This window comes from Bufo bufo, chromosome 6 (assembly GCF_905171765.1).
Source record: "Bufo bufo chromosome 6, aBufBuf1.1, whole genome shotgun sequence".
Lineage (NCBI taxonomy): Eukaryota > Metazoa > Chordata > Amphibia > Anura > Bufonidae > Bufo > Bufo bufo.
This window is the reverse complement of record NC_053394.1, coordinates 290,598,390-290,670,113: the sequence shown is the minus strand read 5'-3', so window position 1 is coordinate 290,670,113 and position 71,724 is coordinate 290,598,390. Positions and strand designations below refer to the sequence as shown.

General features: G+C 44.0%; 1 protein-coding gene across 1 annotated transcript; it reads right to left on the bottom strand.

Moving 5' to 3' along the window:
- Positions 1–11,313: 11,313 nt before the first annotated feature.
- On the bottom strand, positions 11,314–60,969 carry PPP1R9B (protein phosphatase 1 regulatory subunit 9B). Its single transcript, XM_040435585.1, is given in 12 exon segments — positions 11,314–13,022; positions 13,713–13,809; positions 13,966–14,195; positions 14,706–14,759; positions 14,862–15,017; positions 15,105–15,240; positions 15,620–15,724; positions 15,858–15,978; positions 41,669–41,801; positions 59,582–59,716; positions 59,718–60,137; positions 60,139–60,969. Coding segments are annotated over 12 exon segments (2,223 nt in total). The 5' UTR covers positions 60,721–60,969; the 3' UTR covers positions 11,314–12,968.
- Positions 60,970–71,724: the final 10,755 nt, after the last annotated feature.

Here is a 71,724-nt window from a genome sequence, read left to right as displayed (position 1 = left end):
GCAAGACGTTTGATTGCAAAACATTGGATCCAGCCCATCGGCCCGAATAAACAAGAATGGGTGGGGTCCGTTAACGCTTTGGTTGGGTTGGAAAGGGGTATATACAAAAAGAGAGGGGCTATCAAGAAATTTAGGAAACATTGGGAGTGCTGGGTTACACAATCTGGTCTGGCTTCACAAGATTTGATGAGGCTCTGGGTGTGAGATAGTATGCTAATGTTGGGCCTGATTTAGGGTTATGTAGGTAGGTTGATGTGAACTATAGTTATATTGTCCAACAGGGAGGACACTGCACAGAGAGAGGGAGGGGGTAGTTGTTTGTTTGCTCCTTGTTCCAAGTTGGTGCGCATGCGCAGCAGGTTTAATTTTAAATTCAAATTAATTAAAGCAAGAAATAAGAGCATAAGCTTACAGCCATACTTTCTTTGACAAGCAGGTAGATTTCACTATCTACTATGTATAATGAAACTAATGTTTTATTGCACGTTGTAGTACTTATACCTTATTGTACCTCGATGTATGTATTTTTGCTGTATGCTTACAGTTGGTCTGTCGATAAAAATGATCTGATTAAAAAATATATATATATTTAAGCACAAGGCCGCAATATAACAAAATGTGAAAAGTGAAAGGGTCTGAATGCACAGTACCTCTTTAAGTTTTATTATTGCCCTTTTTAAAACTATATAAACTCATACCATTGTATAGGTGCTGGTCATGTTGAAAAACTCCTATATAGATAGATAACCTATTGCCAGTTTACTGCAGCTGTGAGCGGAAGATGTTATCTGCTAGTATAAAAGTAGATTTGTAGATTTAGGGTAACAGTATGATAGTTCTATTTTTTTCTGGTTAGGCCTAGATAAAGATGCCCACAGAAAAATATTGCACTTATCAGTGTAACGTGATGCAGTAATTGAGTCTCTCATTCCCCTTTCCTCTCTTGTCGGAGTGAAAGGTCTGACTGAGAAAGCCAAGTGAGACTTTGCCATGCCAAAAGTCCAAACAAAGAGGAAGTTAAGAGCCAGGACACTTTACAAAATTATATCCAGAAAAATTACATTTTATTACATATTTTTAAAACTGTAATCCTATTTGTGGGGGGGGGGGGGGGGGGGGGGGGATTTATTTGATGCACACTGGTTTTGCATAAAATGTGTGACTTTTTTCAGCCTTACGCTGCCCTTGGCCCTTTAAGAATATAGAGGGGGCTTATTGTGGGGGGTAAGGGATTCTCACTGCTCATTGTTGCTATAGATTTCCTTATCTGGTGCTTGGACTTACGTCCGCCCATAGGATATAAACGTCCTATGGGTGGACGTCTATTTCTGAAAGCACGTTTTAGAACGTCCTTTCAGAAATAGCAGCTGCACGCTAATCGTGCAGCTGCTGATCGGGTTGCCCGCTGTCAGTGACAGCAGGGCAACCCTAAGACAAGGCAGGGACAGTGCCCAAGTGTCCCTGCCTTCCGGATCGCTGCAGACACAGCGCCGTGACCGGAGTGTGCAGGAGCTGTGTGAGGTCTCTCAGAGACCTCGATCAGCCCTGCTGTGAGGCTGTACAGCGCTGGATTGCTGCTGTACAGCCTCTCTAGGGGTGTATTTGTCCTGTAACTGGGGCTACTATGTCAGCCCCAGTTACAGGAGAAATCAACAGTGAAAAAAAAAAAAAAAAAGTGAAGCAAATGTCCCCCAGAGGTCTTGGATGACCTTATGGGGGACGAAAAGTGTAAAATAAAAAAAATTAAAATAAAAGGTTGAAAATAAAAAAATAAAAAAATAAAAAAAAGCTTCACATGTAAAAAAAAAAAGTCCCCAAGTAAGGAATGAAAAAAAAAGGTTAAAAATAGAAAAAATAAAAAAAAGTATACATATTAGGTATTGCCGCGTCCGTAAAAACCAGCTCTATAAAAATATCACATGACCTAACCCCTCGGGTGAACACCGTAAAAAAACAACAAAAAAAAACTGTGTCAAAACAAGCAATTTTTGTCACCTTGCATCACAAAAGGTGCAACACCAAGTGATCAAAAACGCGTATGTCCCACAAAATAGTACCAATAAAACCATCACCTCATCCCGCAAAAAATGAGCCCCTACATAAGAAAATCTCTCAAAAAATAAAAAAACTATAGCTCTTAGAACATGGAGACACTAAAACATCATTTTTTTGGTTTCAAAAATGCTATTATTGTGTAAAACTTTAATAAATGAGAAAAAGTATACATATTAGGTATCGCCACGTCCGTAACAATCTGCTCTATAAAAATGTCACTTGACTGAACCCCTCAGGTGAACGCTGTAAAAATAAATAAATAGAAACTGTGCTAAAACAACCAATTTTTTGGTCACCTTGCCCCATAAAGTGTTATAATGAATGATCAAAAAATCATATGTACCCAAAAATAGTACTAATAAAACTGGCACCTTATCCCCTAGTTTCCAAAATGGGGTCACTTCTTGGGAGTTTCTACTGTAAGGGTGCATCAGGGGGCTTCAAATGGGACATGGCATCTAAAAACCATGTGGAGTTCCTTTTCTTCTGCGCCCTGCCGTGTGCCCATACAGCAGTTTATGACCACATGTGGGGTGTTTCTGTAAACCGCAGAATCTGGGTAATAAATATTGAGTTTTGTTTGGCTGTTAACCATCGATGTGTTAAAGAAAAAAATTGATTAAAATGGAAAATCTGCCAAAAAAGTGAAATTTAAAAATTTGATCTCCATTTTCTTTTAATTCTTGTGGAATGCCTAAAGGGTTAACAAAGTTTGCAAAATCGGTTTTGAATACCTTGAGGGGTGTAGTTTCTACAATGGGGTCATTTATGGGGTATCCACTATGTAGGCCCCACAAAGTGGTCCTTAAAAAGTGGGTTTTGGCAATTTTCTTAAAAATTTGAAGAATTGCTTCTAAACTTCTAAGCCTTCTAACGTCCTAAAAAAATAAAATGACATTTCCAAAATGATGCCAACATAAAGTAGACATATGGGGAATGTTAAATAATAAATATTTTATGAGGTATCACTTTCTGTTTTAAAAGCAGAGAAATTTAAATTTAGAAAATTGCAAATTTTTCAAATTTTTGGGTAAATTTGGGATTTTTTCATAAATAAAGGTGAAATATTTTGACTCAAATTTATGACTATCATGAAGTACAATGTGTCACGAGAAAACAATCTCTGAATGACTTGGATAAATAAAGGCGTTCCAAAGTTATTACCACATAAAGTGAGATATGTCAGTTTTGCAAAATTTGGCCTGGTCAGGAAGGGGGCAAATGGCCCAGATGGCAGGTGGTTAATAAATTTGGTTCACCTTACTGCAGAGCGTTTCTGATTAAGACTAGGTATGAAATGCCAGTATTAACGCCTTCAGCCACAATGACGTACTTGTACATCATTGTGGCTGAGGCAATGTATGGAGCGGGCACTCAGCCACAATGACCGGGATTGGCTATGACATTGAGCCCAGTTGTTTAACCCCTCATATGCCACAGTCAATAATGATCATAGCCTGAGAAAGGGCTCTTTCTGCCCTGTGATTGGAGACCCCGCAGTGAAATTGTGGGGCTCTGATCAGTTACCATGACAGTCTGGGGCCTTCTGAAGGTTTCTGGCCTGTCATGGTAAACTGCCTGTAAAGCCATGCACAAGGCATGGCAGAGTGTCATAATCACAAAGATCATAAGGCGCCTTTCATACGGGCGAGTATTCCGCGCTGGTGCAATGCAGGAGGTGAATGCATTGCACCCGCACTGAATCTGGACCCATTCATTTCTATGGGGCTGTGCACACGAGCGGTGATTTTCACACATCACTTGTGCGTTGCGTGAAAATCGCAGCATGCTCTATATTGTGCGTTTACCACGCAACGCAAACCCCATAGAAGTGAATGGGGCTGCGTGAAAATCGCAAGCATCCGCAAGCAAGTGCGGATGCGGTGCGATTTTCACGCACGGTTGCTAGGAGACGATCGGGATGGAGACCCGATCATTATTATCTTCCCTTATAAAATAGTTAGTAAAATAGCACTGGAGGAGTTAAAAAAATAATAATAATAATTTAACTCACCTTAATCCACTTGCTCACGCAGCCGGTATCTCTTCTGTCTTCATCTGTGCTGTGAGCAATAGGACCTTTGATGACGTCACTACGCTCATCACATGATCCATCATCAAAGGTTCTATTGCTCACAGATGAAGACAGAAGAGATGCCGGCTGCGCGAACAAGTGGATTAAGGCGAGTTTAATTCTTAATTTTTTTTTTAACCCCTTCAGCCCTATTGTACTATGCATTCTGTATTCAGAATGCTATTATTTTCCCTTATAACCATGTAATAAAGGGAAATAATACAATCTACACTACAACTAACCCAAACCTGAACTTCTGTAAAGAAGTTCGGGTCTGGGTACCACAGTCGGATTTTTTATCACGCGCGTGCAAAACACATTGCACCCGTGCAATAAAAACTGAACATCGGAACGTAATCGCAGTCAAAACTGACTGCAATTGCGTTCCTTCTCGCGCGGGTTTGCCGCAATGCACGGGACGCATCCGGACCTAATCCGGACACGCCCGTGTGAAAGAGGCCTAAGGGGGCTAAAAGTTATGTCAACAGAAAAAAAATAAAAATAAAATTCTAATCATTCCCCCTTTCTAAATTTTACATATAAAAGCAAAAACAATAAAAAATTTAACACAACAGGCATCCTGAAAATGTCTGGACTATTAAAATAAAAAGAAAAATTCCAGTGCGGTGTGCGCTATAACGCAATTTGTCATTTTTTAGTCACCTTGTCTACCCCAAAAAGTTGTACAAACCCAAAAATGGTACCAATGAAAAATATAGTTTGTCCTACAAAAAAAAACAACCCTCGTACAGCGCTGTAGATATAAATGTAAAACATTTCTGGCTGTCAGTTATGATGATGCAAAGCAAATTATTATTATTATTTTTAAATAGTAAAACAAAAAAACTGTACAAATTTATTATTGCCGTAACCATATTGACCCACAGAATAAGTGCGTCAAATAATTTTTAGTGCATAGTGAATGCCGTAATATCAAAGCCCCAAAAAACTTGTCAGATTTTTTATTTATTTCACCCCACAAAGATTAAATTTTCCCATTTTCCAATACAAGAGTAAATTAACATAGTAAATTAAATGGTGCCATTAAAAATACAACTTATCCTGCAAAAAAATAATTTAAAAATCTTATGGCTATTGGAATGTGGGGAAAATGGTCCAGGTTCATAAGGGGTTAATAAATCTCTCCACCCCATTGTGCTTTGCTCATTCTCTGTCTCATTGTCACCTCTTGGTCGAATGATTCTACCATCTCTGGACTGTAGCTTCTGTCCATCCCTATGTATTAAACATCTTATTGGGTTGTAGCTCCCACCCTCTCTACATATTCAACATCTTTCTATACATCCCCCTTTCCTATTATATTTTTCTTTTTTGCTTCCCACCCCCATATTTTTCATTCACTGCTGAACTGATGTGACGTGTCCCTCCTCCCATAGCATGGCAATGTAGATGTGTCACATACCAGCGATCACTGTTCCTGGTCCACTCTTCAATGCCTATAGATGTGGGTCAGATATTTGCCTTGTAACATAAGCTCTACACAGAAATCAAATCCCTCATCAGGATTATTAGGGACGGATTATTCCCATTCTGTCCCTTCAGCTTCATGCCAGCTGGGAGTTTGCAATTCACGCATGACATATATGAGTGAGGTATGCAGTAGGACATCATCTGTAACCTTCTCCATATCTTCTCATCTATCAAGTACCTCAATATTCTAGTTGCTTCCTTTTTGTGTCCATTATTTCCCTTCCATCAATCAATCATCTCAAGAACCTACATGACTTTTATGAAAGCCCCATTAAATTTATTCATAATTTAAGAATATTCTTTGCCTCCATTGCAGCAAACAAACTACAGATAGAAGCAGCTCACACCTACCTTAAATCCTGCCCAAATGTGGTCACCTTCTTCAAGGTCCTGCACTAATAAGCCTTCTGCGTCTTGTGGTCCTCAGGAAGGGGACACCTGTAACGTTTTTCTTGTCCCCCAGCCTCATGACACTAGCTACGCAGTAAAATATGCATGGTGACAATATATTATTGATGATGTTATTTCAGGAAGCCTTGGCTTTTTGCTTTACAGAGCAGTGTAATCATTGATACATCTAGTAAGTAATCCGACCTCTTCATTACCACTCGTCTCCTTAGCAGCAGGTTCCTTAAAATGCCTGTATGAATTCTTCATCTAACAAGAGATAGTACTTGACCACCAAGTGACTCATCATCTGGTTTTGCTGCTTTTCTACTAATGTATCTGACCAGTATTTACGGTGGCTTGGTTCCAAGAATCATACATTTTCCACTTGTTTACTTTGGATCTTGGTACCCTGCTGGCCCTTAGGACTTAATTGCCTATGAGATTGGTGATGCTTGTAAAGTAGTATTCACGGTAACTATGGTCCTCCCTGTCGCACCTTGGTTGGAGGTTTTCCTGCCTGGTAAAAGGTGGAGTGCCCTTGGTGTAACCAGATTCTGGAGAACCAGCTTAAGCGGCCAGCAGTGGTGTGGTGGAATGGCGCAGCCACAGAAGGAAGGGTTCAGAGGTGGTGAAGTCAAACAACAGGAATAATCTTTACTTGAAGCTCAGCAGCAGTTACATACATCCAAGATGGAATGCAGTTCCTGAGGCTGTGTATATGGGTGAACAATATAGGTGCACCTTGAGTCACTCTCTGAATAAACAAAGGTATCTTCCCAATACAACCAAGGGGTGCAAAGTCTCTCTCTGGCTATACATATGCATAATGCACAGCTGCGGGGTACAGACTTTTAACAGACTTGCGATCCATCTCTTGGGTATGGCTGGGACCCAGAAGCCTCTAGCTCAGGCATGCTCAACCTGCGGCCCTCCAGCTGTTGTAAAACTACAACTCCCAATGCCCTGCTGTAGACTGATAGCTGTGGGCTGTTCGGGCATGCTGGGAGTTGTAGTTTTGCAACAGCTAGAGGGCCACAGGTTGAGCATGCCTGCTCTAGCTCAACCAATGCTGCGAAGTCCACATGCATTATCTTCACAGGCTTGTAACATGCACTGTCCCTCTATATGGCTGCTTAATGATCTAGAATAAGGCAACGTTTCTATCTCTCAGGGGTTAGCACCTAGATCTATCCCTGTTTGGATCCCAGCAGACTGACTGCTCTCTGCTATTTCTGCTGCTCTCTATCTGCTTCTGTTGGCTACACACTCTATTTTACAACTGACTAACTAGGGCCACATCACCTCTACAGCAGCCCCAAATAGCAACGGTTACTATAAGTTGACTGTTAAATGTGTATAGCAGACAATCAACGTAAACACTATAAAATAAAATAAAATACATAACCCTGCAATTTTACACCATTTTCAGTGCACCACTGGATCACTGCATTTGAATAGGCCATCAATATTAGATTAGTGGGGCTTTGACTCGGTACAACCTCTGATCAGCTATTTGAAGGTGCCTCAGTGGTCTTTATTGTTTACTAGGCTCAGCTCCATACTTTTAGTAGTGCCTGGTGCTGCAGTATTCTGGGAGATGTAGTATTTTCACCATACAGTGATATAATATAGAAAAAAACTATATGTTGGTACTGCCATGCCAGGCCCCACCTGTTTAGCATGGTCAAGACAGCTGACAGACGCCTTTTAAAGCAAAGCATTTGCAATATAACTCACAGACTTAGGCCTCTTTCCCAAAGGCGTGTGCGCCCCATGGTCGTGCTGCGGCCCGCAAAATGTGGGCCGCAATGCACAAGCACAGTCCGTGGGGCAGCCACAGCGGATCGCAGACCCATTCACTTGAATGGGTCCGCGATCCGGCCGTTCCGCAAAAAGATAGGACATGTTCTATCTTTTTGCGGAACGGAAGTACGGGACGAAACCCCACGGAAGCACTCCGTAGTGCTTCCGTAGGGTTCCGTTCCGTGGTTCCGTTCCGCACCATTCTGCATCTCCGGATTTGCGGACCCATTGAAGTGAATGGGTCCGCATCCTTGATGCGGAATGCCCACCGAATGGCACCTGTGTATTGCGGATCCGCAAATGCGGTCCGCAATACGGCAACGGGGGCGCACACGCCCGTGGGAAAGAGGCCTTAAGGCTCATGCACACGACCGTATGCCCTCCGAGACATACGGTCCGTGAGCGGGCCATATGTCCCGGAGCTGCATACATTGTGCGCACTGGAGCGCACAGCATCATAGGTTACTATGATACTGTGTGCATCTGGCCGCCCGCGGGACTATTGTCCTGCATTCATAACATCATATGAATGTGGGACAATAGTCCCGCGGGCGGCCTGAAGCGCACAGCATCATAGTAACCTATGATGCTGTGCGCTCCCGTGCGCACGATGTATGCCGCTCCGGGACATATGGCCCGCTCACTGACAGTATGTCTTGGAGGGTATACAGTCGCGTGCATGAGCCCTAATGCCTCGTTTACACATCAGTGTTCGGTCAGTGATTTCCATCAGTGATTTTGAGCCAGAACCAGGTGCGGCTCTAAACCCAGAACAGGTGCAGATCTTTCCCTTAGACCTTATCTCTGTAGAGTCTCCACACCTGGTTTTGGCTCACAATCACTGGTGGAAATCACTGACCAAAACACTGACCTGTGAATGAGGCTTAACTACACTTTCCAAAAACCTATGATATCATAGTGCCATATCAAAGGTTTTGATTCGTGGAGGCCCAAGTGCTGAGACCCCTACCAAGCGCTAAAACAGGGAGTTAGAAGCACCTGAGTGCTGCTTCTTCTCATTGCTGAAGCGCTGTGGCCTCTTCATTTTTTTTACCTGCATGCCTTCTAGTTAGTAGTGTTAGTGCAGCATGATTACACCTTTGTCCCATTTAAATACACAGGGTGGCCCTTGCACCATTATTAGGCCTGGGCTACATTGCGACTGATTGATTTTAACTATTGAACTACAGCTGCAGTCCAAATGTATGCACTTAGTCGAGTGTGATCTTGTGGACCGCAGTTGTCACCATTCATTTCTATGGGAGTGCCAAAAAAAAGCCAAGCGCTGTCTCAGCTATTTCCGTAAGTCCCATAGAAGCAGATACGCTTCCAATTCATTTCAATGGGACTTCCGAATACATCGATCACGCCGCTTGGCTATATTCCGCACACCCATAGAAATGGATAGAGGGCGACCATGCATGAGCTGTGCGCACTCTGGCACTTTGTGGGCTCCGTTCTAAGTTGAGGTGCGGGTCCAAAGATGGGACCTGCATCTATCAGACATTGGGGGCATATCCTAACGATATGCCACCAATGTCCAAGATGGGAATAACACTTTACTAGTTAAAATCATTTAGTTGTGCTACAAAAAGTTGCAGTGTAGCCCAGGCTGCAGGTGCAAGTAACAACGAACAGGTGAGCACTGCAACCCCTTCAAACAGCTGATCGGCAGGGTGCTGAGAATCGGCCCCCACTGATCTATCTAAGGGTCCATTCACACGTCAGCAAAATGGGTCCACATCCATTCGGCAATTTTGCGGAACAGGTGCGGACCCATTCATTTTCAATGGGGCCGGAATGTGCTGTCCACATCCGCATGTTCTATCTTTTTTGCGGAACGGAAGTGCACTTCCGTTTTGCAAAAAAATAGAACATGTCCTATTGTTGTCCGCAATTGCGGACAAGAAAAAGCATTTTCTGTGAGAGTGCTGGTGATGTGCGGACCGCAAAAAATGCGGAACGCACATTGCCGATGTCCAAAACACATACGGACATGTGAATGGACCCTAATATTGATGACCTATCCTGAGGACAGGCCATCAATATTCTAAAGGCGGCATAAAGCACGGCATGTGCCAGTAATTGGCTGAGTGGACGTTTCCCTCTTGTCGAGAGCAGGAGGGGACCTGAGCAGCATCACAACAGGATCTGTAAGGGATCAAAGAGGTGAATATGCTTTTTTTTTTTTATGTTGTACACCGTTGTGAGCTGGACAACCCCTTTAATAGAAAGGAATCCCTCATATAGGCTCTCCTAAATTGTGGAGGAGGTTACAGAAAGCATCTATCTCGCTGGAAGACCCAACACGTCTGCATTACTTGCACAGTCTGTTCATTTCAATGAGAACTATGTAATGCTTCATTTCACCTGTGGGAGCACTGCAGGGGATATGAACACTTGCTGCTAGGTTCTTGCAGGTTAAAGATAATTGCCGTGGGCCTCAGAGGTGGAGTGCATTACATTCAGCTGAAATGGAAAACCCCTTTAGCCCATGGTTAATATAATAAATATGAATAAGGGAAAGCTGATAGTTTTTGTATTTTGTGTATTAACAATATAAATACTGATAAAGATCTGGTGTAAAGGATTTGTATATATGGGATAAAGCACACCGCTCATTTCCTGTATTTACATGCGGCAATTATCTTTATTGTGTGGATGAATGATCAGCAGTATCTCCTGTTTACATGGGGCGATGTGCTGCCCCCCCAAAAAACAATGATTTTTGGTGCTGCATAACAGATATGATCACCCGACAAATGACCGTTTGCTCGTTTGTCAGGTGACTGACAGCATGTTTACATGGGCCAATGGGAATAAGCCTTGTTGGTTGTTGATCATCAGCCCTTGTAAAATGACCCTTATTTGTTCAGGTTATGACCAGTTTGCCCACTTTGGATTTGAATTGTTTGTATGCAATAATTCTATATGCTGGACTGGGTTGAAAGCTCCATTGGTAGGCGTGGGCAAAATATTTTTGGGTATCATGTGCTGGGGCTCATAGTTACCCACTAAGACTAAATGGTGAGGAACTGTGGGGAGAGGGAAACAAACACCTGCCTCTGTCTTGGCAAAACCCAGCACTATAGTGGGAGACCCATTGAATCTTTACTGTTGGGCCCCTTCTCTTCTGTGTACGCTAGAGGGATAAGCTGAAGCTCCTGGGTCCCAATATGAAATCTGTTTTAGGGTCTTCCCACCTACCATGTGCCAATTATAATACTGGTATGTTTTTATATGGTAGAGGAACCTATGGACTACCTCAGGAATGAGTTCCCATGGGCAACTTCTACCTCGGTAGCCCTACCACTTCACCCCTGGTGTACACCATTGAACCCTAGGGTGACAAAAGACAGTCCTGTTTTTTTAGGACTAAAATTGGAGGGGCCATCCTAAATGGGCATGATCCCAGACGATGGTATACATCATCGTACACAATTTTTTCCAGTTGTCTTAAACTCTTCCCCATCGGTTTTTTAAATAACGACAAAATGAGAATTATTTGAGTCTGTTTAATGTCAAACGTCCTTTTTAATCCATTCCATAATCCCCAAAACACTTCCATGTCCTTCTCCCCACAATGAGTTCCCCTGGTATGTACATCCTTCATTCTTTCTTTTTGTTTCCTCAGTTACAGACCAATAAATAGACAGATAGTAATTTGGCACAGTGTCACTCAACCTCCTTACTCACTCGCTCCCCCTAGTGGCGGCTCTTTATCACCCATGCATCCATTGTTCAAAATATACAAATAACCCCTTCTCTTCAAGGACCAGTCTGAACGCCAACCCAGTGCCATCAGGCTCTTCCTTCATCAACTGTAACAGGAAAGGTTAACCAGTTACAAACATGGCTGCCGGCAGCTTCCTTGCTAGAAATAGTGGCTTTTCATAACTAGCACTGCATGATGTCTGCATGTGCGGTTACAGATTCAGAGATTTCAAGACCCGGCAGAGATAGACTCACAGTTATACAAAGCTATATACAGCTGGGATGTGACAAGCTGGCACACTTGTGTATATTGATGTATACTGTATATACATCTGACTGTATACACACACAACACGCATACACCCCTCCATGGTCGCCGTTCTGTGGAACGCACAATCCAGTCGTGCACACACCTCCTGGTGTCGGTATTAGGTGTCATCCAAAAATAATTTGTGAAATATAGGGATATATTATAATATGCACATATTTCAGAAGTAGGGCATATAGCAAAACAAATCTAATGTATTTATCCTGATATATAGACCTTTACCTCATTGCATACTATGCACATTACAATTGAGTGCGTGATGTAGCCGCTTGCACGGATACTCGGCTATCCAACTTATGTTTGAGTATATGTATCTGCACAACTAAAGAACCATCCATTTTTTGGGCTGAACCAAAATATATGCAAATCTTATCTACCAACCTGCTAAAAACTAACCACATTACAAAAGAATCAGACAACCTGCACCTCATGCCTCCATAATGTTAGTAGATAAGTTGAGATATTGCATCTAACACAAAATGGTGTCTTTCAGTCTGGGTAGGAGTCACACACACACACACACACACTTGCCTTAGTCACAGTTGAGAAGAGCGATCAGGGAATCACAGGTTGTAAATAAAAGATTGGGGTGAGTAATGGTGGGTGGTTTATACTGTTCTTGAGATACCAAGGGCAGTTAATAGACAGAGACCACCAGCACAAACACAGCACGGAGACACGTAAAATCCAGGTAGAGAGACTGCAGTCACTGCTTAGGCCACTAGGGGGCCAAAGACCCCAGTCATTGCAATGTGCAGCCGTTGGGACCACTGAATAAAATATCTTGAGAAGTTGTACAACCCAAGTCCTGTTACAGAGTCCTGTTGTCCACATAAATACATGGTTGGTATGAAGACACAGGCCTGTAGCCACAATACATACAGCTGGTATCCATCGTTGTCAAGTTAGATATCAACAAAGAACGACAATCACTTGTCAGCATCCCAGTGAATAGTACTTCAATCCCCCCAAACTTAACTGTTGGGGTAGTAAATGAGCTATGGGAAGGGGGAAATTGGCTGCAGTTCCATGATTGGTGGCAGAAATTCTGCAGGAGTGAACAAGTGGTGATCACCTCCTGCCCAGCAATCCCAATTTTCCATTACATCCAAACTAAGTAGGGGTGGAACACTGAAGGGTGGCCAGCTTCTTCTCTAATTCTGAGACCTGAGTTGAGAAAAAAGGAAAGAGTTACATGAGACATGGGGGTAGTTGTCAGCAGTGGTGTCTCATACCCTAGCTACATGCCATAGTTCACAATAGTCAAGGACAATCAAGAGGAATCCTCTATTCAAGGCTGAGATATCAAAGAAGTCATCCACTTTTGGACGACCTTTGTACTTGTCCTCCTGCAACTTTTTCTGAACATGTAACTTCATCCTGATAGTTTTTTTCACCTCGCCCACCATGCCATCTATCAGTTTACTCACTGACCACTGGTTTCCTAGTTAGTTCATAGACTGCTTGATAATGCAGTTAGAGGGATACATGCATTATGCCCTGAATAAAATAGTAAAGTTGTAGGAGAGCTCCTGCAGGACAACATTCAACCTAAAGGAAGCAATGCCCCTGTCTTTTCTGGGCAGACATGGAGAAAGATGACTGTGCAAGAATAAAAATGACTATAATAGGCACACAACTTCAACCTAAGACTGCACTAACTGCCTCTACCATTACACAATGCTGGACCCTGGGCTGCTTGCTTAGTAGACAGCAGTATACTCCATATACCCTGTATATTATTCTTTGCTGAGTAGGGCATACTGTATGTTGTGTGCACTGGTATACTTTAGAAACATTACTTGGTGGCTGCCCTCTAAATGTTATTACAGTAGATACATAGATCTCTATAAGTACCTTCTCCTGTAGTTTCTTGATCTCTGCTGCATGTGCACTCTCCACTTCTTCCAGTGCTTGCTTCTGCATCTCCTCTTTTTTTAAGAGGTCAACTTCCCTGGAGAGAAAATAGGTAAAATATCGTATAGGCTAATATAAATGCCCTGGTTCCTAAATTGAGTCATGTGTCATTGAATGATAACATTTGGGGTTTATCTTAAAGAATGTAAAGTTCAGTCTAAGTCTAGAAGGTGGGTGTGACAACATTGCTTACTTTTGTTGGTACTCCTTGATCAACCTTTTGGCTTTACTGTACTTGCGCTCTAGTCCCTGGTGTTGGGCTTGGGTCTCCTTCAGATGCTCATCCACGGCCTGACATAAGCTCTGAGCCTCCATCCAGTATCCCTGCAGCTTCTCTACACGATCCCTGTTCTCCTGGACACTCTGTTGTAGCTGAACTTTCTCCATCCTCCAACGAGAACGTTCTTGTTCCAGTCCAGCCAACTACAGATAAGAAGCCAAATATGTCAGAAAGTATGCAAGCTTTAAGTTGCAGCTTGCTAATAGCATAACCTGGCCCAAGACAGATCTTTTGTGCACATGTTCTGTATTCTCAAATATTTGTGACTCTGCTTCATGTAAAGCTACAGTATGAAGACCATAGAAGTTCCCCTGTTATGGGACCCATTGGGAGAAGATCTTCATCTAAGGTTGGCCTCTATGTGGAGAGCCTGAGGAGGGCTTTCCACATAAAATGCATCATAAAATTAGCAAAGACGCCTAAGGATCATTCCACGCTTTGGGGGTTGGGGTGTGAAAAAGTTCTGAATCCCTTTTTTTTTTTGGGATGGTGACTTTGGTGGAGTGAAGTATACATTTTTACCTATTGGTTCACTGCTAGATATTAGTATTAGTTGTAGTGATGTTGATATTTTTTTTAACAATAATGAGCTCATGGGCCTGGTTGCTTAAACCAGTGATTTCGTGGCCAATCAGCTACCACTTCCATCTCACCTTCCTCTTGAGCTGTTGGATCTCAGCTTCTGTAACAGCATGCTTTATCTGCAACTGAAAAAGAAAACAAAAAGAAAACCAAAAATGTAAATCACTATGTGGACAAGTGCATTGGACCTAATGGCAGTGGCCAATGAGTGATTTATATCATTTTACCTCTTTGAATTTGTGCACTAGTTTCTCAGGATCCATCTCCACTGGGGACAAAGCGTCTTCTCCTTCAGGTAACTCAAAAACTTCAATTGCGAGATCACCTCCTGGAAACATAGGGCTCATCTCTTCATCTTCTTCATCTGTAGCATATTCCCCTGTCTAAGCAAACAGGAAAACAAATTGGTTTAGGTGTTACCACAAATGTATTGACGATGGATTTCGACATAAAGTTAAATCTCCACTCACTTCCTCATCATCTTCATTACACTGATTATAACGTTGTTCCATGTTCTCCCTTTGCCACCTCTCCTGTTCCAGTGTCTGCTGAATCAGTTGGGCAACTTCACTCTGTTCTCCTGGTTTTTCACGACCAATTAAAAACCTGGTGAAGACCAACATCAAGAGTCACATAGGAACATTAATGAGAGCATTGGTAGTAGTATAAAACATCATGTGACAAGATGATATAAAGCCACCACAGTGCCTTGCCTCTTTCTTCCTCAGTATGAGGAGCCTGAGTATTTCATGAGGACCAGTGCCCTTACCTCATAAGATGACGATCTTGTAGGGTGATGAACTCAAGCCAATGAAGAACTGAAGCTAATGAATTACATATTGATCTAATCTTGGTTGCATGTCTACAGCTAGCATACGATGATGATCACTACTGGTCGTTATACTTGTGAGGCATGAGGAATAAAAGGTGTTGGAAGGTGATGTCTAGAGGTTAAAGAGTAGAAGTGAAATAGGGTATATCTCACCTCACATGTCCTTTGGTATTCCTCAAAACAGAAGCTGCAAAGGATTGAGTAACTCCAACCAAACTTGTCCCATCAACTTCCACCAAGAGGTCATTTACCTGGATCCTGATGAAAAATATATAGGCTCATACAAAGTGCTTTAGATAGCTGAGAAAAACAGGTACATTTGACATTATTTTCTACCAGATAGGAATAGATTAGGGACATTTTAGAACAGCAGTATATTACAAGACAATACCTTCCATCCCGGTGCGCTGCTCCACCTTCGGTTACAGTTTTGACAAATATCCCAAGCTTTTCAAGACCCATGTCTGCTCCAGCACCCATACCAATAATACTGATTCCAAGACCCTCAGAGTCTGTAAAGGAAGATAACAGGAATATTATCAATGTTGCCAAACCAGTAAGACTAAGGCAATAGTAATTAAAGGGTAACTGTCATATTTTTTTTTATCTGCTAGTTTATTAGAGCTATTCATGTATACCTGAGTTAGTCTGTCAATGATTATCAAAAGATCTGTAATTACCTTATAATAACAGCTTTCATTAATGTCCTCTGTTCCTTTCCACTGCTTCCTTAAAAGACCATTGCTGAGACTTGTCTGTCTTTCTTTTAGTATAAAACAGAAGACGGAGGGGCGGTCCTTCACGCTGCATGCCTGCATTAGGCTTCAGAGTGAGGAGGCATGTCTCTCAGTAATCCAATCTGATTGGCTGGCAGGGAGCTGCTGGCTACAGCAAGTGTGTATGGGAAGTGAGGGAAAGCACTTTTGGCCTCAGAGAACTGGCAGAGGAGCCATCTTGAGAAGATCCTCATAATGTAAATGTTTAAACAGCCGTAACTAAAGGAAGAACTCAAGGAAAACAGTGGTATGTGAATAAACTAAAGATTGCTTTATGCATAATGCTGCTGCAGCAGTAACATGTGCTAAAATAGATTTTTTGATGAAAACATGACAGTTACCCTTTAAGGGATCTAATCCAAAACTAAGCATTTTTATTATATCTGTAGGAATGTCCAACTGATTAGACTCAAAAAGGCATGACCAGATGTTTTCAGAAGATCTGGGTGTTTTTTTTGATGCCATGGCTAGGCTAATATATATTGAATTTTTCATTCACTCAAAAGTTAAGTGACAATCCTAATTAGAGCATTAATAGTAGTCGTATTTGTTGCCACCTACAACAATTAAAAATTACTAAATATAATAGAAATGGGATTGGTGTAGAATGAGGTAAAACACTGGGTGATTCTTGATCCCAGCTCTACATTCAGGCCCAGATTTTACTCGTTCATCACTTTGACCAGCATAAAATTAGTCCACTCTATCTATGAAAGTGATGTTTTACTAGTCTTAGGAGGTGTGCAATCTGCAGTCACACAGGATGCATCAATGCATCAGATACTGCTGCTGAAACAGGTGCCTATGATGACCTGGCACAGGAGCCATGCATATTAATATCAATTGTAAAGCAGTATTAGGCTCCATTCACACGTCCGTGGTGTGCTGCGGACCCGCAAATTGCGGATCCGCAACACACCCGCCCGGCACCCCTATAGAAATGCCTATTCTTGTCCGCAAGCTGCGGACAAGAGTAGGACATGTTCTATCTTTTGCGGAGCTGCGGACCTGAAGATCGGGGCCGTGCTCCGCAATTGCGGATGCTGACAGCACACTATGTGCTGTCCGCATCCATTCCGTCCCCATAGAAAATGAATGGGTCCGCATCCGTTCGGCAAAATTGTGGACGTTTGAATGGAGCCTTATTTAGACATTATATTAGGACTATTATTAGATAACTTTATGAATGGAGCTGCTGTTTGGCTAAGTCACCCAAATATGGCCTTCATTTTTGGTTGACTATGCATGAGATAGTAGTAAGCTTGACTAGTAGTAAGCTGTTTTCTCTTACTTAAGTCATCTCTTAATAACTCTAGATTCATATACCGTCAGGGCCGTCTTTAATATTGATTGGACCCTGGGCAAGAATTTACTTGGGCCCCCTGGATCCCACCTTCCCACACCCTAGCATGTAATCACGCCCTCCACCACAACACACACACACAAAAAAAAAAAAAATCCACACACCTCGTAGAGTCCAGTGAATTACTATAAATACTTACAGTTCTGTAGACTCCAGCAGGCTCAGGATCAGTGCTCTGGGCAGCTGGGCTCAGGGCTGGAAGTGGGCACCGCTCTGCAGTTCAGGAAGGAGACCGGGGCTCGGCTCACCCTAGCGTTGCAGTGCACCCAGCACCCCACATATGCAGTATAGCACCCTATAGTATACAGCACCCACAGTATGTAGTATAGCAACCCTATAGTATACAGCACCCCACAGTATGCAGTATAGCACCCTATAGTATACAGCACCCACATTATACAGTATAGCACCCTACAGTATACAGCACCCACAGTATGCAGTATAGCACCCTGTAGTATACAGCACCCCACAGTATGCAGTATAGCACCCTATAGTTTACAGCACCCCACAGTATGCAGTATAGCAACCTGTAGTATACAGCACCTCACAGTATGCAGTATCGCACCCTGTAGTATACAGCACCCCACAATATGTAGTATAGCACCCTATAGTATACAGCACCCCACAGTATGCAGTATAGCACCCTATAGTATACAGCACCCACAGTATGCAGTAAAGCACCCTATAGTATACAGCACTCACAGTATGCAGTATAGCACCCTGTAGTATACAGCACCCCGCAGTATGCAGTAAAAGCACCTATAGTATACAGCACCCCACAGTATGCAGTATAGCACCCTATAGTATACAGCACCCTACAATATGCAGTAAAGCACCCTATAGTATACAGTACCCCACAGTATGCAGTAAAGCACTTTCTAGTATACAGTACCCCACAGTATGCAGTAAAGCACCCTATAGTATACAGCACCCCACAGTATGCAGTATAGCACCCTATAGTATACAGCACCCCACAGTATGTAGTATAGCACCCTATAGTATACAGCACCCTACAGTATGCAGTAAAACACCCTATAGTATACAGCACCCTACAGTATGCAGTAAAACACCCTATAGTATACAGTACCCCACAGTATGCAGTAAAGCACCCTATAGTATACAGTACCCCACAGTATGCAGTAAAGAACCCTATAGTATACAGTACCCCACAGTATGCAGTATAGCACCCTATAGTATACAGCACCCCACAGTATGCAGTAAAGCACCCTATAGTATGCAGTACCCCACAGTATGCATTAAAGCACCCTATAGTATACAGTACCCCACAGTATGCAGTAAAGCAACCTATAGTATACAGCACCCCACAGTATGCAGTATAGCACCCTATAGTATATAGCACCCACAGTATGCAGTATAGCACCCTATAGTATACAGTACCCCACAGTATGCAGTATAGCACCCTATAGTATATAGCACCCCACAGTATGCAGTATAGCACCCTATAGTATACAGCACCCCACAGTATGCAGTAAAGCACCCTATAGTATACAGTACCCCACAGTATGCAGTAAAGCACCCTATAGTATACAGCACCCCACAGTATGCAGTATAGCACCCTATAGTATACAGCACCCCACAGTATACAGTAAAGCACCCTATAGTATACAGTACCCCTCAGTATGCAGTAAAGCGCCCTAGTATACAGTACCCCACGGTATGCAGTAAAAGCACCCTATAGTATACAGTATAACACCTCACAGTATACAGCAGAGCAGTATGGCACCCCACAGCATACAGCACTCCACAGTAGAGCAGTATAGCACCCCACAGTATACAGTATAGCAACCTGTAGTATACAGCACCCCACAGTATGCAGTATCGCACCCTGTAGTATACAGCACCCCACAATATGTAGTATAGCACCCTATAGTATACAGCACTCCACAGTATGCAGTATAGCACCCTATAGTATACAGCACCCACAGTATGCAGTAAAGCACCCTATAGTATACAGCACTCACAGTATGCAGTAAAGAACCCTATAGTATACAGTACCCCACAGTATGCAGTATAGCACCTATAGTATACAGCACCCACAGTATGCAGTAAAGCACCCTATAGTATGCAGTACCCACAGTATGCATTAAAGCACCCTATAGTATACAGTACCCCACAGTATGCAGTAAAGCAACCTATAGTATACAGCACCCCACAGTATGCAGTAAAGCACCCTATAGTATATAGCACCCACAGTATGCAGTATAGCACCCTATAGTATACAGTACCCACAGATGCAGTATAGCACCCTATAGTATATAGCACCCCACAGTATGCAGTATAGCACCCCTATAGTATACAGCACCCCCACAGTATGCAGTAAAGCACCCTATAGAATACAGCACCCCACAGTATGCAGTATAGCACCCTATAGTATACAGCACCCTACAGTATGCAGTAAAGCACCCTATAGTATACAGTACCCCACAGTATGCAGTAAAGCACCCTATAGTATACAGTACCCCACAGTATGCATTAAAGCACCCTATAGTATACAGTACCCCACAGTATGCAGTAAAGCACCCTATAGTATACAGCACCCCACAGTATGCAGTATAGCACCCTATAGTATACAGCACCCCACAGTATACAGTAAAGCACCCTATAGTTTACAGTACCCCACAGTATGCAGTAAAGCACCCTATAGTATACAGTACCCCACGGTATGCAGTAAAGCACCCTATAGTATACAGTATAACACCTTACAGTATACAGCAGAGCAGTATGGCACCCCACAGCATACAGCACTCCACAGTAGAGCAGTATAGCACCCCACAGTATATAGTAAACAGCACCCCACACTATACAGTAGAGCAGTATAGCACCCCACAGTATACAGTAGAGCACCCCACACTATACAGAACCCCACACTATACAGTACCCCACACTATACAGTAGAGCAGTATAGCACCCCACAATAGACAGCACCCCACAGTATACAGCACCCCACAATATACAGTAGAGCCGTATAGCACACTATATAGCACCCCACTATACAGTAGCTTACAGTATATTAGCTTAACAGTCCCTGTCACCTTTTCCTAATGTAATCTTCACAAAAAAAAGCTCCACAATTATGGCAAACTTCTCCTGCTGCAACACTCCTGATAGAGAGAAAGAACCTTTGTTTACCTCATAGCCATGTGACCAGTAATATCGATATGTTACTGGTCACATAGTGATGATGTCATCTAAGGTCCTTTCTCCCAAGAGAATCAGGTTTCTATATTTCTTTGTTCCTATGTTACTTTTACACATCAATCTATATATATAAAAAATTACTTATATATGTATGTGTGCATGTATGTACAGTACAGACCAAAAGTTTGGACACACCTTCTCATTCAAAGAGTTTTCTTTATTTTCAGTGACTATGAAATTGTAGATTCACACTGAAGGCATCAAAACTATGAATTGACACATGTGGAATTATATACATAACAAACAAGTGTGAAACAACAGAAAATATGTCATTTCTAGGTTCTTCAAAGTAGCCCCCTTTTGCTTTGATTACTGCTTTGCACACTCGTGGTATTCTCTTGATGAGCTTCAAGAGGTAGTCCCCTGAAATGGTTTTCACTTCACAGGTGTGCCCTGTCAGGTTTAATAAGTGGGATTTCTTGCCTTATAAATGGGGTTGGGACCATCAGTTGCGTTGAGGAGAAGTCAGGTGGATACACAGCTGATAGTCCCGACTGAATAGACTGTTAGAATTTGTATTATGGCAAGAAAAAGCAACTAAGTAAAGAAAAACGAGTGGCCATCATTACTTTAAGAATGAAGATCAGTCAGTCAGCCGAAAAATTGGGAAAACTTTGAAAGTAAGGGCTATTTAACCATGAAGGAGAGTGATGGGGTGCTGCGCCAGATGACCTGGCCTCCACAGTCAACGGACCTGAACCCAATCGAGATGGTTTGGGGTGAGCTGGACCGCAGAGTGAAGGCAAAAGGGCCAACAAGTGCTAAGCATCTCTGGGAACTCCTTCAAGACTGTTGGAAGACAATTTCAGGGGACTACCTCTTGAAGCTCATCAAGAGAATGCCAAGAGTGTGCAAAGCAGTAATCAAAGCAAAAGGTGGCTACTTTGAAGAACCTAGAATATGACATATTTTCAGCTGTTTCACACTTGTTTGTTATGTATATAATTCCACATGTGTTAATTCATAGTTTTGATGCCTCCATAGTCATGAAAATAAAGAAAACTCTTTGAATGAGAAGGTGTGTCCAAACTTTTGGTCTGTACTGTATGTTCCGCGAAAACTCAAAAACGCAACCATACATTTCAACGAAACTTGGTATACACATCCCTTGCTACTTGGTAAGAAATCTTGTGGGAGTCACAGCTCTCTAGGACATACCCTTCCTGAGATATTCCCAAAAAATGACCTGCATTAGCCAATACAAGCCTGCAAATCTTTCTCTTCATATCCCAACTGCCATACACACGGTCACATGTCCCTTATCAGCCAATAGAAACTCGCAGGCCCTTAGTCTCCACATACACAGCTTTACTCCAGGTTTCCAGCCATTTCTCTTCACTGCTGTAGGTCAGCTTTAGGCTAGGGCTGCACAACACATAGGGCACAACTACACTGCGACATTGATGTCGCACCAATGTGGCACGACAATTTTTATAATGATAGTCTACTCTATGGTGTTGCACTCCGACATGTTGGATGGATTTTTTGCCACTGTTGTGTCGCAGGTGCAGCATGTTACATGTCGCAGTGTGACACCATAGCCTATCATTATAAAAACTGTTGAGACAAAATGTTGTGCGACACATGTCGTCATGTAGCCCTAGCATTAAAGGAGCAGGGCGCTGTGCAGGTCACTGTTAAGGGGGCAGGCCCCTGAGGAGGTCACTGTCAAGGGAGTGGGATGCTGTGAAACTCACTGTTAAAGGTGCAGGCTGCAGTGAAGGTCACAGTTAAAGGGATGGGCTGCTGTGGAGGTCCCGTTTTAAAGTGGCGGGGCACTGTGGGGGAGTCAGTGTTAAGGGGTGGGGGACTATGGAGTTCACTGTTAAAGGGGTGGGTTGCTGTAAAGATCACTATTATGGGGGATAATGTCGATATCTTTTAACGACACACACAAACAATAAATAAAATATACCCGTGCGAAGCCGGGTCCTTCTGCTAGTAGTATATATAGCTTAATGATGTATCATATGGAGAGGTGTCCACAGTCGAATTCACACTTCCCCTATACACACCACTTACTCATACCTGGGATCAGGGTCTCACTGTCACCAATGGTATTCGTTGTCTCATTGCTAACAAATAATGGAGACAAATTTACTTTTAGCCGGCGGTACAGCGTATATACGAGTATCTCCCAAAAGTGAGTACACCCCCACATTTTTGTAAATATTTTATTATATCTTTTCATGGGACAACACTGAAGATCTGACACTTTGATACAATGTAAAGTAGTCAGTGAACAGCTTGTATAACAGTGTAAATCTGGTGTGCCCTCAAAATAACTCAACACACAGACATTAATGTCTAAACCACTGGCAACAAAAGTGAGTACACCCCTAAGTGAAAATGGCCAAATTGTGCCCAATAAGCCATTTTCCCTCCCCGATGTCATGTGACTGGTTAGTATTACAAGGTCTCAGGTGTGAAGTCTCTGAGGATCTGAAAAAAAGAATTGTTGCTCTACATGAAGATGGCCAAGGCTATAAGAAGATTGCCAACACCCTGAAACTGAGCTGCAACACAGTGGCCAAGACAATAGAGCGGTTTAACAAGACAGGTTTCACTCAGAACAGGCCTCGCCATGGTCGACCAAAGAAGTGTCCATGCTCAGCATCATATCCAGTGGTTGTCTTTTCAAAATAGACATATGAGTGCTGCCAGCATTGCTGCAGAGGTTAAAAGGGTGGGGGTCAGCCTGTCAGTGCTCAGACCATATGCCACACATTGCATCAAATTGGTCTGCATGGCGTCCCAGAAGGAAGCCCCTTCTAAACATAATGCACAAGTAAGCCCACAAACAGTTTGCTGAAGACAAGCAGACTAAGGACATGGATTACTGGAACCATGTCCTGTGGTCTGATGAGACCATGATTAGCTTATTTGGTTCAGATGGTGTTGAGCGTATCGCGGCAAACATGTGAGTACAAAGACAAGTGTGTCTTGCCTACAGTCAAGTATGGTGGTGGGTGCTACAGTTCATTGAGGGAACCATGAATGCCAACATGTACTGTAACATACTGAAGCAAAGCATGATCCCCTCCCTTCGGAAACTGGTCCGCAGGGCAGTATTCCAACATGATAATGACCCCAAACACACCTCAAAGACGACCACTGCCTTGCTAAAGAAGCTGAAAGTAAAGGTGCTAGACTGGCCAAGCATGTCTGCAGACCAAAACCCTATTGAGCATCTGTGGGGCATCCTCAAATGGAAGGTGGAGAAGTGCAAGGTCTCTAACATCCACCAGCTCCATGATGTCCTCATGGGGGAGTGGAAGAGGATTCCAGTGGCAACCTGTGAAGCTCTAATGAATTCCATGCCCAAGAGAATTAAAGGGGTTGCCCTACAAATAAATTTCTACAGTTTTCAAACCAGCATCTGGATTTGAATACCTTTGTAATTACATGTAATAAAAAAATTAGCATAGCCACTGAGTTATTCAATAAAATGTATCTGTATATCGCCACCTGCTGTTTGTTCTTTTTCTTATTTCTTTGTCCTGCTCACTGAGAAGGCCACACATGCTCAATTTCATCCTTCAACTGCCTCCTGAGCTGTGATAGGGAGAGCATGGACACGCCCCCTTAGCTGCAGCAGAAAAGACACTCCCCTTGAGCAGAGCAATTAATGTGGAGATCTCTGGATCCATGTGAGGTACAGAGCTGGTTCTAACTTTGTTAGAAAGAGATTGTCATTTACTAATTTTCATTTTTTACATTAATCATGGGATAACCCCTTTAAGGCAGTGCATACCATAATGGTGGACACACAAAATATTGACACTTTGGGCACAATTTGGCCATTTTCACTTAGGGGTGTACTCAATTTTGTTGCCAGGGGTTTAGACATTAATAGCTGTGTGTTGAGTTATTTTGAGGGCACACCAAATGTGCATTGTTATATAAGCTGTACACTGACTACTTTACATTGTATCAAATTGTCATATCTTCAGTGTTGTCCCATGAATAGATATAATAAAATATTTGCAAAAATGTGAGGGGTGTACTGGGTGTAGATGGACATGACTAAATTCTCAACCTGCATCTGTGCACTCATATCTCAGCACTATAGATATTTGAGATGAAGTAGTGATCATGGTGGCAACAATTTTTGTGGACTGCTATTGAACAAAAACTACAGTCAGGTTCTCCCCAGTCTGAAACAGGCTGTTCAGCTGCACAGGATGACTGTAGGTTTAAGGTGGCAAAAATGTAAGATGCATGTAGATCAAGGACATGAAGGGATCTCCTCTGGCTCCAAAGGAGGCAGGAAAATGGAAGTGGAGAAGAGCAATAATATTTTATACTCCAAAGTTTATACAGGTTTGGCTTGATGAGGTGGGATAAGTGGCCTTCACACAACTCCAGCACCAATCATATCTGGGAGAAACAAGCTGAAAATAATTTTACGTTGTCCCAAAAACTGAGGGCCATTGGGCTATCCAAGCCTCCATGTACATTGGATCTTCTCAAAAAATGTGGGTAGTAAGACTAAATTCTACTGCGTATGTGCAGCTTACAGTGATTGTCCGCTTTGGACAATTACTTTTTGTAAGAAGTATTGAAGCCCCAGATAGTGGGTCACCTCTACAAGAGGTAGACTGAAAAAAAAAGATGATTTAAGGAGCAGACATATCATCAGCCAGTTCAGCTGCACAGGGAGCTGGAGATGGGGAAAGTGGGGGTTGTCCCTTCCCAGCTGTAGAGCAGTAGCAGAACTGCCCAGGATGCACTGCTAAGCTGAGACTGGGACATTGAGGACAGATAGGATGGACCTTGGCAGTACAATGGGGCAGAGCTTTGAGGTGTGGTGCAGGCCCTAGGCACAGCTATACTTGGGGTCCCAGAAATGCCAAATCTGCTATAGACTATGAGATTACCCTTGTCTGAGAACTGAGAGGTTCCACATGATTTCTAATAACGCTGTATACAGTGACATCACTGACATATGAATATTATTAGGAGGTATCATACTGTATCAAAATAAATGAGCAGAAAACAAGTATTTTAGTCTTCTTCTCCAAGCAGTCCCCTTTTGACAATACAGTTTTATGAGGGTCCTTAAACATAAGCTGATCACAAGTTGTCTTGCAGCTGGGACCCTCAGTGATCACTTGTAGAGTAACCGACAGCAAGTGTTCAGCCAGTGCAACACCATCACAATGGGAATGAAAACCATTACACAATGCTCGCTGGACACAGACACACCCTTTGTAGCCAACTTTACCTTTGCTTACCTGGACATATCCCCTTCTTCCTCCCTCAGCCCCTCTGACATGAGTTTTGGAGCATTTCATGCTTCGATGCTCTCCCTTGCCCTCACGCTATGCGGAGGCTTCCACCTAGCAGTGTTCCCAGTGACGTCATCGGCACTAATGGGTGGGCTTTAGCGCTACCCTAGGCTGTTTAACAGGCTAGGAAAGCGCTAAAGCCTGCCCATTAGTGCCGGTGACGTCACTGGGCTCACTGTTAGGCAGAAGCCATCGCCTAGCAAAGACCTGATACGTCACCGGATCTGCAGTAAAAACCCTTGTCCTGCGCGATTCAGCGCAGGGCAAGGGAGAGCGTTGGTGCATGAAATGTTCCAATGCTCATGTCAGAGGGGCTGAGTTGCGGAAGAAGGTGATATATCTGGGTTCAGAGCTTAAATTAATGGAGGCTCTAACAGCTTTATGTCAGTATGATTCCATTACAGAAAGGTCATGACGAGGCACACAGCATTATCAATCATGATAATGCCCTGTGCTTCTGTAGTCCATGACGCACAATCCCTCTCTCACACGGAGTGTGATTCCCGCAAGGGACACACTTGTGTGAATGAGCCCTAAACCTCATATCCATTCACCTTACCTCTGAACCCCCAGTTTTTCCCTCTGGAGCATTAAGAAACTCATGTTCCATTTGCAATAAGTTTTCCTATATCCAGGGCCGGATTAACGTAGGGGCTGATGGAGCTGCAGCTCCAGGCCCCTACCATAAAATAGGCCCATCCGCCAGCCAAAAGGCCGTCGGGAGCGGCCCGCACTAAAAGTCCTCTGTTGTACACAGCACAGCGTGCAGGAGGGATAACCTCGGGTGCACTGAGGACATATCCGGCGGGCCACGGCATTACAGGAACAGCACCAGCTGCTCTGACGTCCTGCCGCCGGATATACATCACAGGATATCCGGCGGCAGGACGTCAGAGCAGCTGGTGCAGTTCCTGTAATGCCGGCCCGCCGGATATGACCTCAGTGCACCCGCGGTTATCCCTCCTGCACGCTGCGCTGTGTACAACCTGCTCAGCAGTTTCGACCAGCACACAGCCCACAGCGCTCAGCCACACCAGCCCGCGAGACAGCAGCAGCTTCTGGAGCAGTTATCAGATAAACTCATCCAGTTGGAAGGGAGGGCAATCATAGTGCTGTTATGATTTATGGACACAGCTCTCAGCATGCTTAGCCAGCCTTCTATCTGGCTTTGCATCTTGAGAGTCACAGTCCCACAGGCTGTTTCTGAGCCTGTGGACTGTGACTCTCAAGAAGCACAGCCAGATAGAAGGCTGGCTAAGCATGCTGAGAGCTGTGTCCATAAATCATAACAGCACTATGAAAATTACTGACTGGCTAAGCATGCTGAGAGCTCAGTCTAAATAACATAACACATAAAGAAATTACTGTTTCTAGCTGCTAGTCCACAGCAGCTAGAAACAGTAATTTCTTTAAAGGGATTCTGTCACCAGGTTTTACCCCTGTCAGCTAAAAATATGCTGATGTTCAGGGCATCTTCACGATTCCTAATGTGGGCTTATAAATGTAATCTGTGGGCTTATTTAGCTAAAAAACAGCTATTACTAACCTGTCAGTCAAACAAATAAGGTGCCCAAGGGGATGTTAATGGATGCAAGGTGCCGGCTGCACCCGCCGCCGTTCGTGCCCAGCGCCACCTTTCCGGACTTCTGCGCCACCTCCTAATCCTCTGTGCCGCCTCTCGCTCTCCCTCCCTCCCCCCTCCTTCTGCTGTAAGATCTCGCGCTTGCGCACAGGGCTCTGCCTGATGCGCCCGTGCAGACTTCTCCATTTGGCTTCTTACAGCGAAGTGCGCATGCGCCGGCACTTCGCTCAACCCCTGTATGCGCGAGATCTTACAGCAGGAGGAGGGGGGAGAGAGGGAGGGAGAGAGAGCGAGAGGCGGCACAGGGGATTAGGAGACGGCGCAGAGGTCTGGAAAGGCGGCGCTGGGCACGAACGGCGGCAGGTGCGGCCGGCACCTTGCATCCATTAACATCCCCTTGGGCACCTTATTTGTTTGACTGACAGGTTATTAAAAGCTGTTTTTTAGCTAAATAAGCCCACAGATGACATTTATAGCCCACATTAGGAATCGTGAAGACGCCCTGAACATCAGCATATTTTTAGCTGACAGTGGTCAAACCTGGTGACAGAATCCCTTTAATGTGTTATGTTATTTAGACACAGCTCTCAGCATGCTTAGCCAGCCTTCTATCTGACTGGCTAAGCATGCTGAGTGCTGTGTCCATAAATCATAACACAGCTCTATGAAAATTACTGTTTCTAGCTGCTGTTGTCCACAGTCCACAGCAGCTAGAAAACAGTAATCTTCATAGTCATGTTAAATGATCACTATAGTGCCCTGAGGGTGCCCCCACCCTCAGGGTCCCCCTCCCATGGTCCCCCTCCATGTTGCCAAGATAGACGCCAAATGAAGGCGTAGTTGCAAGAACAAAATACTTTAATGGTATCGATAAAATATATATGTAATTAAGACACTGAGTGCAGTTGGCTTTTATTTGGAGATTCAGTATATGCTGCCTATATTATATATATATATATATATATATATATATATATAAATATAAATATAGACAGCATATACTGAATCTCCAAATAAAAGCCAACTGCACTCAGTGTCTTAATTACATATATATTTTATCGATACCATTAAAGTATTTTGTTCCTGCAACTACCCCTTCATTTGGCGTCTATCTTGGCAACACAAAGGGAAGTAGTGACTCTTCAGCGAACACTTACATCTGGTTTCCAGCATTTGATCTCCAAAACATAAAAAGAAACCTTTTCGATCCGTTTCTATTATGGCACTTTAATGGTATTCAAAATTTTTCATTTGTCTTAATACAAATGCTTTGCGTTTTGATTTTATATATTTCCATAAAAAGGCCCAGCAAAATCCTCAGCACCAGGCCCATGATGCTCTTAATCCGGCCCTGCCTATATCCATGACCTTACTTTCCTTGGTCTCAAAGAAACATGGCTGACACCCTCCGACACAGTCTCCCCACTGCACTTTCCTATGAAAAACTCCAATTTACTGACAATCTCTGTCCACATAGACATGGTAGTGGTGTTGGCCTCCTACTATATGGTAACTGCTCCTTTAACCCATCTCAACTTTTCCTCAACTTTTCCTTGCATCTACTTTCCCCCAATCTCCAAGTAGCCATCATCTACCATCCACCAGGCCCTGCTACTGCGTTTTTTGATCACTTCAATACCTGGCTTCTACACTTCCTCTCAGTCGACATCCCCACCATCAGTGGCGTACACAGAAATCATTGGGCCCCATAGCAAGATTTTAAATTGGGCCCCCATGCCCGTTCCTAGTCCCTCCCACTATACGCCCGGGCTCCTCTCACTACACTCCCTAACTTCTCCCATGCCCAACCTCATGCAGCAGTATTTTGTTCTACAAAATATCAGTACTCACGCCCAACAGACCCATTATAGTGAATGGGATCTGGTAGGTTCTGGCGGTGTTCAGCATATATTGACAAGAATCTGGGGCATTACATGATGTAATACCACCCAACTTTCCTGCTGTCCAGGATGGCACATGCACAGAGACATGAAAAAAAAGTTTGAGGAAATGAGTGCCCCCCTTCCCCCATCCTCTGTGTCATGCAGGACAGCTGGGAGACAGTGACATTACTTGCTATCCTGCATGACACATGTGCAGAGAAAGCTGAGTGAACCCCTCCCCCCTGCCTTTCCATGTTCTTATTATCTGCATTTGTGCCTTGCAGGATAGCAGAAATCTGAGTGGCATTACATGATGTAATCGCTCCCAGCTTTTCTGCTGTCCTGCATGGCACATGTGGAGAGACATGAGAATAGTCTGAGAAAGCTGAGTAACACTACTCCCACTTTCCTTCATATCTTCTCATGCCTCTGCACTTGTGCCATGCAGGACATCAGGAAAGCTGAGTCACATTACATAATGTAGTGACAACCAGCTTTCCTCCTGTTCTGAATGGCATATGTGCAGAGGAATAGCCTGGGAAAGCTGAGTGACCCCCCCCCCCCCCCCCCCCACACATACACCTCTGCACTGTCCTCACCTACAAGTCGTCACTTACTTCATTACTGGTGGGGTTGTGGCAATCCAGAGGAATCAGGCGTGGTGGGGCTAGCAGGCGGGAGGCGGAGCTGCCAGGCAGGAGGCGGGGCTAGCAGACGAGAGATAGTTAGGAAGATAGACGGGGACTCTCCTCCACTCGGCCCCCTTCCTCACGGGCCCCATAGCAGCTGCGTTATCTGCCGATATGGGAGGTACGCCACCTGCCCACCATCATCGTGGGCGATTTCAATATCCCAACGTACACAGGCTACTGAACTGCCTCCAAACTCCTATGTCTTTCTTCCTCCTTTGGTCTCACACAGTGGTCCTCCATAGCTATCACAGAGACGGACACACATTAGACTTTGTTTTCACCTGCCTTTGCTACCTATCTAATGTCTCTAACTCTTGTCTCCCCCTCTCTAACCACAATCTTCGTATGAACCTCAAACATCTCTCCACTGACACATTCTCTGAATCTCTCTCTCAGCAATTTCCACCATATCTTCCCACTAACCACTATGGTTATCCCCGCTGTAACCCACCTGTTCCACCTATCACTAACCACTGGTGTCTTCCCTTCCCATTTCAAACAAGCCATCATCACACCCATACTCAGGAAGCCTTTCCTGGACCCATTCTCTTTATTCAGCTACCGTCCTATCTCACTACTCCCATTCGCAACAAAAATCATACAACAACATGTCCATCTTGAACTGTTTTCCCTCATCTCACTGTTTGATTCGCTACAGTCTGGCTTACAACTCCATCACTCCACTGTAACAGCCCTAACCAAAGTCGCCAATAATTTGCTATCTTCCAAAGCTAAACGTCATTACTCTGTACTTTTCCTCCTTGACTTGTCCTTTGCCTTTGACAAATTATAGCAAACCCTCTCATCCCTTGTTATCAGAGACCTGGCCTTCTCCTGGATCTCATACCTCACCAACAGAAACATCAGCATTTCCCATTCATACACCATCTCCTCATTATGCCTTCTCTCTGTTGGTGTCTCTCAAGGCTCTGTCCTGGGTCCCATACTTTTCTTCATTGATACATTCGGCCTGCGGCAGCTAATACAGTTCCATGGTTTCCAGTATCTCCTCTCTGCTGATGACACTCAAATCTACTTCTCTGGCCCAGATGTCACTTCCCTTCTATCCAGAATCCCAGCATGTCCATCAGCTATATCTTCATTCTTCTAGTCCCACTTCTTAAAACTCAACATGGAGAAAATAGAATTTATTATCTCTCCCCCATGTCACTTAAACTCCTATCAGACCTAGCCATTACAGTTAACAGCACCATGCTTTCTCCAGTCTAACAGGTCTCGTGCATAGGGATACCATATGATTCTGCCCTGTCCTTCAAGCCGCACATTACCCTTACCACCAAATTCTGCTTTCAACTCAAGAACATCTCCTTGTTTTTTATCCTTCCTCAACCGAGTCAACCGAAATGCTAGTGCATGCCCTTGTCATCTCCTGCCTGGACTACTGCAACATCCTCCTCTGTGCCTCCCATCTAGTACTCTCACACCCTTCCAGTCTACCCTCAACTCTGCTGCCAAGTTAATCCACCTCGCCCCTCATTTCATCTCTGCCTCTCCCATCTGCCAATCCTTTCACTGGCTTCTCATTGCCCATTGAATTCAGTTCAAAATACAGTACTTACAACTGTATATAATGCTGTCCACAATCTGTCCCCTCCTTACATCTCTGACCCGCTTTCCTGATACATCCCCACATGTAATCTCCTGTCCTCACAAGACCTCCTTGTTTGTTATCATCTTGTCTGTTCATCACACAATCTACAAGATTTCTTAAGTACATCCCCCATACACTGGAACTACCCCAGCACATCAGACTCTCCACCAACATCCAAACCTTCAAAAGCAACCTGAAAATCCACCTCTCCAGGAAAGCCTACTACATGCAATTCCCCTCATGTACTGTGTCTTTGCCCGCTTTCTTGTAGATTGTAAGCTCTCGTGAGCAGGGTCCTCTCCCCTTCTGTACCAGTCTGTTAATAAGTTCATGCCTATTGTACTTGTGTTTTTATATTATGTACAGTACAGACCAAAAGTTTGGACACACCTTCTCATTCAAAGAGTTTTCTTTATTTTCATGACTATGAAGGCATCAAAACTATGAATTAACACATTAATTATATACATAACAAACAAGTGTGAAACAACTGAAAATATGTCATATTCTAGGTTCTTCAAAGTAGCCACCTTTTGCTTTGATTACTGCTTTGCACACTCTTGGCATTCTCTTGATGAGCTTCAAGAGGTAGTCCCCTGAAATGGTCTTCCAACAGTCTTGAAGGAGTTCCCAGAGATGCTTAGCACTTGTTGTCCCTTTTGCCTTCACTCTGCGGTCCAGCTCACCCCAAACCATCTCGATTGGGTTCAGGTCCGGTGACTGTGGAGGCCAGGTCATCTGGCGCAGCACCCCATCACTCTCCTTCATGGTCAAATAGCCCTTACTTTCAAAGTTTTCCCAATTTTTCGGCTGACTGACTGACCTTTATTTCTTAAAGTAATGATGGCCACTCGTTTTTCTTTACTTAGCTGCTTTTTTCTTGCCATAATACAAATTCTAACAGTCTATTCAGTAGGACTATCAGTTGTGTATCCACCTGACTTCTCCTCAACGCCACTGATGGTCCCAACCCCATTTATAAGGCAAGAAATCCCACTTATTAAACCTGACAGGGCACACCTATGAAGTGAAAACCATTTCAGGGGACTACCTCTTGAAGCTCATCAAGAGAATGCCAAGAGTGTGCAAAGCAGTAATCAAAGCAAAAGGTGGCTACTTTGAAGAACCTAGAATATGACATATTTTCAGTTGTTTCACACTTGTTTGTTATGTATATAATTCCACATGTGTTAATTCATAGTTTTGATCCCTTCAGTGTGAATCTACAATTGTCATAGTCATGAAAATAAAGAAAACTCTTTGAATGAGAAGGTGTGTCCAAACTTTTGGTCTGTACTGTATGTGTCCCCCGTCTTAGATGTACAGTGCCATGGAGTTAATGGTGCTTTCAAATACATAATAATTGACCAAAGAAGATTAGATAATCAGAGCAGAGCCACATCCTATTTCTTACATTACATCTTGGACATTTTAGGATGGACATAGATGAGGAATAATCCATATCTTTTCAGTTAAAGACAATGAAGCATATGTATGCAGCTTAGTGTGAGCCATGGTCCTCATGAAATATTAAAATTTCTACAAATGTGTGGACATTAGGGCTCCCATACTGTTAAGGGTTTTTAAAGGCCAAAGCTGTGTAAAGAGGTTTTAATTCAGGAGTAAACAGTGCGCAGAAAAGTCGTGCAATCTGCATAATCGAATAAAGGAAAACACTAATTTCATAACATTTACATATAGTTTGCGTTAATTATCTTACCTCTTTATGGGTCTATAAGGTAGATACTGGTTATTGTATATGCATGGCCTAAAGCTGGCCATACATCTGAGACAAATGCATTGTGGCCATTCAGTTGTCCATGTGGCTATCATCATAGGCCTCTATCATACACTCTAGCGGTACATATTTTAGGCACCAAATGACAATGTATCCCCAAATTTAGTAGTACTGCATTGTCTCACGTTCCCATGGCTATATTTGACAACAGTGCTAATGCACCGACCCAGTAGATCACTGCTGAAAGTTAATATAGTGCTAAAAGGGTTGATGTTTTTTCACTGCTGTGCTATGTGATTCCAAAAGCTGAAATGGGAAAACAGCTTAGTTATTGTGCCCTACCCAGAGGGAGGCTGGCTGGACCTGCCCGTATTGAGATGGGTGCTGTGTAGTCTGACTGCGTCAGCCAGTGATTCTGGCCTAAGCAGCTGAATTGTGAGGAGGTGCATGGATCTGTGCAGCGTGAGGCCTACTACAAGGGGTTATCCATCTGTACATGCTGAAGACAAGTGCCAGACCCCGCAGAAAAGGAAGCAAAGAATCTATAGACTGTTTAGGTCTACAAGGGACTCATAGTTTACGGCTTTGGACTTTGCTGCTTGTGGAAAGGGTTAATTGCCTCCAGCACCCACAACGCTTTTACAACGGATTAGCTACCCATTGTAGGATCTACACCCCGTTGTGTGAACTGTATTACATATTGTGGATTTCCATGCCTTTGGTCAATTTTTGAAGTTGTCTGGACTTAATAGAGATAGAATATATAACCTGCTTTCCAATATACAGTCTTAGAAAGATTGTGTGTGTATTTGAAGTGACTGATTTTATCCAGAAAACTGTTATTTGCCAAGATTACCTCAGAAAAGTTTGTTGGACTTATTACCTTACTGCCTTCTTATTGCCTTGCACCCAACACCTGCCACTCTGCCACCATTGTATTCCCTACACCACGAGGGAGCCCTGCCTTGCACCCAGTTACCTAACATGGAGGTCACCTCACACCAGACAGGAGCCTCCATTCCTAGAGTGTGCCCTGAGGGAAGAAAGGGTGCACCTTCTATTCACTGCACGACCCCAGGGAGTGTGGGAGTGAGGCACCATGAACCATTAAAACTCCTATCAGTGCCGCATCTACAACTCCTGTCCTCCTTCTGGCACTTCACATTCAGGTTGCTGCATCAATCTGGGCAGCACGGTATAACATCTATTTTCTTTGGTATGTATCACTTAAAACATGCAGTATTGTTTGTACTAGTGTCTCCCTTCAGCCAATTTGTAATTGAGTTGTAACTGGATCTTTTTTCCCCGTAGATTCAGTTTGCTGCCCTATCCTTGTGTCTAAATACCCCAGCTAAAGCAGATTGTATTGTGATTGTTTCCCATGGCACCCAGCACCCTGGGCATATGCCACACCAACCTATTGCAAAATCCCTGTTGAGAAGAATACAGGCATGTTGACTTCCAAATTTCACATTGAATTTATTAGCTGTATATGTTTGCAAGTTCAAGTCTTTTTGTTGCTTCACATTTAATATTTCCCAGTTACAATTGTTCCTCAAAAGTGAATGTGGCTCACATGGTAAGAAAAGATGGGGACCTCTCATGTTTAGCGTACAATTGGTTGGTTAGTCATGCAATAAGAAAATGTTCTTGGTCATCAAAAGCTCCATTTCATTTCCTAAGGCCTCTTTCACACAGGCGTCGCTTGCGAGGGCCGGATAGGATGCGGGTGCGTCGCGGGAAAATGCACGATTTTCCCGCTCGAGTGCAAAGCGTTTTAATGCGTTTTTGCCCCGCGTGAGAAGAATTGGCATGTTTGGTACCCAAACCCGAACCCGGACTTCTTCACAGAAGTTCGGGTCTGGGTTAGGTGTTGTGTAGATTTTATTATTTTCCCTTATAACATTGTTATAAGGGAAAATAATAGCATTCTTAATACAGAATGCTTAGTAAAATAGTGACAAAGGGGTTAAAATAATATCACAGAAGGTTATAGCTACCAATTTAAAATTTAACTTTTACTAAATTATATTAAAAGAAGCATCATTCCAAATATTCCATGATAGTATATTTTTTTTTGGGTTAAAATAAATAAATAAATAATTTAACTCACCTCATCCACTTGTTCGCGCAGCCCGGCTTCTCTTCTGTCTTCTTCTTTGATGACCAGGAGGAAAAGGACCTGTGGTGACGTCACTGCGTTCATCACATGGTCCATCACATGATCCACAAGTGGATGAGGTGAGTTAAATTATTTTTTTATATTTTTTAAGCCCTCCATCCCTCTTTTACTAAACATTCTGTATTAAGAATGCTATTATTTTCCAGTATAACCATGTTATAATGGAAAATAATAATGATCGGGTCCCCATCCCGATTGTCTCCTAGCAACCATGTGTGAAAATCGCACCGCATCCGCACTTGCTTGCGGATGCTTGCGATTTTCACGCAGCCCTATTCACTTCTATGGGGCCTGCGTTGCGTGAAAAACGCACAATATAGAGCATGCTGCGATTTTCACGCAACGCACAAGTGATGCGTTCAGTGCGTTCACCTCACGCATTGCACCCGTGCGGAAATCTCGCCCGTGGGAAAGAGGCCTAATACTATATTCTAGTGTCAGTAGCTGAGTTAAACAGGAGTATGATCTTGTCTCTTTAGAGGTGTTCCAAAAGTATCCTTCAAAGAGCATTTGTCTGTATGATCAACCCTATTAAACCAGGCATGTAGTTTGGTAGTCTTAAACATGCTGACTAAAACGATACTCTTTTTGTGGTTCCATTCCAGAGAAAAACATGTTTTTATTGATCTGCTTATTAGAGCACCAATGGGCCGACCAGTGACCTTGGAGCACAAGTTAGTAACATCTCTACAGCGACAGCATCCTCTAGACTAACTGGGCTAGAAATTACATCTAGCCCTTTTTACTTGCGCCTGCGCCATGCCTCCTAAACTCAGTGCTTGCGCAGTGGATCTGCTGCTGCTATCCAATTTAGGGGTGTGCACTGCTCAGTCTGCCACTGTCAGCACTGATTGGATAGTGTCAGACTGTATAGGGACACACTCCTAGCGGAAACGCCCATCTGGACCTTCATTGCAAGCTACTAATAATTCATTCATAATTTCTAACAGGAATTTAAAGAGGACCTTTCACCTGGAAAAACATTGTGAACTAAGTATGCTGACATGTAGAGCGGCGCCCAGGGATCTCACTGCACTTACTATTATCCCTGGGCGCCGCTCCGTTCTCCCGTTATGCCCTCCGGTATCTTCGCTCAGTAAGTTATAGTAGGCGGTCTCTGCCCTTGTCCTGTGGGCGTCTCCTTCTCCTAGGCTGCAGCGCTGGGCAATCGCAGCGCACAGCTCACAGCCTGGGAGGTTTTTTTCTCCCAGGCTGTGAGCTGTGCGCTGCGATTGGCCAGCGTTACAGCCTAGGAGAAGGAGATGCCCACAGGACAAGGGCAGACACCGCCTACTATAACTTACTGAGCGAAGATACCGGAGGGCATAACGGGAGAACGGAGCGGCGCCCAGGGATAATAGTAAGTGCAGTGAGATCCCTGGGCGCCGCTCTCCATGTCAGCATACTTAGTTCACAATGTTTTTCCAGGTGAAAGGTCCTCTTTAACCACCTCCGGACCGCCTAACGCAGGATTGCGGTCCGGAGGCGGCAGCCCTGCGCTCAGCGACGCATATACGCGTCATCTCGCGTGAGCCGAGATTTCCTGTGAACGCGCGCACACAGGCGCGCGCGTTCACAGGATCGGAAGGTAAGAGAGTGGATCTCCAGCCTGCCAGCGGCGATCGTTCGCTGGCAGGCTGGAGATGCGATTTATTTAACCCCTAACAGGTATATAAGACGCTGTTTTGATAACAGCGTCTAATATACCTGCTACCTGGTCCTCTGGTGGTCCCTTTTGTTTGGATCGACCACCAGAGGACACAGGTAGCTCAGTAAAGTAGCACCAAACACCACTACACTACACTACACCCCCCCTGTCACTTATTAACCCCTTATGAACCACTGATCACCCCTGATCACCCCATATAGACTCCCTGATCACCCCCCTGTCATTGATCACCCCCCTGTCATTGATCACACCCTGTCATTGATCACCCCCCTGTAAGGCTCCATTCGGACGTCCGTATGATTTTCACGGATCCACTGATACATGGATCGGATCCGCAAAACACATACGGACATCTGAATGGAGCCTTACAGGGGGGTGATCAATGACGGGGGTGATCACCTCATATACACTCCCTGATCACCCCCTGTCAATGATCACCCCCCTGTCATTGATCACCCCCCTGTAAGGCTCCATTCGGACGTCCGTATGATTTTTACGGATCCACTGATACATGGATAGGATCCGCAAAACATATATGGACATCTGAATGGAGCCTTACAGGGGGGTGATCAATGACAGGGGGGTGATCACCTCATATACACTCCCTGATCACCCCCTGTCATTGATCACCCCCCTGTCATTGATCACCCCCCTGTAAGGCTCCATTCGGACGTCCGTATGATTTTTACGGATCCACTGATACATGGATCGGATCCGCAAAACACATACGGACATCTGAATGGAGCCTTACAGGGGGGTGATCAATGACGGGGGTGATCACCTCATATACACTCCCTGATCACCCCCTGTCATTGATCACCCCCCTGTAAGGCTCCATTCGGACGTCCGTATGATTTTTACGGATCCACTGATACATGGATCGGATCCGCAAAACACATACGGACATCTGAATGGAGCCTTACAGGGGGGTGATCAATGACGGGGGTGATCACCTCATATACACTCCCTGATCACCCCCTGTCATTGATCACCCCCCTGTCATTGATCACCCCCCTGTAAGGCTCCATTCGGATGTCCGTATGATTTTTACGGATCCACGGATACATGGATCGGATCCGCAAAACACATACGGACGTCTGAATGGAGTCTTACAGGGGGGTGATCAATGACAGGGGGTGATCACCCCATATAGACTCCCTGATCACCTCCCTGTCATTGATCACCCCCCTGTCATTGATCACCCCCCTGTAAGGCTGCATTCAGATGTCCGTATGTTTTTTACGGATCCACGGATACATGGATCAGATCCGCAAAACACATACGGACGTCTGAATGGAGCCTTACAGGGGGGTGATCACCCTATATAGACTCCCTGATCACCCCCCTGTCATTGCTCACCCCCCTGTCATTGCTCACCCCCCTGTCATTGCTCACCCCCCTGTAAGGCTGCATTCAGATGTCCGTATGTTTTTTACGGATCCACGGATACATGGATCGGATCCGCAAAACACATACGGACATCTGAATGGAGCCTTATAGGGGGGTGATCAATGACAGGGGGGTGATCACCCCATATAGACTCCCTGATCACCCCCCTGTCATTGATCACCCCCCTGTCATTGATCACCCCCCTGTAAGGCTCCATTCAGACATTTTTTTGGCCCAAGTTAGCGGAAATTATTATTTTTTTCTTACAAAGTCTCATATTCCACTAACTTGTGTCAAAAAATAAAATCTCACATGAACTCACCATACCCCTCACGGAATCCAAATGCGTAAAATTTTTTAGACATTTATATTCCAGACTTCTTCTCACGCTTTAGGGCCCCTAGAATGCCAGGGCAGTATAAATACCCCACATGTGACCCCATTTCGGAAAGAAGACACCCCAAGGTATTCGCTGAGGGGAATATTGAGTCCATGAAAGATTGAAATTTTTGTCCCAAGTTAGCGGAAAGGGAGACTTTGTGAGAAAAAAATAAATAATCAATTTCCGCTAACTTGTGCCAAAAAAAAAAAAATTTCTATGAACTCGCCATGCCCCTCATTGAATACTTTGGGGTGTCTTCTTTCCAAAATGGGGTCACATGTGGGGTATTTATACTGCCCTGGCATTTTAGGGGCCCTAAAGCGTGAGAAGAAGTCTGGGATCCAAATGTCTAAAAATGCCCTCATAAAAGGAATGTGGGCCCCTTTGCGCATCTAGGCTGCAAAAAAGTGTCACACATCTGGTATCGCCGTACTCAGGAGAAGTTGGGCAATGTGTTTTGGGGTGTCATTTTACATATACCCATGCTGGGTGAGAGAAATATCTTGGTCAAATGCCAACTTTGTATAAAAAATGGGAAAAGTTGTCTTTTGCCAAGATATTTCTCTCACCCAGCATGGGTATATGTAAAAAGACACCCCAAAACACATTGCCCAACTTCTCCTGAGTACAGGGATACCAGATGTGTGACACTTTTTTGCAGCCTAGGTGGGCAAAGGTGCCCACATTCCAAAGAGCACCTTTCGGATTTCACAGGTCATTTACCTACTTACCACACATTAGGGCCCCTAGAATGCCAGGGCAGTATAACTACCCCACAAGTGACCCCATTTTGGAAAGAAGACACCCCAAGGTATTCCGTGAGGGGCATGGCGAGTTCCTAGAATTTTTTATTTTTGTCACAAGTTAGCGGAAAATGATGATTTTTTTTTTTTCTTGCAAAGTCTCATATTCCACTAACTTGTGACAAAAAATAAAAACTTCCATGAACTCACTATGCCCATCACGAAATATCTTGGGGTGTCTTCTTTCCAAAATGGGGTCACTTGTGGGGTAGTTATACTGCCCTGGCATTCTAGGGGCCCAAATGTGTGGTAAGTAGTTTGAAATCAAAATGTGTAAAAAATGGCCGGTGATATCCGAAAGGTGCTCTTTGGAATGTGGGCCCCTTTGCCCACCTAGGCTGCAAAAAAGTGTCACACATGTGGTATCTCCGTACTCAGGAGAAGTTGGGCAATGTGTTTTGGGGTGTCATTTTACATATACCCATGCTGGGTGAGAGAAATATCTTGGCAAAAGACAACTTTTCCCATTTTTTTATACAAAGTTGGCATTTGACCAAGATATTTATCATATATATGTAAAATGACACCCCAAAACACATTGCCCAACTTCTCCTGAGTACGGAGATACCACATGTGTGACACTTTTTTGCAGCCTAGGTGGGCAAAGGGGCCCACATTCCAAAGAGCACCTTTCGGATTTCACCGGCCATTTTTTACACATTTTGATTTCAAACTACTTACCACACATTTGGGCCCCTAGAATGCCAGGGCAGTATAACTACCCCACAAGTGACCCCATTTTGGAAAGAAGACACCCCAAGGTATTCGCTGATGGGCATAGTGAGTTCATAGAAGTTTTTATTTTTTGTCACAAGTTAGTGGAATATGAGACTTTGTAAGAAAAAATAAAAATCATCATTTTCCACTAACTTGTGACAAAAAATAAAAAGTTCTATGAACTCACTATGCCCATCAGCAAATACCTTAGGGTGTCTACTTTCCGAAATGGAGTAATTTGTGGGGTGTTTGTACTGTCTGGGCATTGTAGAACCTCAGGAAACATGACAGGTGCTCAGAAAGTCAGAGCTGCTTCAAAAAGCGGAAATTCACATTTTTGTACCATAGTTTGTAAACGCTATAACTTTTACCCAAACCATTTTTTTTTACCCAAACATTTTTTTTTTATCAAAGACATGTAGAACAATAAATTTAGAGAAAAATTTATATATGGATGTCGTTTTTTTTGCAAAATTTTACACCTGAAAGTGAAAAATGACATTTTTTTGCAAAAAAATCGTTAAATTTCGATTAATAACAAAAAAAGTTAAAATGTCAGCAGCAATGAAATACCACCAAATGAAAGCTCTATTAGTGAGAAGAAAAGGAGGTAAAATTCATTTGGGTGGTAAGTTGCATGAAAGTAGGGTAGGTAGGGTAGGTCAGAAGTGTAAAAAGTGGCCTGGTCATTAAGGGTGTTTAAGCTAGGGGGGCTGAGGTGGTTAAAGAGGAATGGCACATCATAGAGTCATAAGAATAGATGCTCCACAATTGCAGTTGCTAAAGTAGTCATGTCAGAAGAAGTGACGGGCCCACTTTAAGACCTGTAAGCGGTGCAAAGTTGACTGTAAAGGGAATAAAACATTATTTGTCAGAAATTCTATGGGTTTATTATATTCCATACCTTTCTCTAGTTCCACAGGGAAGAGGTCCAGCCTCTCCACCCTCTTCTCAAGCTCATATTCTGCTGAGGCAGCCATAGGATCCACATCATCATTACGCCGGTCATATTCTTCATTAGAGTATGTGCTAAACACCTGTGGGGGTAAGAATTATTAGTTTCCTTGAAGCTGAACTTACATTGTTATGCTATATATCCTTCCATTTAATTGACAAAATACTCCTATCCATAGATGCAGTAAATTATGGCCATTTACACAATGTATGGGTTATCTCTATATTGCATTATATCACGTGTTATTCTGTGTACCTTTTAATACCACTGATATTTCCTATTGCTTCGTAGCGTTCTGTCCCCTTGTGATTATGAATGCTTAGCAACCACCTGATCATATTCCATGAACATAGCCACTTGTCTTGAATTACTCAAGTATAAAACTCTTCTTGGGAGATATATCTGAGAACACAGCCTAAGAAGTAATGATTCTTAGGTAGAACAAAAAAAAACAACTCTCCTGCACCACCAGAAGTCTACACTAAAAAAAGGGAACTTTTTGGGCACCAACGTCCTAGGACTAGGCCTAAAACAATGTTGGGGTCTCTTTTCTGGTGCTGCTTAATACCACCACAACCCTAATGCTGAGTTGTGGTAAGGAAAAGTATCCCTGTATCTTAATGCCATAGTCAAGGCGTGGTGGCTTGTTTGAACCCAGAGCACATGCTCTATCAACTTTCAGTTACATCCCTGCCATAACCACCTCGGACAGGAGAAATTAGTCATATCCATCTACTTTCTATGATCCAATTTCTTCATATGCTTGATATGTAGATGTAAGTACGGTCAAGCTGGGTTGGAGTCCTACTGTCTACTGGGCCTTTAGAAACTGCATGGGCTGACTATTTGGTACTTCTGCCCTTGCAATCTACCAGAGTTTGACTGACCATTCAATATATGAGACAAAATGCTGCTCACAGGCATTATGTGCACAGTGGTTGGTAAGGAGCGCCCAACTATTGGTCCAGAGACTCCAGACCATTCACAGTCCACCTCTGCAATCCTTGGATTGACCTTAGCACAACTGTTGGATGAAAATGTAGCAAGCTAGTAACGCTTGTTCACTATACATCCAGTTTGCATTGCAGCAACATATCCTGTACAGGGGTGCACCACCAATGAGGCCAGGTGAGGCAGCCTCAGGCAGCACCCGGTAGAGGTAAGAGGGGGACAGCGGAAGGGCCAAGGGCAGTGAGCGCTTTCATTGTGGCAAAGGGGTTAGGTTAAGAAATTGGTGAACAAAATTATGGAGACAACCCCTTTAACCTTATTTACCTGCAGTCCTAGCTATGGGGCAAGCTGTAGACTGCAGTGGATAGGGTTAAAGGGAGTCTTTCACCACGATTTTGGACTATTATCTACAATAATACATACATAGTACTGCAGATAAGGAGTCCAGATCACTTTTTTCCTAATGCCCTCCGTCCCACCGCTGTCAGCAGTCAAAGCTGCACTGAAATACACAGTCAAGGATATTGCTGTGCCAACATAATAGAGAGGACTCATGTGTGCATGCACAGCAGTCCTGACCATGTACAGTATTTCAACACAGCTTTGAGACGTGGCTTTGACAGTAGGGGAATGGGGGGCAGTAAGAAAATAAAAAATACTGACCTGGACTCCATATCTGCAGTACTACTAGTATGTATTATTGTAGATGATGGTCCAAAACCGGGGTGACAAATTTCCTTAAAAGAGACAGGTGGTGAGCTTTTTATACAAAAGAAGTACCAGTATGTTTCTGTGTTTTGATCAGATCATTCCAGGAACAAGTTCTGCTTCCTGGCAGTCATCATTCAGATAGGCATTGTATACACTGCTGACCAATGAGGTCACCACCTTTCATATGAGGTACCCCTGTTGGACTTGGGATCCCTGTACTTTTGATCAGTGTGTTTGGGGGCTTCCAGCAATCAGACCTTTACACTTTTACTCCCATAGAGGTCAGTGGAGAAGACCATGTGTATGCCTGATGATAGAGTGACAGGTACCAGAGGTCGGATTGGGACCTTCACCTTTTGCAAGCCTCCACCTCTCCTCCCCAACCTAGCCTGCTTTTATATTGATTACATTTATTAACTTAAAAACAATGTGCTGGTATTATATGGGTACCACATAGTTTTATTACTTTGTCATTGTTCTATGCCCACTTGATAGCAGCATTAAGTGCCATAATATTCAAACACTTGGGGCATATTATACCAGTATAGCTCTCCATTTTCCTCCCATTAACATTGACAGGGTCACTCATGTTTACCCAGGAGTCTCTGCAGACTTTTAACTGGCTCTGCGAATGGTCCCACAATATCCCAATAGCAGAAACTCTCCCATGTATTCAGTTAGCAGCTCTCTTGTGCATGGCCATATCTAATAAATGAATATACAGACAACACATTCCTACTTCCAAGGACAGTTCTCCCTAAATAATCAGAAAAAAACATTCATCTTGTTTGACAAGGTATTTGAGGGTGTTTTTCCATTCTTAGGATACAATGCAATCTCTACATAGAGTATAATAGAACTGTATCATGTATATTGATGAGGACTCCAGCATAACGTAAACCGGACGGATCCGTTTTGCAGGCCATAGACTTCTATTATGACGAAATGAATAACGGAATGCCTCTAAAGGCATTCCGTTATGCATTCCGTCATGGAATTGCGTTATGGTCCGTGGTAACGGAATCCATAACGCAATTCAGTAAATACCACAACACAACCTGCACACAAACTTCAAAATATTAAATTCGCTCATCCCTTATCATAACTAGTGTTGAGCGAATCGAGGTTGACCAAGTAGAATTTCAGGAAAAATTAGATTCGTCACAAATCCGAATTTCCTCACTTTTCGTGGTAACCAGTGTGGCAATGTGAACATTGAGGTGTTGTTTCCCCAGGTTCCAGTCCGGGACTTGAGGCATGCTCATGTCCAGGAATCCTATTTAATCCTGCTACTGGATCTTGGATGTGTCTCACTCTGGAGTGTCTTGTGAAGCAAAGTCCTGGTGAGGCTCTGTGCGAGTGGTCTCAGCCGGGTGTGCTGAGGGGCCACGAGGCTAGGCGATAGCCTGAACTTTGGGGGACGCGGTGACGCCTGTGAAACAAGGATCACGAGGCCAGAGTCGGGAGGACTACTGGACCACAATCCCCCAAAAGGTATTGAAGTGTCACAGCCTGGAGGTTGCTGGACTGAATGGATGAGGAAAGCCGCATTTGTGTTCCATGTGTGAACAGGGCTCTCTAGGTGAGTCAGGGATACGCTTATGTGTTTAGTTAGAGCCTAGCCGGGCAAGGGTTTGTTATTTTGTGTGGATGTCACAAGTGATAAGTTGAAGCTGCGACTTCTTAACCTGTGCTTTGCTAAAGTGTCTGAAATAAAGCAAGAGTTTGGACATTATAATCATGTCTACGAAGATATCTGTGAGTGTGACCCCCTGAAAAGAGACGATCCCTTACACCAGTCAGATTTTTTCTAAAATGGCTGCTGCACATGTTACAACGTGAAAGTAAGAAGCCTCTAAAGTGCTCTCTGCCCAAGGAGAGATAGCAACCCCCAAATCCTGACTTAGGTCTCTCACCCAGTTATGCCAGTACTCTCTGCTCTGCACTGATTAGGGGCAATCACCCTGAAACAGTTGTCTGGAGATGAGGTGCTGGCTTATTTAGTATCAGAGTCATGTCTCAAGGTCCATTTAAAGGGTCGAACATTGACTTATAGGATAGCTGACTTACATCTGGTGGAATCAGAGGCAGAGCTTGTCAAGAGCTCATTTGCATCTCTTTCTTCCCAGAATTCCAGAGGAGCATCTATGGCCTATAAGTCTCCTCACTCTGACTAAGGAGCTCTGTCCCCAGGGAGAGATAGAACCCCTCAAATCCTGACTTAAAGAGGACCTTTCACCTATTCTTACCCTATGAACTAACTATACAGATATGTAGAGCGGCGCCCGGGGATCTCACTGCACTTACTATTATCCCCGGGCGCCGCTCCGTTCTGCCGCTATGCCCTCCGGTATCTCCGTTCCCTAAGTTATAGTAGGCGGAGATACCAGTCCCTAAGTTATGGTAGGCGGAGTCTGCCCTAGCGCTGGCCAATCGCAGCGCAGAGCTCACAGCCTGTGAGGTTATTTTCTCCCAGGCTGTGAGCTCTGCAATGCGATTGGCCAGCGCTAGGGCAGACTCCGCCTACCATAACTTAGGGAACGGAGATACCGGAGGGCATAGCAGGAGAACGGAGCGGCGCCTGGGGATAATAGTAAGTGCAGTGAGATCCCCGGGCGCCGCTCTACATGTATGTATACTTAGTTCATAGAGTAAGAATAGGTGAAAGGTCCTCTTTAAGCCTCTCACCCAGTTAAGCCAGTACTCTCTGCTCTGCACTGATGAGGGGCAATCACCTCGAAACAGCTGTCTGCAGATGCTGACTTAATTAATATCCCAGTCATGTCTCAAGGCCTATTTAAAGGGTTGAACATTGACTTACAGGATAGCTGCCTTACATCTGGTGGGATTAAAGGCAGAGTTTGCTAAGAGCTCACTTGCATCCCTTTCTCCATGCTGACTAAGGTGCTCTCTCCCCATGGAGAGATAGTACCCCCCCAAATGAGTTATCACCCATAATGCCATGCAGCCAGCCAATCAGCAGCTAGCCAGCACCTCTGATGTCACAGCCCTATAAAAAGCCTCATCCTGCCCGATCTCCTCCATTTTACTGTGAACTTAGTGCAGGGAGAGACGTGCTAGAGACAGTGATTCAGAAAGCCTTTATTTGTAAAATTTTAGTTTGGAAGGGTTCAGTGACAGCACAGGGACAGTGTAGGGAGGTAATAATGAGATCATAGGGAGACTTTATCCAAACTATAGGGAGAGCATAGGGAGAGTGCAGAGGCTAACTTAACAGCAATTCAATTACACCTTGATAAAAAGGCTGTCCAATACTACTGCTATTGTGGTGTCCACATTGTTTTATACATACAGTACAGACCAAAAGTTTGGACACACCTTCTCATTCAAAGAGTTTTCTTTATTTTCATGACTATGAAAATTGTAGATTCACACTGAAGGCATCAAAACTATGAATTAACACATGTGGAATTATATACATAACAAACAAATGTGAAAAAACTGAAAATATGTCATATTCTAGGTTCTTCAAAGTAGCCACCTTTTGCTTTGATTACTGCTTTGCACACTCTTGGCATTCTCTTGATGAGCTTCAAGAGGTAGTCCCCTGAAATGGTCTTCCAACAGTCTTGAAGGAGTTCCCAGAGAGGCTTAGCACTTGTTGGCCCTTTTGCCTTCACTCTGCGGACCAGCTCACCCCAAACCATCTCGATTGGGTTCAGGTCCGGTGACTGTGGAGGCCAGGTCATCTGGCACAGCACCCCATCACTCTCCTTCATGGTCAAATAGCCCTTACTTTCAAAGTTTTCCCAATTTTTCGGCTGACTGACTGACCTTCATTTCTTAAAGTAATGATGGCCACTCGTTTTTCTTTACTTAGTTGCTTTTTTCTTGCCATAATACAAATTCTAACAGTCTATTCAGTAGGACTATCAGCTGTGTATCCACCTGACTTCTCCTCAACGCAACTGATGGTCCCAACCCCATTTATAAGGCAAGAAATCCCACTTATTAAACCTGACAGGGCACACCTGTGAAGTGAAAACCATTTCAGGGGACTACCTCTTGAAGCTCATCAAGAGAATGCCAAGAGTGTGCAAAGCAGTAATCAAAGCAAAAAGTGGCTACTTTGAAGAACCTAGAATATGACATATTTTCAGTTGTTTCACACTTGTTTGTTATGTATATAATTCTACATGTGTTAATTCATAGTTTTGATGCCTTCAGTGTGAATCTACAATTTTCATAGTCATGAAAATAAAGAAAACTCTTTGAATGAGGTGTGTCCAAACTTTTGGTGTGTACTGTATGTAATTCTATAACGTCATGATTCTGTTATTGTGGTGAAATAGTGCTCTAAATATTTTTTCACGTATTTGGTTTTACTCCTTGTGTTATAGATAAATAATTCCATTAGGCCTTCATTCTGTAATTGGGGTGAAATAGCATTCTAATGCTACTGATTTTGGGGTGTTCACATTGTTTTATACATATGTAATTCCATTAGGCCTTGATTCTATAATTGGGATGAAATAGCGGTCTAATACTACTGATTTTTGTGGAGTTCACATTGCTTTATACATAAGTAATTCGATTAGACCTTGATTCTGTAATTGGGTGAAATAGCTGACTGATACTACAGCTTCTTAGGATGTCCACTATTGTTTTTATATACAGTTGCAAGAAAAAAGTAGTGAACCCTTTGGAATGATATATGGATTTCTGCACAAATTAGGTCATAAAATGTAAATCTGATCTTCATCTAAGTCAACAATAGACAATTCAACAGTCTGCCTAAACTAATAGAACACAAAGAATTAAATTTACCATGTTTTTATTGAACCACTACCATGTAAACATCACAATGCAAGTGGAAAAAGGTATGTGAAGCCCTAGACTAATGACATCTCTAAGAGCTAATTGGAGTGAGGTGTCAGCCAACTGGAGTTCAATCATGTGAAGAGATTGGAGGCGTTGTTATAGCTGCCCTGCCCTATAAGAAAACACACACCAGTTGTGGGTTTGCTTTTCACAAGAAGCATTGCTGATGGTGATGATGCCTCGCACAAAAAGCTCTCAGAAGACCCTACGATTAAGAATTTTTGTTAGCATAAAGCTGGAAAGGGGTTATAAAAGTATCTCAAAAGCCTTGCTATTCATCAGTCCAACGGTAAGACAAATTGTCTATAAATGGAGAAAGTTCAGCACTGCTGCTACTCTCCATAGAAGTGGCCGTCCTGTAAAGATGACTGCAAGAGCACAGCGCAGACTGCTTAATGAGGTGAGAAGAATCCTAGAGTCGTCAGCTAAAGACTTACAAAAGTCTCTGGCATATGCTAACATCCCTGTTAGCGATCTACGATACGTAAAATACTAAACAAGAATGGATTTCATGGGAGGATACCACAGAGGAAGCCACTGCTGTCCAAAAAAAACCATTGCTGCACGTTACAGTTTGCACAAGAGCACCTGGATGTTCCAGCAGCAGTACTGGCAAAATATTCTGTGGACAAGATTGAAACCAAAGTTGAGTTGTTTGGAAGAAAACACACAAACACTATGTGTGGAGAAAAAGAGGCACAGCACACAAACATCAAACCTCATCCCAACTGTGATGTATGGTGGTGGGGGCATCATGGTTTGGGGCTGCTTTGCTGTATCAGGGCCTGGACGTGGATTTCTATCATCGAAGGAAAATAATGAAATCCCATGTTTATAAAGACATTTTGCAGGAGAACCTAAGGCCATCTGTCTACCAGCTGAAAGTCAACAGAAGATGGGTGTTGCAACAGGACAACGACCCAAAGCATAGAAGTAAATCAACAACAGATGGCTTAAGAAGGAAAATAATCCTCTGGAGTGGCCCAGTCAGAGGTCCTGCACCTCAACCCGATTGAGATGCGGTGGCAAGACCTCAAGAAAGCGATTCACACCAGACCTCCCAAGAATATTGCTGAACTGAAACAGTTCTGTAAAGAGGAATGGTCAAGAATACTCCTATCCGTTGTGCACGTCTGATCTGCAACTACAGGAAACGTTGTGGTTGAAGTTATTGCTGCCAAAGGAGAGTTCAACCAGTTATTAAATCCAATGGTTCACATACTTTTTACACCTGCACTGTGAATGTTTACATGGGTGTGTTCAATAAAAACATGGTAACATTTAATTATTTGTGTGTTATATGTTTAAGCAGACTGTGATTGTCTATTGTTGTGACTTGGGCTACATGCACACGACAATATGTGTTTTGCGGTCCTGGCAAATTGCGGATCGCCCAAAAAAAATGGATGACTTTCGTATGGCATCCGTTTTTTTTTGCGGATCATTGTAATAATGCCTATCCCTTGTCCGCAAACTAGAAAAAAATAGGACAATGCACTAATTTTTTTGCTGGAGCAACGGAATGGACATACTGATGCGGACAGCACACGGTGTGCTGTCCGCGTTTTTTTGCGGACCCATTGAAATGAATGGGTCCGCATCCTATCCGCAAAAATAAAACGGATCGGACACGGAAACAAAATACGGTCGTGTGCATGAGGGCCTTAGATGAAGATCAGATCACATTTTTATGACCAATTTGTGCAGAAATCCATATCATTCCAAAGGGTTCACTTACTTTTCTGCAACTGTATAATAATTCCACTAGGACCTTGATTCTGTAATTGGGGTGAAGTAGCACTCTATTTATTCACGTATTTGGTTTTACACCTTGTGTTATAGATAACATAATAAGTAATTCCATTAGGTGTTGATTCTCTAATTGGAGTGAAAAAGAGGTCTAATACTACTGCTATTTTACATTTATAGTTACTGTTACTGGTACAGTATGTCCAACAGACAGGGGTCAGGGCATTGCAAGGGAATTGGCAGTGGCAAAATTGTTTCTGGAGTTGGCAGAAGGGGCAGCAAAAGAAGGGGGGTGGTACCAGAAGTTGCAGGCAACAGACCAAAGCTGCCAGTGTCATCCAGCGGTCATGTTGTGACCAGCAACCCAGTTGTCTTGAACTGTTGACTCGGTCATCAACATAATCTCAACTGACATCAGACTCCCACAGCCAGGAGTCGGTGGGGTCCTCTGACACCACGCTTAGTTTACATGGCCCAGGAACAAGCTCTGTGCCTCCAGCTGTCTTGAACCTGGCCTCTTTCTTTTTCTGCTCCTTCCTGCTTGGGAAGTATTGTATCCTGCCAGCTCTGCTTTTCAGCGAGGACTAGCTTATTGACGACAGTCAGCACTACTGCCCGGCCAAGTTATGGAGGAGAGATCCTCTGCTTCCTCCTGTAGGCGGGCAAGCGTGGGAAAAGGTGTTGCGAGCGGTCATGCATGAGACTGGTGAGGGTGACATCAGTGACGTGCAGATAGTAGTGGATGATGATGTAGCCAATCACACGTGGGATACGGGTGAAGCGGGGGCTTCATCATCATCATCATCATCATCATCATCATCATCATCAGGAGCTGAGGGTTCTAGCTTGCGCGTGAGATAGCGGGTGAGCCAGCAGGGTGCAAGCGTGGCCATGAGTCAGCAGGGTGGCAGCAGTGTGAGATCTGGAGCTAAATGTGCATGGGATAGACATATGCTACTCAGGAGCCTATCTGTCTGGAAACAGTGAGCAGTGCACAAGTTCATAGAGGCACCACCAGGCAGTCAGCATGCAGTGGTGGGGGTAAAATGCCATTTTAGCTGGCATAGGAATTTTTCATCAAGTCACCCGGAGGACATAAGCACCTGCCCTGCGTCAACACATGGAGCCGTCACCATAAAGTGGCCTGGGAAAACCGGTTGTGCTAGTGTTGTGGTACAGCCTGAGGCATTTCCTAGCGGCCCGCAACCCTTTTCCAGCAGTCAAGGCTCTATCACTCAGCAGAATTAAGCTGTGTTTCCGTCTGATCATCTACTGGTCTGGATGCTCCTCCTCCTACTCCTTGGCACTGGTTTCACAAGCAATCGATCAGGGAGGCGATTGCAAAAAGTCAACAGTATGCGTACACTTATCCACAGTTGCAGAAGCTGAACTTGCTTCTGCCAAGTTGCTGGTACTACTTCCTCCCTTTTCCATGTGGTTGACTCTGCGCCTTTCAGAGAACTGATGGCCGAGGTGGAGAGTCCCAAGCCATCATTACGTCTCTAAAAAAGGCTGTACCAGCCCTGCACTCATATGTTGAGCAGAAGGTGGGCCAGTCCTTGAACCTGATGGTGTCTGGTACAGTACATGGCAGCACTGAAGTGTGGACCTATAACTATGGTCAAGGACAATATCTGTCCAGTGTCATGCTGTTCTGCACCTGGAGTGAATGGAGTCACACCGTGGAGGAACTGCTCTGCGTTCTTCAAGAGGAAATTGAATCTTGACTGTCTCCTCGCCAACTGAAAATCGGAACCATAGTCACCGATAATGGGAAGAAACATGTGTCAGCCGCTTTGTCAAGGAGGGCTGACCCATGCACCTTGCATGGCGAATGTCTTTAATCTGGTTGTAAATCGGTTCCTGAAGTCTTCCATCCAACTGCAAGACAACTTGAAAATGGCCATGAAACTGTGCACGCACTTCAGCAACTCTTACATTGCAAAACATGCCCTCCTTGAGCTGCAAGGGCAAAATAGCATTTCCCAACATCGCCCCATATGCAGCATTTCCACACGTTGGAACGTCACCCTCCACATGTTGGACTGACCATATGAGCACAGGAACATTTTCTTGATGATGCAGGCAAACAGGAATGCTCCCCTGACACGTTGGCCAGTGGCAGCTCATGCGTGACACCTGACGTTTGCACAGGCCCTTTGAGGAGGCCACTTTATTTGTCAGTCGCCAGGACTACAGGATGAATGATGTCATTCCATTCCTTCACGTCCTAGAGCAGATGCTGGTAAATCTGGCTGGCCAGGGTACAGGAGACGTGGCAACTACATCTCATGGCCACCTAAGCCATGTGGGGGCTGAACTGGCGGAGGAGTAGGACATTCATGTACAAGCAATGTATACAGAAATAGGTGGTTTATACCGCACAATTGGACAGGAGAGAAGCAGAAGGAGCACGAGGAGCTGGAGGGCGATGAGGAAGACCAGGAAGATGACCCTAACAGACCGTGGCAGTATGCAGTGAAGATGGAGTCAGGGAGTCCCTCCGATTCCCTTGTGCAAATGACCGGATGCATGCTGAGTTGCTTGCGTATTGACAGCCGCATTATCACAATTTGGCAGAGGGATGACTGCTGGCTCTCCACCATGTTAGACACTCGCTACCGGTCCAAAATGGAGACCTTTTTTCCACCTGTTGAGAGGGACGATAAACTCAACCACTATTGAGACATCCTATGTTGTCAGTTGGTCGCTGCCTATGTGCACCAATGCCCATGCTCATGAAGGTCTGACCGGGAGTCCCTTTGCACTCACGTTCCACTGTCATGACTGCTGGAGGGGGGTGGGGTGAGAGGGGCAGCACCAGCTCTATCAGCAGGAACTTAAGTTTGGAGTCTCTGATGAGCACTTTTCTTTACCCGCCTACTGAAGAAACCACCAAGCATCATCAGCAGCAGGACATGGAGCAGATTCTGAACCAGCAGGTGTTTGCATACTTGGACTGCACCCTGCCACCCCAGATCTAAGATACCCTGGACTACTAGGCAGCCAAATTTGATTTGTGGCCGCAACTGGCCGAGTTTGCCCTGGACAAGCTTTCCTGCCCTGCCAGTAGTGTGACATCTAATCCGCAGGGGGTATAGTTACCCCAAAGAGAACTCGCCTTTCAACACAAAAATGTTGCAGCCCTCCCCACTCTGTGGCAGGCCACCATGTTTTGACTCCTCATGCTGTTGCCACCTCCCCATTCTCTGACCGGCCACTATGTTGACTACTGAGCTGTTGCCACCCTCACCACTCTGTGACTAGGATACTATGTTGACTCTTCAGCTGTTGCCACCCTCACCACCCTGTGACGGGGCCACTATGTTGAATGATCATGCTGTTGCCACCCTCATCTCTCTGTGACCTGAGACACATGTTTTGACTCCTCATGCAGTTGCCACTCTCTCACCTCTCTGTGACAGTGCCACTATATTGTCTCCTCATGTGGTTGCCACCCTCCCCAGCGTCTATGATGGGGCCACCATGTTGACTCCTCATGCTGCTGCCACCCTCCCAACTCTGTGATGCAGCCACAATGTTGTTGACATCCTCATGCTGTTGCCAGCCTCACCGTTATGTGACAGGGCCACTATGTCTACTCCTCATGTGTTTTGCCACCCTGTCCTACTCTGTGACAAGGTCAATAGTTTCCCTGTTTGGCCTTGTTGACATCACAGTTTATTTTACCCTTCTGATCTGTCAGAACTGAAAACTTGAAAAACACAAAGGATCCTGTCTTTGGAGCATCCATAAGGCCTCTATCACATGGTTAGTATTTAGCATCATGATTTGGAAGCCAAAATGCAGAAGACATGCAAATATTTTCCATCATGTGTTATCTCTGTTTTGGGACCCACTTCTGTTATTTTTGGTTTTACCAATACTGATGAAATACTGATGCAAAAAACTGACCGTGTGAAGGCAGATGCTCAAAAGATAGGATACTTTTTTCTGGGTTGTTCTTTGACGGATCAGCAGAAGAGAAAAATAAACAGTGACGTTAACACAAACTTACTACTGACACCCTCTCCACTCTGTCATGGACCCACTACTTGTATCAGCGTGTAACAGGACTGGTTCTCTAGCAATCTATGTGGAATCAGCAGACGGTGTAAAAGGAAAACGTTATTTCACTCTGCAAGGATCTGTACACAATTCCTGGAAGCTGAAAACATCCCAGTTCTTGCATGGCCAGCATACTCACCGGACATGTCACCCATTGAGCATGTTTGGGATGCTCTGGATCGGCGTATACGACAGCGTGTTCCAGTTCCTGCCAATATTCTGCAACTTCGCACAGCTATTGAAGAGGAGTGGACCAAGATTCCACAGGCCATAATCAACAACCTGATCAACTCTATGTGACGTAGATGTGTTGCACTGCGTGTGGCAAATGGTGGCCACACCAGATACTGACTGGTTTTCTGCCCCCCCCCCCCCCCCCCCCAAGTAAGGCAAAACTGTGCACATTTCAGAGTGGTCTTTTTTTATTGGGTTGGGCAGTCTAAGCACACTTGTGCAATATTCAGGCTGTTCTAATCAGCACCCTGATATGCACACCTGTGAGGTGAGATGGGATTATCTCGGCAAACGAGAAGTGCTCACTAACACAGATTTTGACAGATTTGTGACAATATTTGAGAGTAATGGGGTCTCTTTTGTGTATGTAGAAAATGTTTCAGATCGTTGAGTTCAGTCTCATGCAAAATTGGAGCAAAACCGTAAGTGTTGCGTTTATATTTTTGTTTAGTGTAGATAACAATCCAACAGAGGTGTGTCTATCACTTTCTGCTGAGGCCTATGACTTTCTCGGCCATATACAACATACACTACCTGAAAGTGAAATAAGAAAACCTGGAAAACGTGATGCAATTGAGCTGAGACTGAAAAAGTATAAACTGCTAGTAATGCCTGGTCAATGATCACACAGCCAATGTGGTACACCCTTTATTTTAGATTCTGCAGTAGGATATATGTTGAGTCAGGGTCACAATAATAATGGGAGGCATCTTCCCTTTCTGCAATACAGGTTGCGACTCTGGTATGGTATTGGTCATACAGATGCAAAATATCCTCCTGTGGTTTGTCATTCCATGCTCTTTTAACTTGGATCCATAGTTCAGCCTAAGTGGTGGTCGACCCCTCCAGTCCCAGACATTCTAAATGGGAATGATATCTGGTGATTGAGCTGGCTGAGGAAGCTGATGGAAAAACTGAAGAGCATATTGTGAGGTGCAGGCAGTATGTGGGTGGGCGTTATCTTATTGGAACATGATGTTTCCTAACTGATTTAAAAAAGTCTGGTTCCACAATATCCTGGACATACTGAAGACTAGTCTATGTTGCCTCCAGGGATACCAGACGGGTCAGCCATGGTAGCTAATGGCGCCCCACACCATGACATCCATTGTTGGTCCTGTCTGTCTGCACTATGCAAGATGGCAGTAGGGACTCTCCAGCCCTTTTGTGAAATCTGAGCCATCAATAACAAACAATATTGCTCAGTGAAAGAAGCAGGTTCTGCCTTGGTGCTAATAAAGGCAGCATCAGAGCCCAAGATAAATGGTGCGCCACCTTGGTTGTGTGATCATTGACCAAGCACCACTAGCAGTTTATATTTTGTCAATCTGAGCTCAATCACATAAAATTTTCCAGGTGTATTTTTTTCATTTTCCAGTACTATATCAGATTATATTGATGATGAATCCTATGCATACAATGAACTAATATGTGCTTTCTAGAGAACGGTCCATCACAGTAGTTTTCCTTTGATGGTCCAATGTTATATTACTTTACAGGTGCACGCTAGGTCATAATCTGCTAGCTTGAATCAGCTAAGCTATTGGCCAAATAAGTCTTATGGTGCATGGGTGTAGCTGTTATGGAGCTTAGCATGACCACCTCCACTCTGAGATGATGAAATGGTAGAAGGGGCACTGAAGATTTGAATGCAAATGGTTATTATTCACAGAAAATGGCAAATGCTATTCCTCAACTATATAATCAATGGAATTGTCCCCATTCTATTTTATTTATGATGTCCCATGGTTTCCTGGAGTTCATTACATGGCTGGCCTTAGGTTTGTGAATGATCAGCTGCCCCTACTGAAGGACCACTGAGGCACTTGTGACCACTACAGATCTTCATAATCCTTATATAGCACTGCTATTAGATTACTTTAGACAGGAGGCTGTTATTTGGACACTGTGTGCTAATATTATTTGTTCAATATGGTGGCACTGTACAATATGTTATTTTTGTAGTCTATGTGGTGGTAGCACTGTATTTGATTGTTCTTTAGGCAATTGTGATTTGACAGAAATGGCAATGTTATTAAGGCACCATAGTTCATAGCATGGTAAGGGTTATTTACAGGGGTGTACCTACCATGGAAGCAGGGGAAGCGGCTGATACTGGGACCAAACTCAGGAAGGGGCATGGGAATTCCTTTAGTTTCAGGGTACGGGGAGAGGTGAGCATGGTGTTCCTAGTCCTAGCACTGGTATTACTTACCGCTCCAGGGTCTTCCTCTCTTGGCGCCTGCACTACACTAATTCCTATCAGCACACAACTTCAGGACAAGAGTCATGGGACGTAATGTGCGTAGGAGCGCACTATGACCTGGCCAGATCCCGGACATTAAGGAGGGATCCACATGGTCATATCAGCATTTGTCCCATGTAAAGGTTTGTCTTCATCACTGGGCAGAGGTTGTTTTCTTCCCAGTGATTAAGATTCTATTATTAGGATAGGTTTTGGAGGGAAAATTTCCCTCCGTTTTGCAGTGGGTCGCTGGGCAGAGTGGTCATTCTGCCCAGTGATGGCCGTGATTGGCTGAGGTCTGGGCCTGTTATGTTCCAGGGTTTCCGGTAGAGATACCTGGACCCTGGTAACAGGTGCCTGATTGGTGGGGGGGTTCAGGAGTGGGCTTTATTTGTCTGAACCAGCCAGTGGAGCCCGGATCTGTGTGCCCCCACCTCCCCTATTGAAAGGGTAATGGTTTTTGGCCTGTTTGGGTGGTTTTACATAGGTCATCCTGTTTATAGGATGGACTCTGAAGTTATTATTATTATGGTTTGAGCCTGAGTTTTTGACTAGGCTCTAAGATACTTTATGGTTATTTGGTTGTTTATGAGTTAATAAACAGGCCATGCCATTGGTTTACCTTGACTCTCGTGTGTTATGTTTTTTATTTATATTAATGTATACGTTTTGGGATGTTTGTTGTGTATGGGACATGTATGCTGTATGATTTCCGTGACGCTGTGTGATGTCAGGTTACAGCATAGTGTTTGCCTGGACACAGTGCTGCACGAAGAGCGGAGGCCCCGCAGGAGGAGAAGAGAGGTAAGTATTTTATTTTATTTTAGTTTGTATAAATTAAAGGGGTTGTCCGGGTTCAGAGCTGAATCCGGACATACCCTTATTTTCACCCCGGCATCCACCCTGACATGAGCATCGGAGCATCTCATGCTCCGATGCGCTCCCTTGCCCTGCGCTAAATCGCGCAGGGCAAGCGATCTTTTATTTACAATAACACACCTCGAGCGTTTTACTGGCTAGGGCAGCGCTAAATCCCACCCATCAGTGCCGGTGACGTCACCGGGTTTCCTGGCAGCCCCATGGAGAGCCCCGGTACGTCACAGGATCTCAAAAAAATTAATTTGCCCTGCGCGATTTAGCGCAGGGCAAAGGAGAGCATCGGAGCATGAACTGCTCCGATGCTCCTGTCAGGGGGGCTGCCGGGGTGAAAATGGAGGTATGTCAGGGTTCAGCTCTTAACCTGGACAACCCCTTTAAGGGCACAAATTTGCTGTCGGGCCCAAGTCAGTTCTAGTTAGGCCACTGGTTATTTGTAAAACACCATATAGAAGAACTAACAGAAGGTAACACGCAGGGCATCATCCAACATAAGGCTGACTCTGGTTGAGCATAATTATATACATGCAGGACTTCAAATATATCAGGTCATATCAAGTACATGAGCTTATGCTTGTTGGTTATTACTTCGTATTTGCAGAACATCATTAGATTGTACTGTGACCTGAAGACACATAATGAGAGGGTTCCTGTAGGCCAAAAAGCATCTCCTTGCTAATCTAATAAGACGATGCTGCCAACCAGTTATGGATTCATTTACTGTGATGGTGTGTGAAGGCCCTGTGGTTACTTGATGACATCAGAATGAATGTCAACCTTACGCCAAAGGGGGAATTCTTTCCGGTCACAAATGTTACAGGAGATTCCCCTTGAGCACCACATGAAGTTCTTGGATATCCTGATGCTCACCAAACACCTACACCTAACTAGTCCTAAAGCAAAAATTAGCCGACGTTCTCCCCTGAGGCTGAAACATTTTCTGGCTATGTGAACGAAAACTGGATTTGGATCTATAAGCCCGGAGGTAACTAATACTATGCTTTGCATGTGCTATAGAGATGTACTTGTTATTTGCCACATTTCATAGTGACATCTCGTTATCTTTCTGTGCTTTACATTTGGGCTAAATTATCACATTCAGTGCTACCATACAGTTTAAATTCAGCTCTTCTAGACCTGTCAGTCCGCAATTCTCAGAGGAACACACTTTTTACATAATCAAATAGCCTTTTGCATGTGATCTGGTTACTGCTCCATATTGTGCCATGGAATTCACGCCGCTGGCATGTAAAAAATATGCTTCTTCATCTTATATGCAGGACTGTATAAGAGCAGGATGCTCAGACACAATAGTCCAGTGTTTCCCAACCAGTGTGCCTCCAGCTGTTGCAAAACTACAACTCCCAGCATGCCCGGACAGCCTTTGGCTGTGCGGGCATGCTGGGAGTTGTAGTTTTGCAACAGCTGGAGGCACACTGGTTGGGAAACACTGATAATAGTCTATGTATAGGTCTGTGGTTAACCTTTGGATCATGGAATGAATCATGCATGGTGGAAATAGAGGTGCCTACATGTTCTTTACTGGTTCACATGACACAGTTTGCCAACATTTGCTCCAAATGATGACAACCCATCTGGCCAGACACTTGACACCTACTGTTCTATTTGACATGGTGGATGCAATATGACTAGTGTGCAATCCTAGGCTTCATCCATGCAGCTGTGATGGTGCAGCTGGGTCAGCATTCAGGAACCTCTACATTACAATATCTCCAATAACAGGAAGCGTGGGGACTCCCTCCCCCACACCCTGCCACTGTCCCGCAGCAGGAAGTGTCATACAGATACACACACTTCCTCCATTCAAACAGCTGAAAGTGTAGTACAGTGGAGACCACCCCCACCCCTAGAGAATACGACTGTGTGCTTATGTAGACAGAATTGTATATAGATAGACTGACTAAGCCAATAGCAATGTCCATGGTGGAAGATGAAGAGCAGATACAAGCTCATTTGGTATTATGTCCTTGCTGGTGTCATGGAAACTCTACATGCCTTAACGTATATGGTACCATTCCAGAAATATTTTGCAAGGGATTGTGGGATTGCATGGCCTTTTTTGGGCTATCGAAGATTTGCAATGTTGCCCAACATGTTATTTGCCTGTATATTCAAAATACTGAGATGAGCTAAGTATGTAGGGCTTGAAACCCTGTAGGTCTTACCTTTATTGGGCCTGTGCTGAAGCGTATCTTCCGTGTGGGAGCAGGATCTTCTTCTTCAGAGAGACCCTCAATCTCTTGACAGCTGTTGACTGCTTCATAAAACCCATCTTCATCTTCATCCAAACCACTTCCCCCCTGAGTCCTCCCCTAGTCCACTATAAGCACTTAGCTCTATAACCTCAACCTCGGACCAGTCTTCCCTTTTGTAGTCTTCTTCTGCCACCTCTTCCTCTAACTCTGCTTCCCGAGCTGTCACCCCCTTGGCTTCCGAGCCTCCATTTTCAGTTGCAACCTTGGCAGTGCCCTCATCCTTTGGTGCTTCTGTCTCCTTAACCACATCTGTCTCTGATTCCCCACTTTCTTCCACCTCCACCGGTTTGATTTTACATATCTCGTGGACAGAGGTTGGCTTTTGAGAAGCATCTACTACCTTTCCAACAGGTTTCTTTTCTTCTGCGGCCTTGGCTGCTTCTGCTTGGAAAAGTCTTGTACGACGTCCAGTTGGACCTTTGATGGGAACTTTGTGAATGTTATTACGGAGGTCTGCGTTCTCAAAAAACTGCGCTCAATTGACTGACGGTGGGTGAGACAGCATCAGTGTCCAGCTTGTCAAGTGATTCTGTGCTCCCACCAAACCTCACTACAACATCCAATTTTCTGTCCTGAAACCCACCTCTTTCCTTACGCAGAAAGATTCTGTTGGTGGTCTCTTTTTCTTGGAGGTTCCTCTCAAATACTCGCCGTGCCTCCTGCAGTTTGGAAGGCGGTCTGTCTGCATTAGTATCGAAATGACTTACCCGCTCTGAAACACTGGTCCCCAGCTTTAGGAGGGCGCTATGGTTGACATTTTCATTCAGGCTGCCGGCCCGCGGCAAAGTCAGTCGAGATGGCTTCTCCTTGGCCTTACTAGTGTCATTCTCATTACCTGCTGGACCTGTCCCCATCTGCAGGAACATGTTCTTGATGCGGTGAACATTGGAACCATATTTGCACCTTGATTTGCGCGCTTCCTCAGACTCCACTTCAGGTGCCCCATCTTTATTACCACGTAGAGTTTGCACCCCAACCTCATATGCATTCCTATGTGGAGAAGAACTCCTGGGCCCCCCACCTGGGGTCTTACCCTCCGTCTTCATCATTTTTGGGACGTAGGACGTGGGTACCCAGATCTCATAGTCCTCTTCTCTCCTCCTCCTCCAACCTCCTCCTTTTTGTGTCTGTCACATCAAGCTGAGTGAAGCATCTTCTCTTCTTCGGAACGTAGTAGTGGGATGATGGCGTTCAGCTATGAAGCGGAGCTATGAAAAACACAGTCACCCACCATATCACTGTAGCTGATGCATCCTGGCCTAAACTAGCATCACGAAAAGCAACATCCTCCTTCCTCCTTTCTCTCTGTGACCCCCCCTTCTCTCTGTGTATCACTCCCCCTCTCTTGCGCTCTCCCTTTTTTCCTGCCTTCTGCAATCCGAAGGGGTTCCCGCAGGGTCCTATAGAGAGAAGGATTACTCAATCTGAACAAAAACAGAGAGGGAGGAAGGGATTACAGAAAAAAGAGTGATCCATCTGTCAAAATGTATTAAAGGGCTGAAGAAAGATAACGAATACTTGGAGGCATGCAAGCAAGGATGTGTGTATATATCTACACACACACACACACACACACACATACACATATATACTGTATACATGAATATATACACACCTATATATCATGCATATAAATAACACATAAATGTTCATATACACGTATATATACTGACATGCACACAAACATTGCTATCTACAAACACACACACACATATATATATATATATATATATATTATATATACATATATATATATATATATATATATATATATATAAGAAGAATAAGACCGTGGCACTTCCATATGGTGAAAAAATGTATAGTCCTCTATTCACCCATGCAACGTTTCAGTCCACTTACCAGGACTGTTCTCATTTTTTCACCGTATGGAAGTGCTGCGGTCTTTTTCTTTTTTGTTTATTCCTTGGTGTTTGGATACATCAAAACTGCTGGCACTCTGTCTTTTCTGCTACTGATAGTGCTGCCCTGATCTTTGTTGTGTTTTTTATATATATATATATATATATATATATATATATATATACACAGTACATTAGGCAGTAGTGGAAAAAATGCTACAACGTAAGAATGCTTTCAAAAATAGAAGTTTTAATAGTTTAATTTTATCAATTAACAAAATGCAACGTGAATGAACAAAAGAAAAATTCTAAATCCGAACAATATTTGGTGTGCCCTCCCTTTGCCTTCAAAACAGCATCAATTCTTCTAGGCAACCTTGCACACAGTTATTGAAGGAACTTGGCAGGGTGGTTGTTGGAGAACTAACCACAAATCTTCTGTGGATGTAGGATTGCTCAAATCCTTCTGTCTCTTCAAGTAATCCCAGACAGGCTCAATGATGTTGAGATCAGAGCTCTGCAGGAGCCATATCATCACTTGCAGGACTCCTTGTTCTTCTTTACGCTCTAGACCAGGCATGCTTAACCTGCGGCCCTCCAGCTGTTGCAAAACTACAACTCCCATCATTCTCTGACAGCCTACAGCTATCATCCTACAGAAGGGCATTGTGGGAGTTGTAGTTTTACAACAGCTGGAGGGCCGCAGGTTGAGCATCCTTGCTCTAAACAGTTCTTAATGACATTGACTGTATGTTTGGGGTTGCTGTCCTGCTGAAGAATAAATTTGGAGCCAATCAGATGCTTCCCTTATTGTATTGCATGATCTGTAAGTATCTGCCTGTATTTGTCAGCATACAGGACATCATTAATCCTGACCAATTTATTGACTCCATTTGCAGAAACGCAGCACCAACTTGCAAGGAACCTCCACCATGCTTCATTGTTGTCTGTAGAAACTCCTTATTGTACTGCCCTTCATTCATTTAGCGGACAAACTGCCTTCCGTCCAGAGCACCTACTGCCATTTATCTGCGCCCCAGTTCTCAAGTTTTTGTTAATAGTTGAGTCGCTTGGCCTTATTTCTATGTTGAAAGTATGTTTTGGCCACAATTTTTCCATGAAGACCATTTCTGGCCACACTTCCCTGAACAGTAGATGGGTGTACCTTGGTCCCACTGGTTTATGACCGTTCTGAGCTGATGGCACTGCTGAACATCTTCCGATTATAAAGAGAAGTAAATTGATGTGTCTTGCATCTGCTGCACTAAGTTTCCTTGTCTGACCATTACATCATGTTCAGGATTAATGGTGTCCTTAGTGCTGATAAATACAGCCAGACCCTTACCCATCATGCATTACCATCAGGGAGGAGTCTGAGTGGCTCCAGACTTATTCTGCAGCAGGAAATCCACCCCAAACATACAGCCAATGTCGTTAAGAACGTAAAGAAGAACAAGGAGTCCTGGAAGTTATGATATGGCCCCCACAGAGCTCTGATCTCAACGTTATCAAGTCTGTTTGGGATTACATGAAGAGACAGAAAGATTTGAGCAAGGCTACATCCACAGAAGACCTGTGGTTAGTTCTCCAGGATGTTTGGAACAACCTGCCATGTTCCTTCAAAACCATTGTTCAAGTCTACCTAGAAGAACTGATGCTGTTTTAAAGGCAAAGAGTGGTCGCACCAAGTATTGATCGGATTTAGATTTCTCTTTTGTTCATTCACTTCACAGCTTGTTTTTTGATAAAAGTTAACTATTAACACTTCTATTTTTGAAAGCATTTTTATTTGCTGCATTTTTCTACAGTTGCCTAAAACTTTGCACGGTACTGTATATATAGGGTACCTACACACATGCACACACACACATATATACAGTATATATACATACATGCACCTACAGTATATACGATATATTCACACATATATAAATAAACATGAAACCTGACATTTTTACATTGCCTCAAGAATAGTACACCCCTGAAAACTGTTATTACTAGCAGTTGTGGTTATGAGTCACATTAGATGAGAACATACACACACAAATATGACACAGATGAACAGGATTCAAGGGGTTCTCCAATCACACAGTGAGACCATGCTTAGACCCCCAGTGATCGCCTGTAATCTGTGGGTGAACCCGACTTATCTAAAACACCTTTAATTGCTAATAGCGCAGATTGCAAGCTCTGCAGGACAGGTCGGGTCTTGTGGTACGTTTCATATAGACTTAAAATGTTGTCATGGTGACAAACAAGATAAAAGTACGGTATATTCATATTATCAGGTGGATGAGGCTCAGAGGTTAGAGATTATGTTGACTCTCAGATATTAGGATGACATTCTGGTACAGATAGGTGACCTGGAAAAGGCAATTATATATTTCACTTCAATGTCATAGACAGTGGGAGCTACGTGATCAAGAGTGGCACTCAGGGCGGATGAGTGCATATAAATATCTACTGATGTAGCAGAGCTGACTTTATCTTTTGACAGAAGTCATGTGTTATCTATGATTTTAAATAAGACTGCTGGTAAAAATGCCACATCCTAACTCATGCGCAAAACAGAATCAAATTTCTCTCTATGTATACAGTATACCACACATGTATGTACAGTAACACATCTGTGACCATTTTGGAGATTATTTGGAACTTGTCTGTCTTTACCCTTTCATGGAATTCCCTCTTCAGGATCTTCATATCTTGGCCAGGATGTCTCTCACTCTGGAGGATCTGTACTTTCCATTATACTGATCCATCAATTTAAATGGGATCTGTGTAATACTTTAAAGGGGTTGTCCAGGTTTTTAATACTGGTGGCCTATCCACAGCATAGGCCATCAATATCTAATCGGCAGAGGTCCAACCTCCTACACCCTAGCAGATCAGCTGTGTGGTGGATGGAGCTGGTTATTGCAGTGTTGCTTCCATTACAGTGGACAGAACAGTGTAGTTCAAGTGCCTACATCAGAACTGCTGATTGGCAGGGGATCAGGGGACCAGACCCTCACCAATGAGATATTGATGGCCTATCCTGAGGATTGTATAATTTTTACCACGAGCACAACCAAACATAAACATTCATGAAAGATCTGGTCCAATAGATAAAAAATGAGGATATGCCATCAATATAATAAAGCTGGTCAACCCCTTTTATTTTCCCTGTGGTGGCACTGCAGGGAAACTGAACACTTACTGCTAGGTTTCCCCACAGATTACAGCTGATCACTAGGGTTTTCCAGCATGGGAACACTTTGTGATCGGCTTATTGTCAAGAAACCCTTCTAGTAAGTAAAGATGGTTGAAAATTGTACAGGGGCCTATGGTAGATTTTGACTTATTTCAAATAAAGGATGCTTAACTCGGATTAAAAGTTGCTATATATATATGTATATATATATATGTTTCACCAAGCGGAGTCCATGCAGCCCATTTTTGGGATCCTTTGCTGGTAAGCTGGAATTTTGGGGAGATGTATTTAACTGGTGTAAAGTAGAACTGGCTTAGTTGCCCATATCAACCAATCAGATTCCACCGTTTATTTTTCACAGCTCCTTTGGAAAATGAAAGGTGGAATCTGATTGGTTGCTATGGGCAACTAGGCCAGTTCTACTTTACACCAGTTTGATAAATCTCCTCCTTTGTGTTTTTCTAGATGGTCCAAAGTGGACAACTCTTTTAAGGACAATTTCATCCTGAACATGCTTATGTATGGATGCAAATTAAATGTTCTTTTATGCCTCATACAACTACCCATGGAGACCACTGATGGCATCTGTTAGGTTCCATTATCCTTTCATAATTAGTACCAAGGCTCCCAGTGTCAGACTTGGGGTTCCTTGGGCCCAGCAGAAGAAATTATTATTGGGGCCCAACCCATATATCATCAATAAAGTATATTTTGAATGAAAGGTGCCAAGTGATTGAATCCAAAGGCATCCTGGACCATTAGGGCCCATTAAAGTATCAGAGCCTGGGCCCATCAGAGGATCCTCTAGTACTTTGGTGAACCAGTCTAACTCCTATCGCCAATAACAACAGAGCCCAATATTGGCGGGAGCCATATGCTATGGGCAGGAAGGAAATAAGAAGTGAACTAAGTGTGATAAAACATACAAACCCAATGCAGCTGTTGTTCTGGTTAAATGTGATCCTAAAGCCCTAGTGCTGCCAAGCAGGAGAATTAAGCCACCCATTGAGCCACCCTGATGCCCACAGGCAGAACTTTGGGTTCCGTTAGTCTATATAGATAAAGGAGAAATGTGTTTTCCCAACATGCAGACAGAACTGTACTTATTGATCCAACCCCGCAGTGTGAGGAACATTGATCCACAGTGGTGAGAGCCAGCAGCAATGTCCCTGCTTATTTAACCATTGCTCTGCTGCATCTGACTTAGGTTTCCATGGTGATATCCAAGCGCTTTGGCTACTGCCAAAGATCAGTTAGGACTATAACGATAATGTTTTTGTGCCTGGCTTTGCATGTGGTTGTCAGAAAACTACATCTCCCACAATGCACTGCATGCAGAGAACAGCTGGATTGGATGAGAGGAGGGTGGGGGGCTTGTGGAGGCTGGAGGGAGGTTTGGGAGAGTGGGGGTGGAAAAGACGGCTCTGGGTTGCATGGTAACAGGTTTGTAAGCAGAGCTGACAGCAGGATAATGAGGGCTGTGACATGTTTGAGAACTGCACGCGCATGGCTTTGCTATTTCCCCGGGTGCATGTGGTGTGCTCTGTTGTGTAGGTGGATGACAATTTGGCCTTCGTCAAAGGAAAAAAATAACGTTAATTTTAGATTTTGTTTTTGTTAATTAGTAAACATTCTTCTGCATGGTGATTCTCCTGTTATAATCTGTAAATGCAAATATCAATGCATAGGCAGCCATTTTGTGTTTATCTCCTGTTATTTATAGAACAGGCACACAGTCTCCACATACAGATATAATCCCTCACACCAGCTCTGGATAGTCGCACAGTCATACACTAGACTAGGGCCAGTGTCAGGTGCTCCAGTTCCACGGCGCAAGGCAATCTAAATAGCACCGTTCTATGTCTGTCAAGCCAAATGGGGTAGACAGGGAACCTCCTAGCCTACTGTGACACTGTTGCCCAAGGGCCCCCTGAAAACAGAACAATATTACACAAACATAGGGAGAACATACAAACCAGGCAGATGTTCTTTTTTTTTTATATTGACAATTTTTATTGTTTTTCTTTTTCATAGCTTTGTACATTGCCAAAGAAATACAGGCAGATGTTCTTAAAGGGAGTCTTTCACCTAAACTGACCATTATAGAACACTAACACCATGATCTGCATTATAGTCCCCATATTGGAATGTTACTTACCGTATAGCTGTCAGTCGCTTATTTTCGCTAAAAAACACTTTTATTCGATATGTTAATTAGGTTCTGAAGGTGCCAAGGGGCGGCATTCAAGCGGCCGGTGCCCAGGCCCCTTTTCGCTTTTCATATAAAACCCCTGCCCTTTCACCCCTCTGGCCCGCCCTAGGTTCTTCAAAAATCCAGAGCCAGCGCCGTTTGCAAGATTTGCCGCGCCTGCGCACTTCATTCCCCGTTATGGGCAGAGGAACAAGGCCGGCTAGATGTACGGGCCGGCACATGCGCATTAAACGCTCTTGTGCCTCTGCCCATAATGGGGAATGAAGTGGGTGAACCCCACCAATCATCATCACTATCCCTGGAACCTCACCAGTCATCATCCCCACCCCTCGAACCCCACAGGTCATCATCCTCACCCCTGGAACTACAGCAGTCAGCATCACCACCTCTTAAATCCCACTTCATCTTCTCCACTCCTGGAACCACAGTATTCATGATACCTACCTCTGAAACCCCTCCAGTCATCTTCTCCACCCCTGGAACCCCACAGGTCATCATCCTCACCCCTGGAACTACATCAATCATCATCACCACCTCTTAAATCCCACCAGTCATCTTCTCCATTCCTGGAACCACTGCAGTCATCATCCCCCACGTCTGAAATCCCACCAGTCATCTTCTCCACCCCTGGAACCACAGCAGTCATCATGCCCACCTCTGAAATCCCACCAGTCATCATCCTCACCCCTGGAACCACAGAAGATATCAGACAGAGGGGTAGGGGTCTAGGTTGAAATGCTTCCACTACAGTACTCAGTAAAGCTCCATTTTCATCATGTGGCTGCATTTGGTACTGCAGGGTCCTTACATTCTGCTGATTGGTGGTGTTGAATATTAATAGTCTACCCTGGTGAGAAGCCATTATATCATATAACGGATAGGAGAATACATGTGGCTAGTTAATGTTTTGCAGCATGAGGGTTCTTGGCTAAAGTCCAACCAAGCACAACTTCTCCTTACCTATATTCCATAAATAGATATAAAGGTTAAGGCCTCTATACACATTAGTGTATTTTAGGTTGAGCCCACCGAGCATGACAGGTTCGGTCAACAGTCTAAGGGATCATTAAGATGCAATTTTGCGGAAAGGGTGCGGACCCATTTATTTCAATGGGGCCGCAAAAGAAGCGAACAGCCCCCGCGCGCTGTCCACATCCATAGTTCAATTTTGCAGCCCTGCAAGAAAGATAGAGCAAGTCCTATTATTGTCCACAGACAAGAATAGTAATTTCTATCATAGTGCCGGCCATGTGTGGTCTGCAAAATGTGGAACGCACACGGCCGGTGTAAGTGTTTTGCAGATCCGCAATTCGTGGCCTGCAAAACACTATGGCCATCTGAATGAGCCCTAATGCACCGGAGAGAAGAATACGGAAAAATTAATATTTTCCTCCACCGGAGGTTTCTCCCCTCTCTCCATTGACTACACATACATATTTGGCCAAGTTAAACATGTATGTGTATGATGGAGCCAGGAGGGAGTCGAGAGAGATAGCTTTTTGATCGACAGCTATTCAATGTGTATGGCCGCTCCTGGAGTTACAATGCTGTGGTATATGTTGGTGCTAAAAAGACAACTGCTGCATTGTATACAAGGCGTACATAAATAATACTTGTACAGATGCTCATAAAGCTATAGTCATTATATACAAGCTGTCTCGTAGTATATATGCTAATAGGGTCCCCTCTCATGTTCTGTCAGTTCTGCGCATTCAGTAGCCCCTCCCCCTCCAAACGTCCGTTCTCACTGTCTGTCAGGTCACATGCAGGTTAATGTCACTTTGCCTGGGGGCATTGTGCCTGTCAAGTGATTCTGTGCCTCCTCCGCAACAGGGGGCGAGATGATGGTGATCAGCGGAAAGGAGGAGTAAACGCAGATGAGAAAGGGAGGGGGCTTGTCTATTGTCTGGGTGATAGCAGATGCACGGCATCAGAAAGGTTTTGGGGACCAGTGGGAGAAAAATAACATTATTTTATGGTCGGCATTACCCTATCCTATGCAATATATGAATATATATATATATATATATATATATATATATATATTTAATGTATTTATATAGACCCAGCATATTCTGCAGCACAGTACAGAGATTGCCATCGCTCATCCCTCCCTGTAAATGTTGCCCATGGTCAGATATAACTCAGGACCCCAGTGCTGAAAAAGAATAGGGCAACACTATGCTGCTCCAACATCCTATACCAGAAGTCGATCCCTGGTCACCTGGGTGAAAAATGGGAATCCTAAATGCTAGACCATATATATATATATATATATATATATATATATATATATATATATATATAAAATAAAGTAACATTCCAGGTAAAACTGAAATAATGGGCCTGGTTAATAAAATATTAAAATTAAAGATTAAAGGAGAGGCTGAGAGAATAGGAGTGGTGGCTGAGTCATGGTAGGAGTGCAACCCTTCTTCCCCTCGGGCACTCCATGGATTTTGGGGTCTTCTGCCTGGTGGTGGCTGGGGTGCCCTTGGTGTTAGATGAGAGGGTACGGGGTCCAAGGCTGGAGAACCAGGGCCATGATCAGATATTGAGGCAAATGGCCAGGCCGGCTTGTTTACAGTAAAACAAAGTCATATATATATATTTTTTTTTACTGAGTGGATGATGGGTGTTACAGTGCAAATACAAGCAGAAGGCACAGTTCTCAAGTTTTTCACAGAGTAGGCTTTTCCCAAAGACTGGATATAAGGGATGGCTTCTGTGGTGGTTCTCCCTTTGAAGAGTAGAGTCCCTTTCTATAGATGCAAGCAATCTTCCCAAACGACCATAGAGGTGCTATTTCTCTCAATATTTTTCTGCAATGCCCAACTGCTGGGTGCAGTCCTATATTGGATGGCCAGTCATTCTTCTGGCGGGTGCCAAACCCAAACCACATCAGGAAAAGTCACAGCCGTAGGCGTGCATTACCTTTACTGTCTCTGTCCGAGCATAGTCCCTTTATAGTTCTCAACCTTCTACATAATTCAATGCTTTTTCCTCTCAGAGGCTGGCCCAGGTCTCCAGTCACTTTTCTGGAATCTGTTAGCTTGCATGGATGGTATAACCCTGTCAGCTGCTTCTCTCAGACGCCAACTACAAAGACTAGCTGCACACTCTTCAGTTGCTAGTTGTACACACCTAAGGCCTCATGCACACGACAGTATTTTTTTGCGGTCCGCAAAAAGCTGTTCCGTTGTTCCGTGATCCGTTTCCGTTTTTGTTTCCGTGTGTCTTCCTTGATTTTTGGAGGATCACCAGACATGAAAAGTGAAAAAAAAATCGAAGTCAAGTTTGCCTTGCAAATGATAGGAAAAAAACGGACGCGGACGCGGATGACAATCTTGTGTGCCTCCGTGTTTTTTCACGGACCCATTGACTTGAATGGGTCCGCGAACCGTTGTCCGTGAAAAAAATAGGACAGGTCCTATTTTTTTGACGGACTGGAAACACGGATCACGGACGCGGATGACAAATGGTGCATTATCCGAGTTTTCAACGGACCCATTGAAAGTCAATGGGTCCGCCGAAAATCACGGAAAACGGAACAACGGACACGGAGCACAACAACGGTCGTGTGCATGAGGCCTAAAACTACAGCTCCTAGCTCAGAGGAGTTGGGGCCAGCCCACTCCTAGCAACTGAGTCCAGGTCAAAAAATATATTTCTCCCATACACAGCCTTTTGAAATACACAGTGCATAGTAAAGCTGCATTAACCATTTGTACCACTGAAAGTGCATATATAGAATAGATTAACCCTTGCCCCACATTATATTAGAACATTAAAGGGGTTGTCCGGGTTCAGAGCTGTACCCGGACATACCCATAATTTCACCCAGGCAGCCCCCCTGACTTTAGTATCGGAGCAGTTCATGCTCCGATGCTCTCCTTTGCTCTGCACTAAATAGCGCAGGGCAAGGGCTCTTTTGTTTACAATCACACACTGCCGGGCGGAAGCTTCCGTGTTCGGTGATGTCACCGGCTCTGATGGGCGGGCTTTAGCATTGCCCTAGCCGTTTAACTGGCTAGGGCAGCGCTAAATCCCGTCCATCAGTGTCGGTGACACTGGTACGTCACCGGATCTCCAAAAAATGCCTTTGCCCTGCGCGATTTAGCGCAGGGCAATGGAGTGCATCGGAGCATGAACTGCTCCGATGCTCAAGTCAGGGGGGCTGTCTGGATGAAAATAAGGGTACGTCCGGGTTCATCTCTGAACCCAGAGAACCCCTTTAACACTTTATCAGTGAACCATTTGACAACTCTAGCAGTGAACTGCACACATCACTTTCATTCCATCCCCTACTTGTTACAATTGATAGTAAGGCTACTTTCACACTACCTTTTTTTTGCGGATCCGTCATGGATTTGCAAAAACGCTTCAGTTACAATAATACAACCGCATGCATCCATCGGTTGTATTATGTCATATATAGCCATGACGGATCCGTCATGAACACCATTGAAAGTCAATGGGGGACGGATCAGTTTTTAGTTGTGTAGAGAAAACGTGTTGCTCTGCAACACATCGCGGACAGAAAAGCACTGCTTGCAGCGTTATTCTGTCTGCGATGGGGACGCAACCAAACAGAACAGAATGCATTAAGTTTCTTTCAGTTCAGTTTTGTCCCTATTGACAATGAATGGGGACAAAACAGAAGCGTTTTTTCCCGCTATTGAGATCCTATGACGGATCTCAATAGCGGAATTGAAAACACTAGTGTGAATGTAGCCTAAGTTGATTGCAGTGTTCCCCTGCTAGGATGTCCAGCAATCAGCTGTAATGT